General features: G+C 44.1%; 2 protein-coding genes across 2 annotated transcripts in view; one reads left to right on the forward strand and one right to left on the reverse strand.

The window, feature by feature from the left end:
- Positions 1 to 12,961: 12,961 nt before the first annotated feature.
- On the forward strand, positions 12,962 to 38,082 carry T265_02454 (hypothetical protein; the record flags this gene model as incomplete). The annotated part of the gene is made up of 16 exons (XM_009166703.1): positions 12,962 to 13,084; positions 13,120 to 13,209; positions 13,249 to 13,290; positions 13,323 to 13,468; positions 13,504 to 13,567; positions 13,604 to 13,696; positions 19,732 to 19,950; positions 20,063 to 20,428; positions 21,871 to 22,131; positions 23,323 to 23,670; positions 27,037 to 27,399; positions 28,935 to 29,312; positions 30,514 to 30,633; positions 32,244 to 32,837; positions 35,005 to 35,117; positions 37,739 to 38,082. The coding sequence occupies 16 exons, from the start codon at positions 12,962 to 12,964 to the stop codon at positions 37,797 to 37,799; spliced, it is 3,381 nt and encodes a 1,126-aa protein (XP_009164967.1).
- A 33,801-nt stretch (positions 38,083 to 71,883) lies between these two features.
- Positions 71,884 to 72,089, reverse strand: part of T265_02455 (hypothetical protein) — a gene marked incomplete at both ends in the record, with an annotated part of 8,377 nt that continues 8,171 nt past the window's right edge. The window contains one exon of the mRNA XM_009166704.1: positions 71,884 to 72,089. This exon is cut by the window's right edge and continues 410 nt beyond it. Coding sequence (XP_009164968.1) covers positions 71,884 to 72,089 — 206 coding nt within the window.

Below are 72,089 nucleotides of genomic sequence, written 5' to 3' on the forward strand. Positions count from 1 at the left end.
AACAACCAAATTTTGGAAACTATGCTTGCGTAATCTCCAAATATGTAGCTAGCACGCTTTGGAAGCAATAGTTGCAGTGATAATCCTGATGAAGGGGAATCGCGGCAATCTTTATGGGCGGGGAACGGCAAGAAAGCTTATGAGCCGATGCAAATTAAGCGACGATGTTCCTCGCAAATTATGACAAATAAAAAATTGGGGGCCTTGAGGATCGATTTCGTCAACTGCTTCTCCTTAATCTTGGATGTATTCAAACGCATGGTTAACCTCATTTTATTCTCGCTCAGAACTATATTGATATAACTTGACTTATCTTTGTGTACAGAAATAAAACATTAGAAAACCTCTCTAGCATAGCATTAGTCACCACTATTGATCCGTTTGATGTAACAGAGGCACTGCTAGTTCCGTTATTACAGATCAGAGCTAGAGCGGTCGCTGATATAACTAAACTCGGAATAATAAGGCTTCTTGTACACAAAAACGCAAAGACCTTAGATGTAGGCAGCTAGAGCATCAGATTTGACTACACGTATCCAATTTGTGTCGATCATCATACGGATGGTTTACAAACAATTGATCGACGGAGACAAAAACCAGCGAAAAAAGGAGCAACAACCACCAACGTCGTGTTGCTCAGAACACTCACGTTTTATTAACGAAGTTACACTGACTGATTAACCTCGATTTCTCTAATACTGATAGTTACGTCCATGATGGACGATGGCATACGTCAAAAGCAGGCCATGCCCAACTGCTGCAAACAATAGTCTCTGCAAAGATTACATAACATAAGTAATTTTACGTAATTTTTTATCACGTACTACTCCAATATGATTAACGGAAAAGTCAAAAAGGTCAATCATATTGTTCATCAAATGACTGTTGCTCTGTTCACCGAGCTTGGTCATTGACTTGCAAACATTCTGCCACCGTACGAGGAGACATCATCAGTGCGCATTTGGGCGGGTATCTTATGTTTGTCTGCGTGTGTTTCTCATTAACGTGATTCGCTAGTTTTTGTCAGCGCTATTTCGCGCATTTGTTGGTCCGATGGACTACCATAGACCCCCAATAATCCCAGCACCAGTTTTTGAATGTTCTTTAGCATGGAATGTCAGGACATCAGCGGTATTCGACGTTCGTGAGGATCTAGTGACGGCACACGCCGGTTCTGTAATGTGCAGGTATGGTATTATTGGGTCCAGAAGGCACACTGAGCACACATTCTCACGAATTGGGTGATACAAAGGAGAAGACCGGTGCGGAGTGATAACGTGCGTGTATTTAAACCGAAACTATATGCATAAGTCAAGAACGGGTATGGCAATAGCTCAAGGTCACTTAAATGGATTAAAATTGGACCAGGGCTTCTTGTCTGGGGCGATGCCCAGTATCTGCACAATGCAACTGAGTTTTCGAAAGCTACGAGACTTCCCTCGTGGAATAAACCAGACAGGCAATTGAGTTCAAAGTACGGATCTAAACTTCTAAAACTCATTTAGGCATCGCAGGGCCTCAGATGTATGCATGGACAGTAAAATTTGGTAAGTTACAAAAATCTTTAAGTAGGTTGGAATTATTTTGCTTTGAGCGTATGCGCAACAACATGCAAAATTTTGGCGCAAAAGTCTCATTTCACTCGCAAAGGTTTTGCAACTAGGAGCACTGTGCGGCTATTTGGCCCCGTCTGGGACTCGTCCGTTGCACCTGTAGAAGGGGAAAAGATAGATATACACACATTGGGTCATACGATAAACATGTGTAGGTAGCTCAAGTTAAGTTTCATTTGTGTTACGTTACCACCATTTAAATTTCGGCCAATTTGGGTGAAGATGACGTCGTAAGTTGCGAGCAGCGTTGTGCGTTTTCTGTTCCAACAGGATTACTGTAATGCAGTTGCTTCACCAAATTTGCTGCTCTACCCCTCGTTTTCCGCAACTTACAGTTTTCTCATCAGGTGCCGGTCAGGATCTCATCTATAAATTTCCCCGTTTTGTTGTTACCCACCATATTCATGACTTTACGGCCTAATCTTGTTCAGGCCTGATACAATCGCCAAAAGATGAGAAAAAACCTCATCCTTGCATTTCCATTGTGTAACTTTTGTTATGACCTGCCGTGCGTGTGACTGTCCCGTTTACGCGCCATCCTGATTACCCTCAACTCCCTAGATCATGTTCTATTCTGGCTGCACCGTTATGATCGTGCCGGCGGTGTGCCAAACACAAGCTGGAAATCAATATAATTATTGTTATTCGGTGGTGAGAGAAGCTGTGGGTCTGGAAACCAAAAAGCGGCGTGGTCCACGAGCGAGTAGTTTAGTTGGATTATGAAGTGTGTGCGAGGGCAGTCTCAGCAACTGAGAGACCAACAGTTTTCCGTCTTTAACAAAAGTTCCAAGTTCATCATTAAGGCACAAACTCAAATGCTTAGGTACGTTCCGCTGGGTCCTTTGCGCTTAGCTCAGATAATGGCACCCATCCTGCCATAATACGAGTGTACCTGGTTCTGCCGCCCCGAATTATGAAATGTGAATTCATCTTGCCCGCTTACTTGAGCGTGGGTACGCTTGGTAGTGGCACTGTGGACGGTTGTCTTAATCGCAGTCCTCCCGCATCCAATTTGTAAGCATTTTCTCAACAAATCCGCCTCTTGTGGTGCTGAAGCGTTTTGTCAGTAGTCGTGAGGCACCAAGAGATTGTTTAGCTGCGGTGGCAGAGGAACTGTGAGCAGTGAGACTTGACTGGGAAAACATGTATCAAGGCTTGACCAGAGTAAGCTGTCAGAGAACTTATTAACTCAGAGGATCGACAAGCACCTCAGCCTAAGGGGAGGTGGTCACCAGGGTTGAAAACGGATTATTCGATCAGCAAGGCAGATTCCGTTGGTAGCTTTGCGGGAGCGAGTGATGTTTGCTGGGTCCCTCAACAAATGTATGCCTGTGATCGAATGAATCTTGAATAGCCAAAATAATTTGCTCGTCTACAGTGACCCGGAGGATCACAAATCTCCAGAGATTAGTGGCTAGCCCACCTGGAGAGCGGATGCTGCTCAGATCGATGGCAACTCAGCATCAGCGGATACGCAACGGGTTGCCACTTTCTTCAGAATGGTTGCCAACAGGCCGAACAACATATTAGAGTGGGTAACTTGTTATTGTTAGCTATCCGGGAAGCTTTTTGATAATGCGGAGACAAGTTTCATTTGACTGATTATTGGTTAGTCACGGTGACCAATCGATGGACGCTGAGATCGAACCGGTGTTATCATTTGCAGGCGGGCGAACTCATTACGATCCATGAGGAGCCCAAGAAATGAAATAACTGTTCACAGTGCTAACCCGCCGGATGAAGCCTGGCAGCTGACAAATTACAGCGTGCATTAATGCGCGACTACACTTAGAATGAAACACCGAAACATTCTTAAACCAAAGGATGAAAAGCCGTGTGTGGCATCGGTTGCGGTTTTCGATCATCTGCCGTACACTTTGGGTTAACATATATCCCGAAAATTTCTATTACGTACGACCCGCTGATTATGTTACGGCATTCTTCTGTGTTGTACAAAAATGGTAAACGTTCGCATCGCCATATAGTTCGAACCCCTCATCCTTTGTTGTATTACTACATGTCCGCCTGGTCCTATTTACTCCAGCGTTGGTTGCCGCAAAAAGTTTGCTTCCGCGTTGACTTCCGCCTTCAAACCAACGCCTCCATTCATTTGTATGATTTGACAGCCAACTAAATTGCCACAGTTGTTAGAATGACCGTAGTCGATGGAGACCATATTCATATGGAGGTTGGATACCGGCGCCGCTAGATTTATGATTATCAGGATGAACTTTTCCATAACCTATCTGTGAATAGCGTTGCTACAGCGCAATATTTAGCCGCTTTGATCCTTGTACTCACATCCGCTTGCTCGGATTTATTATTCATACCCAAAGGAGTTGTGGGATATCTGCTGTTTGTATGGTACTGTTTTTTCTGCATCCGTTCGGCTACAGAGTGCCGACTTTCGGGGGCACTTTCGGTGATCAGGATCCATATAAGTTGCCTCCCGGTGCATAAAACGTCGTCTTTTGCATCCACTGGCTAGACATCAACCTCGAGAAGCTTTTGCCGATAGCCGTTGACGACAACTTATTTACGTGCGTTTTTCTTTCTTTGAAGATCCCTAGAGCTGGAGTGTGAACTTCATGGATGAAATTTCTTCAGACAACCTGGTCTGTGTAGTTAAATAGGGCGAGCCTCGGAGGACGTTGTGTGCAGCCTAATGTCGCCTACCTCCAATTTCGATCTGTAAGCAACCCAAAAATTGATGTTAGCCAGTTACTGTCTGCCCTGATATGGACTTTTTCAGGAGTACAGAGGCAAAATTTAACCCTGATCCAAAAGTAATCGTGGATAGCTGACTACCGTTTACAATCCAGCCTCACGTATCTTTCTACAGCTACTGGTGCACGCGGAAATGGGGTGCGACCCAATATTTCTTTGTTTTCTCATAATGTTGAAGTGGGATTCGGCTAATAGCAAGCATTCAGTGGAGATACTGCAAGGGCAATGATTCCGCTTGCTGGGAATATCGACCATCTTATTGGCTCATTTTACAAGTATGAGATCTCTAAACCTTTGCAATGACAACCATAGTGTCCATTTGGAGATGCGCTTACGGTTCGTCATATAGTTCACCCGTGTGTCGGTGGTCGACTATTTTAGAGAAGTCAGGGTAGTAAACGTTGTTGTCAAAGCCCCGGTAGAACCTTAGAGTGTATCCTCATCGGAAGGAAGTTTCATTTTTCCCAGTATAACCTTTCCTTAGCCTCGTAGCTTAAGGTTCCTGTCCCGTTTGAGTGGCTTCTTGAATTTTGTCCTATCATCTTGACAAATTCTTAATGTATTGCAGTGAATCAATTGCAAAAATTATTAAGCACACAGTAAACAGTTGTTTATAAGGGAAGCCTAAGCCAAGTGGGTGAGGAATAATGCATTTTATGGAGTTATGTTGGCCATATTTGTGTGAAGACTTTTTAACATCCGGACGAAATATCAAGAGGGCTGCATCTCCGCTGTCTACTGCTTATTAGAAATGGTCTCTCGTTCACAGGGGCTGTATATCAGTAGTATATGGACCACCATTCCTCCGGCATATCAACCTCATTTCAGTTCTCACATTTATTTCCAGTCAATTCTCACATTTTTGCAACTAGTTTGTTTCAGCCGCACGTTTTTTCTGACTAATCGGTTCGTTTGTTGCGTGGCTGTTATTACCACCGTATTTACCTTAGTTGCGTCCAGCAATATTCAGCCCATAGGCCATTGAAGCAATTTTTCTGTCACTTACTGATTGAGCTATCTTTCTTTATATACGGCTCCAAAACCTGGATGATTGATACTTATTCTGGAGCATAAGGAGTCTTTTTAAGCTGCCAAGGCAGTCGTATTGCCGGACTCAGCTGTAAAGAATACCTGTTCAAAGCCGGGTGGGCTTATGTGAGCTAAGCCGCACCCTGTCTAGTTTGTTTCAGCCGCACGTTTTTTCTGACTAATCGGTTCGTTTGTTGCGTGGCTGTTATTACCACCGTATTTACCTTAGTTGCGTCCAGCAATATTCAGCCCATAGGCCATTGAAGCAATTTTTCTGTCACTTACTGATTGAGCTATCTTTCTTTATATACGGCTCCAAAACCTGGATGATTGATACTTATTCTGGAGCATAAGGAGTCTTTTTAAGCTGCCAAGGCAGTCGTATTGCCGGACTCAGCTGTAAAGCATACCTGTTCAAAGCCGGGTGGGCTTATGTGAGCTAAGCCAGCACCCTGTCTGAACTTGCTTGCCACAGAACAATTTTGCATTGAGACCTGTAGTTACTTCCGTGGGGGCGAAAAACCACAAGTTTTCACATATCCATGGCCGCATTTCCGGTGTGTTGCCCTGCTACTCAACAGGCTTTACTGTTTCTGTTACATTCCGCGCTCAGTTACCTTTTCGTTTCTTACTGTAGCTGTTCCAAACGCTCCATGTGATGCCATATACCACGCTGGGCTCTTGGGAAGCCGAGCTTATACTCACCGTTCACATGGCACACTGAATACACCGGCCTATCTAGGCCCACGTTGGCCTTCTGCGGCAAACCCAAAGGGGCTCGACCATAGGAATGCGCTTCCTTCGCTTAGACACTTCGAAAATAGTATTTGTTGCAATCCGACAAGGGAGCGAAGCAAAATGGTGCAGTGATCGTTATGTCCAAAGCCACTAAAATAGTTTGTGGGTGAAATTCACTACTGTGCCAAAGACCACAAAGCGAATAAAAATTTGGACAAGCCTGGACTTTGCTTTCCTAGCAAATGGGTGATAACATAAGATATACGTGGCACTGATTAACACATGATGGCCAAACATTCCGGTAATTATAAAAACTTGTCAATATTGACATGCCAGACGTTAAGGTTAGTGTCCGTATAGGGACGTCTATGTGGAAATGGGAAAAACGAAATGGTCAAATGGAGTAGAACATATCTGAGTTCATAACGGCAACGATGATAATTGAGGGCGCCCACTTAAAACATATTTTTACAAATGGCCTCATATTTAGCCTGATGACGCACTTACATTTATTGCCGCTTATGTTCTTCATTGAGTTATCGCATCTGCCTCATAAACTGACATTTATTCGTAACTTAAAAACGGTCCGTTCATCTAAACAAAACCGCCACTAACACGAGTTCTTTACTGTGACCCGCCAGATCCCTTAGTAGAATTTCAATGCCTGCACCCCGCCCTCCTCACAACAACCTCTCTACGCTGTCCTGCAGGGTTAGCGCAGCAGGAGCTTGAAACTCATTCATAAAACCCGGACCACCGTCTTATTACAAAAATCGGGATCAGTGGGTATGTACTACTCCACCATGAGTCACGTGTCTAGATTACATGTCAGCATTTCTCCGTTCCGTGAATGTCCAGTTCTCAGTCAACCACTGAGCCTTTTCTAGCTTTTAGCTCAAGTGCTTAAGGTCATATAATCCAGGCAGTCTGTCACTTTTAGCTCGAAATGGTCAATGTATTAACACTCACGAGCGCGTGAGAAACTTCGCCGTTTTTCTGTTTGGTCTTCTACTATTTATTTTAACACTAACCCATCTTAGTGTTTACCTGGTTTTATCCACCTCTCCGTTGCTTTGTGTACTATGAAGTTCGAAATCTAACGATATAGGGACATGAATTCCCCCAGCAACTACTGATAATGATGTGATGACGCCACAGGTGATTAACTTTTTTATCCCCTCCTTTCTTGAAACAATGTTCTGTTGGTAGTCGAGCTGCAGGGTTGCACTGGGTTTGCAAAATGCAACAAATGGGTCGTAGATCACGTCCCTGTTCGAGACAAGTCGACCCATAAAGTTTTAACATAAACTTGTAATCCTCGTTAAATGAAGGGCTGGTTACGGCAAATCCTTCCGCAGTTGGATTCAAGCATGAGAAAAAGGCAAGAGGTGAGTTGTGGGGGCATTCATTTGCACCAAATTCTGCCGCAAGTAAAACGGACGCTTTTGGCCTGAGCTGAGACTGTAGTAGCACATAAAAACCTTTTCGGCTTGAAGGTAATTTCTGTTCCCAGTCACGGCATGGAATTGTCCACCAAAGATCACTCCAAAGAAGTTGATTAGATGGACGATGCAGCTTTACCTCTACATAACAAGTGCTTTCTACCTTCGAGCGTGCTGGACTTGGTTGCTTGGGTGCGCTGAGCAATCAAAGACTGTGTGAATGTCAACCAGTACAAGCTCTCCTAATTAGATACACAGCAATCACAAATGTTTACAAAACCAGCTTTAGTGGCATTATTTCTTTCAGTTTCCCGTCAGCTAATAGCATCACCCGGAATATTTCGAGAGATATTATCCTCAGTACAAAGATCACAAAACTGCCAGAGTGCAGTAGCAGGCTGATTACTCGTAAAGGTGGCGCGCATCGCCCTTTAGAAGGAACAAGTCTTAAGGCTGTATGTTATTCCCTTCCTAAGACGGCACACCACTGGAACGAAGACGCAGTCCAAGTATAGGGAACGGACACGTATGCCTGAATAAACCGGTTCACGAAGGCAAATATTCATGGGTGAGGGCAACAATCCATATACATCGATTACCGGCTTGTTGGATTTGAGGAAGAGGTCGCTCTATGCCGGATAGCGGCAATAACGGATTTTCCCAACTTCGGTAATGCCCCTTTTAACGTCACAGTCCCTATTCCAGGAAATTCCCATTAATCAAAACCCCCGTTAGCCATGCTCTTATTCTGACTGTAATGCTATGATCATGCCTGACGGTATGCTATTATTATTATTATTGTTATTTTAGGGAGCATATTAATCAAGGCATAATTCAGTCACTGCCATTTGAACGTGGCCAACAGCACGACGGAGGGGAAGACAAACCTCAGGGTAAATGCTTATCACCAGATAGGTAACTGTAACTTGCCGAAGCCAAAAGGCTAAGACAGTGAGGCAGGGGGTACGGCTACTTCGGTGATGAGGCCGGAATGTGTGATTTGAAACTAAAAGCTTTTCTTACCGCGTAATATCCCACAAACGAGTCAGTGGTCCGGGGTTGAAATGCCCATAGGCGGCGATGCAATATAAAAAATAGCAAGCTGCGTCCCAGAAATATAATGTACACTGAAGTTTGATAAGCCCATTGGAAACGCTGTCATGTAGAAGTTACTTGGAGGGAGATGTAGTGCCGATGTCCAAGGCCGAACAAGCACTGAATAAAGTCGTTGAATTTACGAACAAAACAAACAGAAGTTGCAGCGAACCCCCAGGGTTGTTAAACCCACAAAAGTGTGCGATCAGAAGTATGCTGTAGGCCCATTACTCGCGCCAAAGTGTTTTGAATGAAAAAGCGAAAATATTCAGTGATGGCCTTTGGCCATGAGATGGATGACATGTGAAAGAAATTAGTCATCCTGAAATTTCCGCTTTTAGAGCGGCAGTTGTGTTCAAAGCACCTCTGGGTTTGACGACAATACAGTAAGTGGGCAAAAAAATATAATAAAACCACTCCCATTACACCTTGCTGCTTCTTAAATTATTGGAACCAACGGTTACCTGCAATTTTCACCTGATCCCTGTGTATTGTACTACGGACTTGGTTTTTTCCCCAGGTAAATTATACCATGTTTCTTCTGGCTAAGTCCCTACTCTGGATTACTATACTGGATCTGTTTAATGACTAGTTCCTCGTTTTGCCCAGCCCTAACCAACATGGACCAAACGAAAATTCAGTTTCTCATATCTAAGACAGTAGTATTGGCCCGAAACACCTTTTTGGTGGTGCAAATGGACGAAGCTCTTGTATGGCTACACAGTACAGTGGGCACACGTGACATTGTGGTGCGTCTATATTTGTCTGGTAGATCACACCTACGTGCCGTCATCGTTTAGCCATGGCGCGCACGCTCCACACATCGCTGTTATGTTCCTGTTGTTTTCTGGTGGCTTGTTTCAACTGACTGAGCTTTTTCACCGGCCTGGCTTTCCCCCGACCGAATAAAATATCTGGTTACTGGATTTCTTTGTTAGTGCACAAGCCGCAATTATGATTACTCGGTAGCATGTACATGGGATGGAAACCACGTAGAGCATTTGGGTACGTCATGTAAGAGGGGATAGAAAAAAATAATCAAAAAAAAAGCCTCTCCTTCACTGTACTGATAGCTGTTTAACGGGTCTGCTTTCCCCCGACCGAATAAAATATCTGGTTACTGGATTTCTTTGTTAGTGCACAAGCCGCAATTATGATTACTCGGTAGCATGTACATGGGATGGAAACCACGTAGAGCATTTGGGTACGTCATGTAAGAGGGGTCGCCATGCATCATGGGGCATTTGTATATACGCAAACCCTCCGGTGGCGCAGGTGTTTCGCTAACCGCTGGCGGCTTTGTACCTGGCGTTCTGTTCAAGACTACATAAAAGAGTACCCTTTTTTCTGCTTGTTGCTGTTGGGTTGGGTTTGTCCTGATTGTCATTTATCTGGAAAAAGTTATAATCTAAAGTTGGTAAAATACTGATTTTCATCCGTTAAAAATCTTCCTTTAAACAAAAAGACACGAAATAACTTGAATACACTCTACGACGACCACCACTTACGTCGATGTGCAGAGATGTAGCCGCCTTCGTCTTAGTGTGGGGTGCACCGCGATAGCGCTCACTTCGTCGACCGAGCATAACACGCACGCTCCGCCATTCATCTCCCGGAAGTGGACACGTAATGAAAAGCAAAAAATTTATGTATAATAAGAATTCTAATATTCCACTCTTGGCGCGTAAGGCCAGCGACTAAATGCTTTTCCGCTATGCACCACTCGTTGATCGAAGCTGATAGCAGTGCTTTAGCGACTGGAGACCTTTCTCCTGAACTATTTCCTCCTTAAATATGGTGCTGTCCAAATTACGCAATAACTGACGTTATACAAAAAATGCGGCGGAGCCGATGAGGACTATCAGTCTTGCCATATTTTCGGGCTTTCCAGTCTGTATATCGGCAGTCCAAGCATTTCCGCGATTACAATTGTTGGAAACGGTGTAATCTCTTGCTTTGATCTTCTAAACAGAAATAACCAGCGCGACCGTCAGTCAGGAGCATTGAACAGAACTGAGGTTTTTTGAATCCACTAGCCCCACCAAGTGAGGCCAACTAGTGTCGCAGTGTGTCAACCTATTTGGATTGGTATGGACGGAAGGCTGAACATCAGATGGGTTTTTCTACGGGGAACCTTTGTTGCGTATTCGCAAGCGCCTTATAACTCAAGGAACCATGTTCATGTAGGAGTGACTATTCCGCGTATTCACGAATGATTAACAGTCTGGTCAAAGGTATCAAGTTATTAAGGTTATCCCCTGCAGCTCCAGCTGCAGCCTACCCTGCAGCCACCGTCAACAGTATGCTGTATGCCATAATCTCATCACAGGTCTGTTAGAACACTCCTGGTGAGCCTCAGCCCCTCCGGAGCTAATGATTGTGCACGAACAATACATGCAGGTTACCGAGGTGGTCTGTGTGTACTAACCTCCAAAATTTCGATCAACCACCAGCCGCACGTCTCTCAACGTGTACCGGTGGCTGAGTATTTTGTTTTCCAGCCGAAGGCTGAACAGACCGAGCGAGTTAAAACCAAGCCTTACATGAAACAAAAGGAATTCGAAGAAGCTTCAGGATGCGCTGACCGCTGCCCCCCCCCCCAGATAAAAATAAACCACGAATAATGGCCTTACATGAAAAAAAAGGAATTCGAAAAAGCTTCAGGGTGCGCTGACCCGCTGCCCCCCCCCCCCAGATAAAAATAAACCACGAATAATGGAAAATATGTTTCCATATAGTTTAGCGGTTTTTGGCTACCCACTCGTGCGCATTCAAGCTAAATAAGTGGAATGTGCCCTCACATCTTCCAGTGCATAGAATCTTGGGGTCTCCCGCTGGTATCCTGTAGATCAGTCTCTCAAGGCTGTGGTCAGGGTGCGGTGGAAAGCTTCTGCTTTCCATCTTTTAAGAAAGCCTGGTGCATCACTGGCACCGATTCGTGAGTAATAAGCCCTAACTGCAATGAATCAGTAGGAATTTTGAGGTTCATGAAGTTGGTCCGGTCGCTCCTCTAGAAGAGATCCTTCCGGTTTTGCCGGTTTTTGACGGTTTTCGGTGCACTCTCAGTTAGCCAGTGCACTTCGTGGTGCACAAGAACGGAGCACTTCTAGTAAACTTACTACTTAGTCCGTATGGCCCAGACACACCCCACGCACAAGGTGTAGACACAGCCACTTACCACCCTAAATTCTGAATCAGCTCCCTTGTTTTGGTGTTTCTTGGAAAAATCTAAAGGCGATATATAATGAGACGGATCATTTTATCCAGTGCAACGCTGAATAGTGAATAGCTGGGGGCAAATCAAGTGACGGTCAATCAGAGTAACTCTACCATAAAGCTGATACTGGCGGTTCAAAGCTCTGTTGTGACCCAATCAGGGTGTCCGCCGCGTGATATGAGGCATTTACGTCTATCTGTATGTCTACTTATTATATTAGTGGCACGTTTTCCAGCCTCCCGTAAGAAAGTCTTCCTCTTTTAACCCCGCATGAACCACTATAACACTCCTGGACGACGTACGCAGTGGGTGGGGAAATCGCCTAATCCACAGTAAATTAGGGATTCATTATGTTTGTCGTCGTACTTATAATAAAAGCACCTTTTTTGTACTGTTTTAGCGATACCTGGTGATCTTTCTTTGTACGCTTGCTATGGCAGGGATACTCTTGCTCTTGCGCTTGCTGACTCAGATATCCCTTGCATACCAGTTCTTAGCCCGTCATTTGTTGAGATAAACGCCCCACGCTGAGAAATTAAAGAGCGGTGCCACACCATTTTTGCTTGTGCATTTCAGGTGAACGGCAGCTGCTGAACGATATGGATAAAACCGTCCTGGGAAACTTGAGCGAAAGCCTCGATCCTGTGAATCAATCCGTGACTTCATCCGTATTCTTTAACCATGAACATCATACCAACCACCATTTGCTCTCCATTTTTCCTTCCGAGGTAGCCATACACACTCCAGCAATCCAGTTGCCAGACTTCACTGAACAGTCATCTTCAGACTTATCCATATCTAAGCGTATTCACACATCCAGACGAGCTGGCGATAGCAACTTGATACATTCAGGTCGATTGCTTTCATATTTTACAAATACCAGCTTTGATGGTGTTGGGCATACTCACCTGTAAAATGTGGACAGCATCGAACGCTTTGCGCGTTTACGGCCTCCGGTTACCTGATTGTGTGTGCGCGAACTGAACGCATGGAACCTACTGAGCACTTGTGCGAGACCAATAAACCAATCAGAGGACTCGGTGTCCACTGTCTCCTTACTTGTCAGTTTGCGGTCGCTACTGATAGCGTTCTAACACGCGATGAGTGGCGATGGTTCTGTGAATGTCGAGACGGTTTTACGGGCGATTGATGCTCTTTATTTGAATCCCGACACTTCTTTCAAAGAGCAGGCATCAAAATGGCTGAGCGAGTTTCAGAAATCAGTACGTTGCTCATACCTCTTTGCAGCTTTCCTCAGTTGTACGCATGGGAGATTTCAGATCAACTATTGTATATGAACCGCGATTTGAATTCTTGCTATTTCGGCGCACAAACCATAAGGATTAAAGTGAGAAAGTCTTTGTATGGTTGATTCCGTGTCTCGCAGATACAGTGTTACTTCACAGAGCTACCTACAAGCTCTCACGAGGTACGTGTGGTAGTGTCGTGTCACATTCGCAGGGTTTGAAAAATTCGCTACTAGAACACGTGAAAAAGCTCAATGCTGAGACAAGTGTGCCAATAGCTAACCAGCTTTGTCTGGCCGTCGCTGATTTGTTTTGCCACATGGTACAGTGGCAAAATGGCATCAAGGACATTATCGAAAAGTTCGCCTTGTTTCTTACTGACTCCTTTCTTTGAGGCTTTCTGGATGTGATGCTTCATCGGGGTATTTAATAGATATACTGAAGTTTATTCCAGAGGAGGTGGGTGTCTTCGTTCATTCTTCTCACCATTGTCAGATGACGAGCAGTACGCTAAGATTGGGTTCTAATCGTCGACATTCCCTTATGGCTCAGCTTGAAACGAACAAACGACAAGTTATCGAGCTTTTGGTAAGCGAGTTTTGGCACTACTGTATTGTTCGCCAAGTGGTGTTTTGGAGAGTAGTAGTAGTTCTTCCAACCCGGTCCGATTTGTAGGTAGGGCTGTTTCTATCATCTCCACTTAAACGACACATCTAGAGAGAATTTCAAGGACTTCTACACGAACTTCATGCCATCAAAAAGAGGGGTTCTGAAGCAAAAAAAAACATTGAACGCCGACAACGCCAATAGTTGAAGACGCCGAATTATTGTAGACTGTGCTTGTCGACACCGGAGGGTGTGGCTTTTGAACCGATACGGAATGAAGCTTGTGGGTCACAACTGTTGGAGTTTAAGTCCATGGCCTTAACATGAGGTTTTCGCCTTCCAATTTCAGTCTTAATGTAGTTCTCCTTACGCCAACCTTACTTCAAATTGAGGATATCGCTTTGTCTGTTTTCGTCCCCGTGTATTAAGTACATATACCGTAAAAGTTGAAGCCCGCGAACATAGTACAAACACTGGCTTTTTGAGCGTATGAAACGGGTCTGCTTCAAGTCTAACAATCCTGTTGACAAAATCAGAACGGCGTTGCACGTAACGGTTTTCGCTGAAGAACTCATGTTTTGGATAAATTCATTGTTTGTGCTCAGCCTGCACTCGGTAACGTACGGAATGTTTATGCTTTCCAGTGCGGTGGATGATTTTGGGCTTCGTACTGCTGCACAGTGGTTTTGGCTGCTACAATTTTTCTAGTCCCGAATAAGAAGGATAAAAGCATGACAGCCTCCCTTGGAGGCATTAAAGTTCATCGACAGTAAATTGGTCTACTTATTCAATAAATTATCGAAAAAAGGCTCGGTTGGTTAGAGCGCTAATTTAATAGCCGAAAGGTCCGTGGTTCGAACCCGACCTCTGATCTCGACTTCCCCTTTCTAGGCTCGGGCAACCTCGCAGTATCTCAGCCCTCGTGCTTCTTTCGGGTGCCATGGGAGTTAGGATCCGAACGGGTGCTACGGCTGAACCATTTTTAAATACTTTTTCGATAAGGTGTGAAGTGCGAGGGCTACATACCTATGGTAGCAGCTCTGATGAATGACCGCCCATGGCTGCTTGACAGGACTTCACCTAAGGCTGCCACGTTGGTCTAGTGGTCTGGCTTGTGTGCTGCAATGATCCCGTCGGCTCCACTGGCTGGGACCTCGTTCCACAAGGTGCAATCATACCGGGAAGGCCAAAGGGGAGCATTTAGACCTAGAGCAGCGAGACCCCGCAGTACGAGTAATCGTGCTACGAGGCGGTCTGGGGTAAAGCCGTACTGTCCTCTGCAATAGGCGAGCGAAGGCAGCAAGATATTCCCCCAGGCGACTAGCGTGTTCATATTCATGGAAGAAGTGATGCTGCTCTCCCCCGAGGAAGGATGGGTTAGCAAAGGTCGGTCCCAAAACTGCACACTCCAATCGCGCAACGGTTGACCGTGGCCACCGGCACACTATTCACTACGGTCGAAATACTTAAAACGAAATAGCCCGATGCTGCTTAAAAGACACCTGCTATGCGTAGCCGCATCTGGAGTGAAACATTAATGCTTTATTCCCTGCCAACCCCCTGCAGCCGGGCAAGTTAGACTATTGGGTCTTCGCCTCCAGATAGGGTCCCCCAAAGAAAACCTTACTATCAGGTGCCCTGTGGGTCAGACTTTTGATTCAAAGGCTCAAGATGGAGTACCGCAACCAAACCCTCTTCCCCGGCCTGGGCAACCGAGAAGTATCATTTGCCGCACAGTTCTGTGTACACCGAAGTCCCTTTCCAACCTCTTCCTACCACAAGCAAACGTTGCTGGGTCGATTGTCAGCAAGATATTCCCCCAGGCGACTAGCGTGTTCATATTCATGGAAGAAGTGATGCTGCTCTCCCCCGAGGAAGGATGGGTTAGCAAAGGTCGGTCCCAAAACTGCACACTCCAATCGCGCAACGGTTGACCGTGGCCACCGGCACACTATTCACTACGGTCGAAATACTTAAAACGAAATAGCCCGATGCTGCTTAAAAGACACCTGCTATGCGTAGCCGCATCTGGAGTGAAACATTAATGCTTTATTCCCTGCCAACCCCCTGCAGCCGGGCAAGTTAGACTATTGGGTCTTCGCCTCCAGATAGGGTCCCCCAAAGAAAACCTTACTATCAGGTGCCCTGTGGGTCAGACTTTTGATTCAAAGGCTCAAGATGGAGTACCGCAACCAAACCCTCTTCCCCGGCCTGGGCAACCGAGAAGTATCATTTGCCGCACAGTTCTGTGTACACCGAAGTCCCTTTCCAACCTCTTCCTACCACAAGCAAACGTTGCTGGGTAATTCGATTGTCAATTATCTGACCGAATGGCCCTATTCTCCCCGCCGCCTATTAACGATAAACAAAATAACGACTTTCTAAGTCCACGAGATCCTTTCTATATAGGAGCTTTCAACGTCCGCACTCTTTGCCAAATTGCCAAACAGGCAATGCTCTCTGAAAACTTATACTCCCTTAAAATTTATGTATGCTGTGCTTCCGAAACACATACGAGATCCAAGTGTGGTTATGCCTCTCAGAACACCAAAGACGATCTCCCTCCGTGTAAGCGATGGCATATGGAATATATGGTGTGAGAGTTGTACTCAGCTTCAGAGCTGAACGCGCTTTACCGGATTGGATCCCGGTTACCCGGCTGAATCAGGCTCAATGCCTCGGCATAAAGAGCGGTGCCTGTTTGTACTGACGGCTTATGCCTCAACGGACTGCAGTTCGGATGTTGCCAAAATCACCATCCATGATTGACGCCAGGAAATCAATACCAGTGGGCAACGAGTACGGCGGCGCCCACAGATCTCTCAAACGTCAGTGATGAGCCTAAGGAAAGACCGGATGCTCTGGTGGACTTTGAAAGCTCTGGAGATGTAAAAGGGTTTGTTACCGGAAACAGTCGTGCCCTATGCCAATTAATATGATCGGCTGGCCCTTAGTGAGCAGCAGTCTGTTATATGATATGTGAAAATGGTGGCTCGTTAGTTCACTCGCAAAAGTGTCGACTAGAAAGATGGGCCGAGCACTTCGAAAGGTAGTTTAGTTGGCCTGCCGTAACCCAGCTTATGGAGACAGCGCGTACGGCGCGAATAGAATGTAAACCTTAATCGCCCGTTGCAAGAAGCAATGAAGTACGACTTATCCGTACTGAAACGTGAGAAGACACAATGACTACGGTCTGTATCCGGCTCCATTCAAAGAAGGCAGAGAATCCCTGGTTATCCATCTGAAAAAGCTTATTGGTGCTATTTGGGACGAATAGAAAGTGCCTGCGGAATGAGGCATGTCGGTAGTCATCCATATCTTCAAAAAGTTATGCGGTCGCTGTGTGAAAACCACCGTGGCATCAGTCTTGTAGCTGTGGCGTCGAAGGTCCTCTCTGGCCCTATCGTTCGACGGTTGGCTGAACACAAGGAGAGGCGGATCAGCGAAAACCAAGCTGGACTTCGATCACATCTTCACCCACAAACAGACCATGGAACAGCGACGCTGCTTCCAGCAGTGGTTGTGTTCTTTGACATGAAGACCGCCTTTGAATCCATGGAATGTCAGGCATTATGGCAATATATGTGGAGCAGAGGTGTCCCCCATAAATTCTTGACCTTCCTTAAGGCGCTGTAAGCCAACTCCCGCGGACATGTGAATGTCTACTGTAAGCTCTCCTGATTTCGCTACATCAAGTGGTATCAGACAGGGCTGTCCTCTTTTACTATCCCTCTTCAACTTTGTCATTGATACGATCATGGAACACTCCTACTAGCCTCTAAAGCCTGTGGGGTTTAAGTCCTCCTGGGGCGTCCGCTCACAGATATCGAGTACGCAGATGACAGCTCTTCTTGGATCTGACCCCGTCGTAATGCAATCAATATTAAATAATCTAAATAAATCTACCTCATGGTTTGGCATTCGCTTCACGCTTGCAAAATGTAAAGTGCTACTGCAAGACTGAGTTGGCTCGGACCCTAGTCTCATGCTTGCGGATGAGCCGCTTGAAGTAGTAGACAAATTTGTTCACCTGGGCAACTGTATCAGTCCCGGTGGTTTCGCGAAAAAATGATATTTCCATCCGGATCGGGAAAGCCGGAACAGCTTTTGTGAACCTGCGTCACTTGTGGCGTAGGTGTGACAGCTTCTCTGTCAAGAGTCGAGTTTACAATGCTGCACTGCCCTTCATATTACTTTACGGATCAGAGACATGGCCGCTGATCGCCGAGTCTGGTAAGAAGACCGGCTAAGCGATGCTGGAGTACGTCGAATGGTATTCGGGAGAAATAACTCACTCTCGATAGATGAACTGATCACGCTGCATAGGTTGCGCTGGCTTGGCCACGTGCTGCGTATGCCAGTCGACCGACTTCCTCGAAGGGTTTTCTGCAAAACCACTTGAACGTTGGAAGAGAGCCAGAGGCGATCAAACAGTGACTTGGCAGCGTGGTAAAAAAGCCAGTGCCAGCAAACTTAGCTGCGCTGGTCATTGCCACCTTCCTGGATGGGGACCCCGAGACTGGCCACATCAAGTTAGATACATTGTCAGACATGGCCCAGTCGCGCCATCAATGGCGCTATTGCATCCAAGCTCTTGCCTTCAGTGCATAGCTCCTTTCCCAATCCCTTCACTTAAAAGTACACTGACGTACTGTGTTTGTACGTGCAAATTTATCAGCCGCCGTCTCCAATGTACATCTACCTCCCCGAATCATCGATAGACGAAATTCTGGCAGCTACAACCACTGCACGACAGGTACGTGGTTGTTACGGCTGATAACGATTATCTTGCAGCTTGACCATGGGTCTCCTGGCACGAATGTGCGCCTTTCCCAGTAATTTCACTTTGTATAATAAGGAGCCAGGTCATTTTGACGATTCAGTGCCAAGTTCATCTTTTTTGTTTTGCTTGTTATCCATGTGTCATTACATAGGTTAGTTGCTGAGGACTGGTGATATTACGTCACTGAGGCACCTGTCCGATGGTAACGAAGTATGCCACTGACACCGGAATTTTTGTGCAGCTAATATGTCCTTCCTTACAAATAGGAATCATGAAGCATAGCGTCCATAATAAAAACCGTAAGTATCAAATTCACATTTCAGTGACTTGCCCGTGCCTCCGGTAACTATTCTAGACAGAAATCTATGGCATTCAACCACGTTTTTCATTTCTGAATTCGTTGCTCATTATTAGGCACAACTTTGGCGACTGGAACTATTGCACGACCTGTACACGTCTGCTAGCTGATACTGACGATTATGTTGATAGAAAATATAGTGTGTTTATGAGCCTGTAAGTTTTACAACTTTCAGGCGTTTCGGTTTTTCACCACACATGTACTCAAGCTTCTTTTTGGACTTTCGACTGTTGTGAATTTTCATGTTGATCAACTTTTCTATGCAAACTTATACCGAGAGAGGTTTCAGTTTCGAATCCTGTACGTAATTCAGCGGCACTCCAAAACTCATTCCCTCCAATGGTTTCATGGCAGCTATGTATCCGAAAGATAACGTTGACGCACTCAAGAAAGCTGCTTGATATAGCTGGCACCAAGCCTACGGTATCTCAGGTTTGTAGATCACACAATTAGATGGGGTGTCTGGTATACCCACTACCGTGGCAAGGCACGTATTCCCAATAGACTAATCATGTAAGCCCTTAGGCTTGAATAACTGATAGATCAAATGTCCTGTCAAACGCCATGTGCAATGTTTTTATATCACAACTTACTGTTGCATCCAGGAACCAGGGCTGACGTTGTGAAGCTAAATATTGTTTGCTGAAGTCAATTGTCCGAAATCACTAACATTCACTTTCACGCTCGCTCTGGGTTCTTTGTACTTTGTGAGTAACCTGATTTTTAGTTGAACCCGTGTTTTACCACTGCGGTCGTCTGCGGTCGTCCATCGGCCAACTTTACAAATATGGTCTGAACAGTGAATCCAAAATCATAACTCGTTTTTCGTATGTCGCAGTTTAATCACTCCATTCTTGTTGCCATATTCTTACTTAGTCACTCAGAGCAAAGACACCTGAAATGCCAATGCTAACGCGGATTTTCAACTGCTTAGCCAGTTGGTGGGACAACACCGGAGTTATGACCGAGCAGGATGCTCCTGTTTCTCCACTTTTGGAGACGGTCTTCTGTATACTTCGAAATCCGGCTTCTACCCCAGAACAGGCTTATGATGCAGCTACGCAGTGGGTTCTAGCACTGCTTTATCAGTGCAGAGTGAGTTTTCCCTTGCCGTTGAATGTTTTTGAACTCTTCACGTCGTTCTGTGTCGCAGTTTAGCATTTCGTTTAATACCAACTGTCAGCTAAAACTGTCTGTAATATTCCAGAGTTTCAATGGTACGTCAGGTGGCCTTTTGACCTGGTTGCAAAGAAACATATACGATTTACTCAAAGTCCTTCAAGATTGTGCCACTGCTGTTGCGTCCGCTTCCAACCAAACTCTACAACAGGAACAGCTGGATTTGTACAAAGACCGTTGCACCTGTCTGGCTCATATTTTCGCTTCCCTTGCCCGAACTCTCCGCCCCGCCTTAGTCCGTCAACCTTCATCCGCTGGTTCTGGTGCCCCAGGAGATCTGCGGACCTTGGACTGCCTTCTTGGAGTCCTTGAACTCGTACCTCCATTAGGTAGCCGAGAGTTGTCAGCAATCACGTTTCACGCCCTTCATTCATTGGCTGATGACGCAATTCGCGTAAGTAACCCTCACTTTGGTATCCTTGTTTCACTAGTCGAACTATCGGACTAATAAGTGGGACGATAATCCTCCGTAAACTGGATTCACTGTAGCTGATCCAGCGCCCTTCCATACGTGCTTGTACTCGTTCTTTTAGGGCTCATGTCCCAAATGTGTTTAGCGTCAGTTAGAGCTCGAATTTACTGACCGGAAGGTCCGTGGTTCGAATCGGACCTCTGCCTCTCGACTTCCCCTGTCTAGGCTTGGACAACCTGGACAACCAGCCCTCGTGCAACCTTCGGGTGGCATGGCAGCTAGGAACTGGAAGGTGCTACAGCTGAGATGTCATTCAGGCCGCGACAGTAAAGGTCCATCTTCAACGAACAGTTACAACCTTTCTCGTAATGCACGTCATCTACATAAGTAGTCTTGCACTCAACCATTTTCTTCTGGTCTCTTCAGGACTCAATGAGTGTATAAAGCCTACCCTATTTCTCTGCGCCGATTTGCTAAGGTTGCGAAATATTACGCAGTTTTGGAATTGTGTTATATGAGTCATCTGGCAGGGACCATGCTTTTTTGAAGTGGCGAAGGATTGCTCACGTGTTCGTGTTGCTTCAACGTATCACTGCTTTCTTTTTCAATTCATTTGCTGCGTATGGTCGGCCACTTCCATGCTGGAATAAGTTTTCTTAGGATAAATTAATTCCGTGTCTGTCGGAATAATCCATGGGCTGTCATTATGAGTTTATCCTGGTTTATTCCCGATAATTTTTGTACAAGGGCAAGTAGGGATATCGTGTTCATGAATTTTTCGACCTTGTGAAACAAAGACCGCCAGCTTCCTGGTTGGGTCTTCAGCTGATCTTCGCTCAGCCAATACTGAAGGATAATTGTTCTTAGTTCTCTTCTAGGTAAGTATTTCTAACAGGTAGTCTGCAATACCAATGCCATCACACGCTGTCGGTCTGTTGAAGTTTCTGATTTCCACTTCCTTGGCACTCTAAGTGAAAACAATGTGTCCCAGTGTATCATTTGTATCTCAGTTTTCAGGCGGTTCGTGTCTGTAGCTCATACATTTGGGCCTTCCCTCTGCCTTTTTCTTTCCTCCGTTGCTTACCTGCATCACTCGCATATTCTTGGTCAGAGTTCCACACATTGTTCTGCTTATGATTTTTAACGCAGTTTCTGTTCAGTTTGTATTTTTTGGCTTCTAACCGTGACCTTGCGGTCATCAGCAGTCATGCCATAAAAATACTCTTTCCATGTCGCGCATTCTACGGGCCGCAGATGTCCCTACGGGAATTCGTACAATTGACAACAGTAGGGCAGATCAACGTGAAGCTTTGCAATTCGGTTTCGATACACTTGTGTAGTACCCTATTCCGAAAGTCTACTACCTTCCATCAACCGTCTGCTGCATATTCCGTTTTCACCCCACAACTTCCTTTTAATTCAAGCATCGTTCACTGGCTGCCAGTTCTGCACAGTCTAGTATGGACAGTTCCGCGGGGAACAATTCGGCGAACTCTGGTGGGCTTCGACCAATCGCTGCTTTGGTACCGTATTTCACTCGTGTGGTTGTCGCACTAACACGTTTCTGTCCAAACAATACGGCTGATTTGGAGAGCACGGATGAACTGCGTGACTTCCGTGACGATGTCCACGATTTGATGCAGGACATCCTTGGGCTTGTCGGAGCGGAAACGATCTTCGTTGAGGTAGGTCCTGTTTCTGTCCGTATGAAAACGATTATCCGCACACGCTTCGTCTCTTACTGGATGTCATGATGTCACTCGCGTTCCAAGACAGATGGTGCGTGAAGATGCATCTGTAAACAGACGCAAAGGCTTAGTTCGTACATAGGAATGCGAGTTCGTCCGGTGACAAGTCTTGACGCAGATTTCCAACGTCCATGCTAATCAGAAGCAAGCGACTCTGACAATGGACTTGAAGTGGGCTCAAGGCATTATTTACTGAGAAGTACCAGCTGGTTTTTCATTGTTTCGGAATAATCATTATGTTTTATCTTACCACAAGTCGACTGGATCACCCGAAAAGCTGCCTTATTTGGCAATGATTAACTAGTAGTGTTTCATCCCATACAATGGCAACACTGTCGCCCGTTTGTCACGTAAACTGCGTCCACCTCGTTCGCTCCTCGATCCAACAACACCTTTTGTGGGGTAACTTCAGAATTCACCCTCTTTCGGGTTACGTTTATGACATCTCGCAGTATGTCTGTTCCTCCAAACATCACAAACATTGTTCCTCTCGCTGTTACCTCCCTCTAGCCAGCATTCCCTGAACTCCGGATATTTTACCCTGCTCTCTCCGTTGTCCGTAATATCATGTAACTTTCCGGCTGTCTACCGACTTTCCCGATAAAGACTCCCTCATCTTTGACTGTGTCTGGCTGCTTCCCATTCCCACCCCCGTAGTATGACCGAATTTTCGGCCCTTTTGAGGTCTTGATAGAGGTGGATAGGTGTACTTGTCATTTCCATACACTCACTCATTTGCAAACCAATTTGGTTGTCACAGGAGACTCAAGTGAATCTGTCGTTTGTGATGTTCTTCAACTGAGTGTGCTGCACACAACCCGCCTCATGTCTCGGTACGATATTCGAGATGTCGACTTCCGTTTCTTTCTCATGACTGATATCCTAATTAGTAAGTATACGCAACGCATGTATCCATGTTGGGTTACAAAATATTGAAGCATTTGTCCCTAATTCGTGGATAGACTTATCAACCCTGTCAGTCCGTATTTGTATCTTTTGTCACGTGGGCTCAATGTCGTGTGCAAGACTATGAACACATTTATGTGGACCTTACGGATATTTCGGACATACATATTACCATTAACCTACTCGTCGATGTATTCCTCTTTTCTTGATTGCTTTCCTTAGTTATACAATCATGTTCAACAGCTGCAAATGCTTGCAGTTTCCAGTAACGCCCAAGTGACTGCATTGGAAGTTCTTCACGAAGCCGAAGCCTGTTTGTTCATGATGACTACTGTGGCCAAGCGTCTTTCTCCGCATGACCCTGAAGGTTATTTGTCAAACTTGATTTCCGGTCTGGTTCTGCCGGGACTGTCGGCAGCCTGTCCCTTTCCTCTGCAAGAGGTTGGATGCATACTCTACATGGAACTATCTCACTGGGCTGCATGTCATCCACAGCTCCGGCGCCAAATTGTTGCACAACTGATTGGAATAGTGGAAAAGGCAGCCGGCGTGGAAGCACCGAATTTACAGGTGAGCTCAACTAATCTTATCGTCCCCTTCATTCACACAGCTTCTCTTGTTGGACAGCCAACAGCTATAGTGATACTCTGCCCGCGGTGTGTCGTAACGATGCATTGTGCATGTGATCGTGTGCTTGTCTGACTGTTCACTATTGGTATCAAATACTTTGGAGTAGATGTGATTTCGATAGCACGAAACGGGGAAATCAATAATTCAAAAAAAAACCACGGGTGGAGATTCACTCTGATGTGTACAAAAAAGAGTAAATGGTTGTCCGCACTTGGTTGATTTATTATGGAGCTGGCCCAAATTGAGTTGGTTTTGTTGGGTCGTGTGTTTAACATAGTGCACGTGGACCACGTGAGCCTACCGGTCTGAGTAGGTCCGTTGGTTTTCTGTTAGCTTGAAGAACCCCGGTTCCAAGCCTTCAGTGTTGGGACACAATTTAGCTACGATACGTCGAACGAATGAAATCACCTTCGGAATCCAACGGCCATCCTGGCCTTACTGCTTTGTCATTCTTCAGAAGCTGTATCTACAGTCCCCGAAGAACCGTACGTCTATGTGGAGGACAGTCTCTACGATGCTCTAAGTGCTCTTTTACAGCTGGGTAAAACTCAGACACCGTTGTGGTTCCTGGTGGCATGAACGCCAAGGTAGACTAAGCCTTGCTGAGGTCCAGCTGGATGATCGTCTTGGGCTGAATACGAGACGCACGGACAACGGAGGGCGCCTGCTTTAGATATGTATCGGTCACAGACTTCCTTTGCAGCACCAGTTTGCGGAACGTGGTGCCCACCAACGAACCAGCCCCGAATCCAAATGGACTAACCCGCCGTCAGTCGCAAGTGGCGAGTATCGATTACTGCCTACCGCTCCTTCTGGCGTGGACTCCGACGATGCACTTGTGCCCTACTGCTTTTCACTGGGCTTTTCAGGTTTACGCATAATGCTCACACTGCTCTTTTACAGCTGGGTAAAACTCAGACACCGTTGTGGTTCCTGGTGGCATGAACGCCAAGGTAGACTAAGCCTTGCTGAGGTCCAGCTGGATGATCGTCTTGGGCTGAATACGAAACGCACGGACAACGGAGGGCGCCTGCTTTAGATATGTATCGGTCACAGACTTCCTTTGCAGCACCAGTTTGCGGAACGTGGTGCCCACCAACGAACCAGCCCCGAATCCAAATGGACTAACCCGCCGTCAGTCGCAAGTGGCGAGTATCGATTACTGCCTACCGCTCCTTCTGGCGTGGACTCCGACGATGCACTTGTGCCCTACTGCTTTTCACTGGGCTTTTCAGGTTTACGCATAATGCTCACACTACACAGCCACTGAGAGGCTAGTGGATGCTAGTGAGCATGGCACTTCGAACAACAAATCACTTGGCCACGTTCTACCTCCAATGCGAACTTTCGGCCTTCATCAGAGAGGGGAACTGATTATGCAGCTCCCTTTAATCTCAGAAGTGCATGAGTGCATATGTCTCCTCAAACGTCATCGTGCTCCTGGCCCTGACGACCTTCCACCTGCTCTGTTTAAGAATGGCAGTAAATTTTCCAGTCTGTCTGGGATAAAGAGTCCGCCGCAGGCAAGTGGGGTAAGTCTATAATAGTGGCCGTTTTCAAAAAGGTTTTTGGAGTGAATGTGGTAACCCCAGATGTGTTAGTGACTCCCGTCGTCATAAGGATTTTTGTGTCACAATTCTTGGTCGCCTTATGGCAGAACGCGAATCGTTGACCTGTGAGCATCAAGTGGGGATTCGACCGAGTATAGGCTTTGTTGACCAGACCATCACAGTGCGCCAGGTCTTAGAGCAGCGTCACATGTTCAGATAACGAGCATTCTCGGTGTTCCTTGATTTCAAGAGTGCGTTCGATTCTGTCGATCGGTCATTGTTGTTAACTACGGGGCGATATGGCTCAAGTGGTTAGAGCGCGAATTTACTGACCGGAAGGTCCGTGGTTCGAATCCGACTTCTGCCTCTCGACTTCCCTATCTAGGTGTGGGCAACCTGACAGTATCCCAGCCCTCGTGCTTCCTTCGGGTGGCATGGCAGCTAGGCACCGAAAGGGCTGAACGGTTATTATTATATTATGTTCAAGAGGGCATATCTCAGAAGTTTGTGAATATAATCCGATCCCTACATCCATACGCTTCCGGGTGTGCGAGAGTGTATGGTGAGCTCTCTAAATGCTTCCCTACAAAACGTGGTGTCCGACGAAGATGTGTACGTTTTCGTTCAACTTCGTCGTCAATGAACTAATGAAGCGGACACCGGAAGATCATCGAAACCTCGATGTTCAAATCGTTGCTAGCGCAAATCTTATCGATCCAGCGCTCTTTTCATCTTTGCAGGCGAAGGCGATGCACAAGCCGTGTTGAATAAACGGACCACCGTCATACCGTCTTTCAGCATACACCCTGTACCTTCAAAGTTCGAAATCATGCTTCAAACGTCAAGCCTCTGGAGATGCCCCTGAAAATTCAAGGAGAATTACTGGAGTGCATACCACGGTAGTAATACTGGCTCTGTTGGAATGTATCCGATGAAGCGAGTTCAAGAATTTTTAATGCCCGAATCACGTTTGCTGATTTGCGTCACTTGTGGCGCTAAAAATGCATATCACTGGGTCTAAAAGGTCGCGTGTACCAGGCCACGGTGAGCGCTGTGTTTTGTGGCTGCGATGTGTGGCTGATAGCGATCGTGGGTCACCTCTCGTAAGGTTCGGACGCCGTACTTCAGACTCCACCTGGGGTATATGCATCTTCCGGGGACCTTATTATGGATGTATTGTCTTTTGAATGACGCCATTTTTCGTCTTTCGGTGATGGTGGCGGGGGTTGGGGACTGTGTAGACACCGTGTCACATACACCGTTGTGGAACCTGCCTTGGTACGTGTCCTAATCGGTAGAGTTTCTTATTTTACAGAAGTTAACCACCCAGCATTTGCTACTGGTCTTTTGCTGTTGATGATTGCGTCCTCTAGCTTTCTCTTTTAACAACCATACTACGTACACAGCTTAGCTGGACATTCGACCAAGTATTGACGAGACAACTTAATTTTGGCGCTCATCAAGTTAGTGGTATCCTAAATCTTACCAATTACGCGGACGACAAACTGTATTTGTTCAGCCTGGTTAAGCATTCTCACTGGAGGGCCGCCTGCGTGCCGTGTTTGTAAGGGCTTCTGATCACCAGTTAGACCATTCAGGTGAACTGTGGCGGTCTTCATCATACATACATGCACGAGTGACAGTTTTTCCCGCTTTTTGCTCACACATTACTCCGTTATTTGAAGACGTATTGCGGCTTTCCTGTCCTTTTCTTTGTCTCATCGCTTTCCCTCTTCACTCTTGTATTTCGACCAAGCCTGGACAAAAGCTTGCCGTCAGTGCTGCCCTGTCAGCTTTGGGCAGCCTTGCTTCTGTCTACCGTGCGACGCCGTCCGGTGGTCCCAACGGCTTGACCTCTCCTGGTTCCGAGTCCCTTCGGACAGGTCTGTTGGACGACCACTGGCAAGATTTGGTCCAGCGCGTAGCCTACAACCTTCCTCGGCTGGCTTGGGTTCCTGTTTACGATGCGACAAACTTCTTTTCAGGTATTGGCCGAGGAATGATATCCTCAATCGGGTCAGGTGGAGGTGGTGTTGATTTTGACCCCAATTCTTCCAGACAAGCCTTTCCCTCTCGCCTGGCACAGATATGCGGTGTCAGCCTTGAGTGTTTGGACAAAGTGAGTTGTTGTCAATCACTCGCAGCGCAAAGAAACCGTTTTATTTCTGTGCGGTAAACAATGTTTTTGAGTTCAGTGGCTTACTCTGCTGCACAGGTGCACACAAAGGAAAACTGGAAATTTGACCTGACAGTCCGCCTTCCAGGTGAATCTTGATGACAAGGCAGATTAGTAGACGTGTACATAATCACAGTTATTTCACTTCCTGGTAATTAGGTTAGTAGGGGAATTTTTGTAGTAGAAATTGTACATTTTTATTCTCATTCTGTTTTGCTAACTGCACAGTTATTTACGAGATTTTGGTTCCCGCCACAGTGATTTAGGGGGGATATACCTGCCTCAATGACTGCACTGGCCTGTATAGTTTTTAGTTATGAAAACTAAATGGTTTCACCAGCCCACACCAGAATAGCAACATTGGAAAATTGGACTGAGATTTGTATTACAGTTCAACAGAAAGTTTATCTTCAAAAGAGCCCATTTGAATCTGTTAGAGCATCCATTAGGCAGTTATTATCGTTTCCGAGTAGTACACATTCCTTGGTTACTTAATTTCAAGTTTACCAGTGAATATATATCAGAAGTGAGCCCACAGTAAAATCAAGTGACAATAAAAGCCATGAAAGTTTTTCAATACTTTGTACAGAAAGGGTTGTTTCAGTGCTCTATCACTGAGTCTACACACCGCGGTAAATCTGTTGTCTGGTCACGGGCCCATGCTTTAGAATCTCTCGTGTAGTTTGCCTCCGCTTTTATGAGTCTAACAATACATTCTTGACGTCATCGAGCCACATCTTCCCAAGACCTAACAGAGATCGATATAGCTTCGTGGTTTAGGCGCGAAATTACTCTACAGAAGGCCTGTGGTCCCAATTCAGCCGCAGCATCTCGACTTCCCTTTTCTAGGCGTGCGTAACTTGACGACATCTCAGTCCTCATTCTTCGGGTGGCGTGGCAGCTATGCGCTCAAGTGGTGTTACAGCTAAACGATCACTATTTAGTATTTATTTAAGACCCAACAACTGTTGGATTTTGCTCTCACATGTACAGCGCTTCAAAGTGGCCTGCACCCAGGTTCTACAGCTTAGAGTGTCCTATGCATGAAATGTTTATTACACTGGCTTTTTGTTGGTTGTCTTCCTGGCTGACCGGGAATTTGGTACGTGTATTAGGAATTCCGTTATCAAACACTATCGTATGATTATGTGGCAAGGTCAGAGCGCGCAATATATATGTACCAATACGGCTCAATCATGGTGTCAAAGGAGGGTACACAGCTCACGAGGTTATATGAGGCGAGTCCACCGTCCGATGCATATGAACCTCAACCGGTTCGTCGCTCCGAGCATGTGTGCTGCGTCAGCGGTATTTTTTCAAGCAACAGTGAAGGTCGGGCAGACGTAGAAACCTGTTAACAATTTCTCAGAATGCTGATACTGTACTGTCTTCTCTTGTGTTTCCTTTGAGGTCTTCGGACATGGATCCCAGCCCTATACCGTCATTCACACTTGCGTAATGAAATTTTGTTTGTTTAGCTGATGACAGAGAACATTGCCATCACCGGGACTGACACAACAACCGATCCTCGCGTATGGTTAGATTACCTGGCAGCTCTGTTTCGTACATTCGGATGTTTTCTGCGTCGGTTGGATGATGGAGGCAAACAGCAGTTGGGTACGGGCACCCAAAGTATCGGGATCAGAGAAGCTGGCAGTTTGGCACAGTCTGCACAGACTTGTTTGTCTGAAAGTTTACGACTGGTCCGTGAGGTTATCTGGCCGGTGGTCGCTCGTGTACTAACGTTCTATTCTAGCCGGGCGCGTCATATGGAACACACCTGCCGGTTGATTCGTTTCATCGTGCGCTGTTTCTCTGTGCACCTGAGGGACTTGCTCCCGGAAATTGCCGAAAAGGTGAGTCTTGTCTTCAATAATGAATTTGGGTTCGAGTAGAACATAAGGTTGGCGGAAATTCTGGGACTGCGCTTACCTACTTAGCCCCAAGTAGGGCTAAACCGGTCACGGGCTGCGGACGGATTTTCGGCAACCTTATGAGTAGCGCATTAAGCTTAAACAATGAATTTTCTTTCTTAACCGCACTTCATATCAGTTTGTTCCAGCTTTCTAAAAAAACAACGTGTAGTGAGCCTTCCAGTAGGTCTGCTGTAAATCCGCGAAATTTCCTGCGTCAACGCACAGTATTGCGGGCTTTTTCTGTCTCTTTCTCATTGTGTTATCTGGAGCAAGTAATTCGACTGTCTGTTGGAACAAATTAGTTGCACTCCGCAAAAATGTTTTTGCAGATACGATGTTGTTACCTTTTTAACAAAAGAGGTCCTCGCTGGAAGATCTGCTTCACTGAGTTGGACGAGATACAGCGTTGTATCAAAGCTCGTGAAACACTGAGCACATTATTTTGGCGATTAATATGTTTTGGGTGGGGGCTTCTCACCACATTTATAGCGATCGTCCGATACAGTTGTGATCGAGGCATACTGGTCTTCATGTCAGCTCGCTCTACCGTGTTTTTTGTCTGTGTGGTACTGAGTTGTCTCCATCAAAGCCCTGCTGACGGCCAATCATCCTTAGTAAGGTGAGTCCATTGGTGACCGTTGAAATCGCAGGTGATCAACATATAGTTGCCTTCGCATTTGAGCTCGACAGGGCTCACTGGTCAAATTGACTTGGTGCACCTCCTTTACTGACTGGATCGTCGTGATGCCTATGCTCTCTGAATGTCTTATAGAGCATTGTTGAGCTATACGAGACGCCTTTTGGAATTGTCAGTTCAACTGGTGATCCCTTGTCTACAGTGACCACTTGGTAGGACTACAGACCCTATCCGTTTGTTCTTTGGTGAAATTCGGGTGGTGATGGGCACACTATGATTGTTGTTGCTCGAAGAAACCTTACAAATCACGTCTGGTTCATTCACTTTTCGAGGAATTTTCAGTCAAATTTTCAGGGACTAGAGTATGAGCTCGGTACTGCCTCCACCTCTTTTTCGGATAGGCATACAGAAGGTCCCGCGCCTCTCACCCAGGAAGAAACTTTTTTGGCAGCAGATGTACTACTAACTAATAATTTCACTTTATCCGTTTCTGTGTGTCTTCAGATCGTAGTAGCCTATCGCACAGGGGGTCAACACTCCAGTTTCCTATATCTGGCAAGCGTGCTGGTGGATGAGTTTGGAGAACAACCAGATTGTCGGTTCGGACTGGTTCGTGTTTATGAAGTAAGTTCCCTTACTTTTTTATTGGAGTTTCCCTCGTGGTTTATCCGTTTTATCGAGCCGTTGGCAAGTGTCAAGTCAGGGACGTATGCGTTTTTAAAGGTTTTGTTTCTCTTTTATCTGCTCAAAGGCATACGGATATCCCACTTACAAGATGCTTCTAATTTCGGTTTCAAAGTAAGGTTGAATAACCAACGTCGCCCATCATAATGCCAGTAGTGGATTACCGAGTACATCTATATGCCAAGCTTTGAGTTCAAAGCTGCACAAGTTTTGTGTTCGATCTCCGGAAGCACATATTCTTTTTTCTGAGCTGCTGGATAATCTTTCTTTCTTTGAGTCATTGTTCTTCGAAGTGATCTGAACCACTAAGGGAATCTTGACTACTCAACGAAAGTGCAAGCAGAAGGATCAAGGGTTATGTAAGAGAAAAGTGGATGGAAGCCGTCATACCACTTAAGTTCAGTGAACACATCTTATTTGAACCGCATGTGAACACATGCGTCGGGAGCATTTCCGGTGGTTCATCTTATGGTAGATGCACAAGCAGAGCGAGCATTCAATGGCCAAACACTGCAAAAGGTGCGAGCTCACATCTGAGAAGTACATCCGAATCATTTGCGAAAATGAACCTCGGTGTGGAATGCGGGACTACTTGCAACCTGTAATACTATGTGAGGCGCAATTTCTCATGGTAGAAAACTTCAGTCAGGGTGCCTTGTTTTGGATGACCAGTAGGCATGATAAAAATTGAGTCGCAGACCTCTGTTGCCGCAGCTGACCCATCACCCATCTCTCGGTGCATGGTTATGTCACGCGGCCCTTGAGGATGGAGGACTCAGGATAGTGGTGACCGCTTTTCAGTGAGACGTTAAAATAATACTGTTTGTTTGTGTGGCGTGTACTTCATTTGCGGTGGATGGATCATATGCCTTGTCTGCTGCATCATTTATCGAGGTCGTTCATCGTACATTTTACAGGGTGGCGCAAACCTCATGCCGGTCAGCGGACTGTTGGTATGAACCCCGTTCGAAATGGGGTCATCGTGACCCCCTGTGGACCTGGCTGTAGGCGTTGTAAAATGTGACAGTTAACTAATAAAAACTGTTTTGTTTATCCTGTTCAGTCTGTATTGTTTAACTGGTTTTTAGAGGTATGACCACCGGACTTTTTGTGGCAAGCCGACAGTTCTTTTCCTTGCACAGCTTTCTCTTCATGGAGTTTCTTAAAGTAAATTTTCTTGACAGTACGTTAGCGAAGCATCAGTCGACACCGACCACTGCTAAGCACGATATAGATAACTTGGCCTTTCCGGTATAACATGGTTCCTCGATTGTGCTTGCCTAGGAAGGGAAGAAACAACTTTTCTGTGTTTCCTGCTAATTAAATGTGGCGGCTTTACGTGTTTGGTGAAGTTGGTATGTCAGGTGACATATTTATTGCATTTGCGATACAAACCTTCCACTATCCCCGTCACTTTCACCGATCTGGTTGACATTTGGTTAGCTCATTATTCTCCCCTCACTTGCCGTTTGGTCATTTTCTTGTGGAACATACGTTTTATACGATACTAGACTTATGTTAATCTTATGCTTGCCATCCAATACTCACAGGCTCTTGGCGGGCCAACCCTGAAAATGCTTGATGGGCCAGCCCTCTCCCAAAACCCCCACACCGTCGAAGATTTGTATCGCCTTTGTACCCGGCTAGTTCAACGATGTCCAGTGGCGTTTCTCACAAGTGAAGAGGTCGACTTCAATGAATTGTGCAATGTGGCTGTGCGTTCTTTGGGTTTGTACTGTACGGGGCCTGGAGCAAATGACGATATAACCGACACGCCGTCTTCGAACGGGGACTCTCAGAATAATAATTCATCGTCCAGTGCCTCTGCCGCCGCAGCTCGATTCTTGATTGACTTGCTGAGTTTCACAGGGCAGGCATCTGAAGTTACCCCAACGCAAGTTGCACAGATTATATCTTCTGGTGGTCAGTTGGCCACTCCATCCTGTCCCTCAGCAATGGCTGCTCAACGTGTCCTTGTCTGGCTAATCCAGCCAGTGGCCGCCAACGGTCCTGAAATGATCCAGTGTGGTGGCCAACGTCTCGTATCTGCTGTTATTCAAGCCTGTTGTCTAGGGATATCCGAGGAGCGGTTTCCCGAAATGGCTGACATACTACACCAACTGAACGTGATGACCAAAAATGAGGTATGTTTACCAAAAATCTTGCGCATAGCTCGAGGCATCGCAAGACTATTTTTCCTGTCACTTTCCTACCTGAAAAACGTTAACTGAAATTCGAGGACTAGACTTACCTCATGAGCCGTAAAAAGGATGAAACCGGTGATCGACTGTAGAGAACCTTCATTGAACGTGTGATTAGTGTTGAAACACGCTTTGATATTTCGAATTCGTTCCAAATGAAACATAAGACGGCAGTTGTGCAGCGCAATTAGGTTCCGGTGAACTCACGTGAGCCCTATCAACAATAAGTTTGCAAATGTGTTCATCCAAACATAAGGTTATGTTCAGGAGGCAAGGCTTTTTAAGAAGCACTGAATTCTTTTTGAGTTTGATAGTGTACTGGAATATTGGTAACTCGAGTGCGTTTCTTGGTTGTTGATCACCTGGCGATTGATCTGTTTGTCGAGCATTGTAATTTGCTTGCAAATACTTCGTCACTGCTTCGTCAATGTGCGCACTGGCTGTTATATAAACACACGCAGGTAAGAAGGGAGTACACACCCAACCGTTTACTGATGGTACCTCCTCGTTTATAAGCTAATCGCCAAGTTTGGCGAACCAATCAATCGTCACCCGATCAACAACAACCAGCAAACGCATCCGACCTACCGATATTTCGACGTAACTGAATGTTGCTGTTTGTTCGGATGCTGAAGTTTTACATTCGTCAGTGTGGAAGTGGTATCACGATATTGACCTCAGTCTACAGGCTGGTAATGATCATACTCCACGCAGGGATCGATGCTCGGGGACCTGGAGCCACTTGACGCTAATTATACAGCAGAAACAACATTCATCAACAAATTAGTTCTAACAGAAGACCAAATTGGAACATTTCGCTTTCTGTCGTGTGCGATATCCTGGTGGTTTCCGTGTCATGGTAGCTGGACTGGTAGTTATCAGGTGTACTGTTATTCTTAAATGCTCGATGAATTGTCTTAGAGAAAACAGCAACTTTCGATTAGTTTTAGGAACTCGATGTAGATTTGGATACTTTGAATTTCAAGTATACTAAGTTCGTATCTGTGCTTCGGAAAACGAAACTTGTCCCGGATCGGTACGCTGCGTAACTTTAGGGGACGCGTGGAGAACAATACACGAGGCGTCGACAACCTCTTCTTTAAGTCAGCATTATATAGCTGCTAATCAAGAGATGAACAAAACTATTCCTTCAGGTAGAACCGATAGGTTTGCTACGTTTGGCTGGAACCATTTTCTTTTTGTTTCAGGCAGTCATTTCTCGGTTTTATTGACTTTGTAGTTCATCTTCCCAATAGCATTCATTGCCTTTTATTACATCTTCGGATGTGAACGGATGTATTATTTGACTACACGCCCACTTCTTCGACAATGTTGTTTCACAGATGCTTCGGTAGTGGAATCGCAAAAGCTTTAAATTTCCCAAGCCAGTATGGGACTAACGAAAATCGTGTATCGTTTTTCGTTGACAAATGTTTCCCATTTCCGGAATGATTGCTCGATACTGAGTGTTCCTTATCAGCCCCACGACACACAAGACTGACCGACTTTCATTCAAATTCGCACACCCCCTGGAATGAACGTACTTGTAATATCTGATTTCTGTTAAAGCTGCCAGTCACTAAGTTTGTGGAAGGAGAGTGACAGCCAGCTGGTTACTCGGAGCCAGAGTCCATCATCAAGGAATCTTGTTATAGGCATTAAAAAGTCTCAGGTGACAGACCAAAGTAGATATGTTGGTTCTTGAGTTTTCGCTCTTAGTTGTCCAAAGATGATGACAACCCCACTGTTTTGCACTGTCTTCTTTATCTAAACGACAGTGTTTCGTCCAATGGGTGTATCATAATGCCAGATGGACGCAAACGGGGATGAAGAGTTGGGTTGACGATTTAAGTTTACTTGCAATGACTTGTGCCAGTAGAACTCGGCCGAAACACCTCAGTCACTCAGCGTCTGTTTTTTGTCTGTCGGATTTCCCTAGCTTGAGGTGAAATTGGGAAATTGGTATCCTAAATACTTCCGTTACGTTTGAACTCCCGTTATACTTGCAAAATTCTGTCCAACTGAAAAGGAACCACTCCACACTGCATGCCAGTTCCTATGTCCTATACTCACACGTTCTTTGTGTTCACCCCTCCAACGCCTCTTCTAGCTGTTCCTTACCTGGCTCAACACAGCTGTCACCAGCCTACCCATCCTCCGCGCAGACGGATTAGTACATGCAACGATGGACCAGATTAACGACTTCAAGGAATCCATAATGAAGTAAGTTTCCAAGATGTAATTACCCGTTGAGCGGTGGCAGCTTTAGTTTCGATAATACTGCCAAGTCTCTTTATTTTCGATAACACGCCTCGATTTCGATTTATTAAAATAGGTCTGTTCGGAAACGAATAACCAACCGCGGATTTTTCATGGCTAATTTTACGCTCTCTTCACTGTAGCAAACGTTAATAAAGGAATCGTGAGCACTACTTTGTTAAGTAAAAGAAAATGGTATAGGATACAAAAAAAACATTACAGATAGGCCTACTCTTAGGGCGCTACCAGCACCAGTCTCTCCTAAAGCAGAGGCCGTGCACTGTCCTGGAAATCACCTGAAGACTCATTACAGCGTCAGAAGGGCGCATAGCGGTCGAATTTTTAGCCGCGTCAACAATTTGAAGAGTCTCCAAGGTTTCAGCTAAGCTGGCCTACTGACTGGTACGCATGAAAGGGTGCAAACATGGAAGCAATGGGTAGGCAGAGAACGAGAGTAGTTTTTTATTGGAACTTGTCAGTGTACAAGTCGTAATTCTGCCAAGAGAAGGGGCGAGGAAATCTCATTACACCATATTTTTGTGGAATCTAGAGTGGACCTTACTGAAGATGACAGAATTCGCCAAAAGAAGTTTATTGTTCGGTGGAACTCTGTACGCAACGAACAGGAGAGTGTTTGAGAGCTCTGTGCGAGAAAACGTGTGTTGACAGTAGATATAGTAGTAGTCCTTGATCGTCTGAGGGTGGTTACTAGCGGCTGGCCCGGATTGAAGTGAACGGTTTTCTTTAAGGAATGAGTACCTGGGACCATAAGCACTCAACCCTTGAGATAATGGAGTGAGCCATGGAGTTCGCAATCCTCAAGTTGTCATGAGGACAAGTCAAACGTTCTTCGGGCTGGTTAAAATCAGAAAAAAACGAGTGTAGGTAACCACTAATAGCCATTTGTCCAATAAAACAACAGTGTAGCAGTGAAGTGAAGACAGCATAAGCCAATCTGACCGTCCACTGCCTATGCTTAGCTGTCTAGTCGTAGTTGCTGTCTTCTGATGCAGACGCGTTCGTTAGGTCATTTAACAACAGATCAGGGCCAGAAGTGCTTATCCACATGGTGTCCACCACATGCAATCTAGCGTTATACCCAAATGGATGTGAATCAATACTGAATGTCTGTATTGAGTCATACGACGCGCATGTTCCTTGCTAATTTTTGCGCTTTTCGGGGACACAGTACGCACACATCTGGACTGGTCATTGAGGATCTGGTAGACCCCATTGTGTGTAATCTCTTTCAACCAACCTACCTTCTGCCGTTAAGGACTATCCACCACTGTGCAAGCTGCCGAGCTCTCTTCCTGTAGCACAGTGCCACCAACTACGTTAAAACACTGAATCTCGGACGAGATCCTAACTTTACTTGATACCCGTGAGCTCTCCGACTAATCGAGAATATAGCACAACATACGATTTGGGGAACTGCCAAGCTTCAACTGTGACGCAGTTGGAATCAAGTTGCTCGCTCCAAGAGGAGCGGTAGTCTAATCGTAGTGCTTCATTTGTGGCCATTGCCACATGATCCAATTGGGTTCGTGGTTGGTTTGCTCGTAGTGGTCTTCGGGTTACACGGTGCAAACATACTTCTGACTACTTTCCTTTGACATTCTTTGAATGGTCACGTTTTGGAACAAAGTTCCATCCAATGTATCCTAGGGATTGTAACACCACTCAAGCTCCAGCATCATATCAAAGTGACAACTTTCAGTGGGGCACGAAGCGCGCACATCTCGTCTAACAATTGGGACGTTTTCAAGCCATGCAAACCAACCTAGTGACATGACATGACCTACTATATTCTTTTCTTGTCTATTAGTCCCCTGATTCAGGCTTCTTCGTAAACGTTCCCACAACTACCAAAGATCCGGAGAGCTGTGCTCTTGGTAGAACTTAAGCGGGTCCATTGAATCACTAAATCTCAAACAAGTTCATGATGCTGCCACCCCGAATGGCTTGTTGAATTTTTTCCGGCGGGGATTTAACAAAATCAGTGTCCTTGTTGATGGGAAATCTCACCTACCCTGTTGGCATCTTAGGCTGGGACGCATAAACTTAACCTGAGACCATCGAATCGCATTTCACACATGAGTGGATTGTGTGGACCGTGTCTCCGCACTAAGGCAATGGCGTGAATGTGAACGACTCACACTTGTAACGCGCTATATCCCCTTGTCTCTTCCAATATGTCCTTGTCCATACAATAATTTGTGCAAGTGGCTCGGTACGTCATACAGCAGTGAAGTGGCAGTGATAAATACCGGTGTTGTCGTCGCAGACAACGGCAGATTTCGTGGGTAGAGAAAATGCTTTGCTTTGAGGTGTCCATCCTTTCAGTGTTCGCTTGTTGCACTCCCGGTTTAAAACCCGGGGTGCAGTTTAGACTGGCATTTTAAATCCATGAGAAATTTGCTTTTTTGACATAGAAACGAATCCTGATTGTACATTTTATGGGTCTATACAGCCAAAACCGAATGCGCTTTTCCTTGTGTTGAAAGAATGATGTTTTATTGGGAAGTGAAAATCATAGTTGCTGATTGTCCCTTCCTATTTTGCTTTCATTTTCCCTCATCTAGATCGTCAAGAAGTTCCACCATCCTACAGGCACTCTCTGTATTCGCCGTCCTATTCCGATGAGTCAACCCTTGTAAAGATCCCCTTGCCCAATTTCTCCTTAGTAACGTACAGTCTCGGTTCACCATGCACACCTCATTCATTAACGGGATGCTTGCTTAGAGACAAATGCTGCATTTGATTAACATCACTGGCAATTGTTGATCTCGTACCAAGTTGCTGCTGGCCTGTCTTTACACGTCTTCGTCTCACCAGTGTAAAGCTCCCTACTCTGATCCTCATCGAACGTCATTTTACCGACAGATGTCACTGTATTTTTCACCGACAGTTAAGTAGAATGTTTTTGCAAACTCGACTTGTTTTCACTATAACTTGGCTTCGGGTCAGCTCATGTTTGACATTGCCTCCCAGAAGCCAAGACACTTTCATGGAAGTCGATTAACTTTCAGTATTTGACGGCCCTTGAATAGTCTATCGATGGCCAGCTTTACTATCTCATTGCCAAGATATTTTGCTGTTTTTGGATTGGGGGCCGTCTATGCTTCCGGTTGCTATAGAAAAGATCTCTGCCAGGAATCGAAGCGCGGCGCAAGAGTCGGGCCACTACCCCACGGTGCTCTTCTAGCATACCGAAAATGGACAAGAATATGGTTCACGGTAATTCTAGATTACGAAACCTGATCGACAGTGACAGGTTGATATATCTCTTACACTATTGCTGTGGGGAGGCATAAGAAACCCAAGCAATTTTCAGTGGGTCATTTCCTCTACTTTGCTTATGAAACCACGCTGCGTAACGCACCACAATCGGACGGCAGCTAATGCAGTAACATGTGCTGCGACTAAGTTCTTATCGAAGAGGTCATGTGCTTTTGATCAGGAATATACAAGCCGGTGTTTTGGAATCTGACTTCATCAAGGCCTGTTCGGGAGCGTCGAAAATCGGTTTAAACTGGAGACATGACAGCGCCTGTGAAGGGTCTGCAATTGTTGAGTTTCCATCTGCCGCCTCTGCCCAGTCAGCGCTTCAGAGGTCTGTGAAACTAGAAAGCCAGTTTGCTGGAGAAATTTGTATCGTAAATAAATCAGTGCATGGAATGCAATCAAACTGCGCCAACCAACGCTAAACCATTGGAAATTCTGGGGCTCCCTATGAAGCTGCCAGTGGTTATGAAAAGTTGGGACGAAGGTGATGGCGACGACTCATATGATGATATCTAGGGACCAAGGAAATCTGAAATAAATAAAACTGCGGATGCTGTGACAAAGGAAGAATCTAACAGTTAAGATGACGGGGATGAACAGGAGGAGGAGGACAGAGTTTGAGTGTATACTTGTACATGAGGTTATATAGCCAGTCAGCACCACCTGCTCTTTTTGTTTGCACATGTTGCCGCAAAATTCTACAAGGTGGTGTAAGCTTCTGGATGTAAAGACCTAACCTAATCGACTACTTCAGAATGTCACTGTACCCCACACAGACAGTTCGTACTGCTCTACTTATGTTGGAAAATAAGCATAGTGCTTTTTTGTCAGCTTCTGATGATTTTTTAAAGTCCGTTTTTACATCAATCTTCAGCCTCTTGAGATTATTGGGCTTGGAAAACGCTTCTCAAAACATTTATTGCAGGGAGCATTTATGTTACTCAAGCTTCACATGGGCGATGTAGCCATATTCAATGCCTGAAAGCACCATATACATTCACATCTACCCAAAGGGTTGAGCGCTACGATGGACAAGTGCATATCTGGCAAATTTCTTGCTTAAAACTAGGAGCATCGTATTGATCATCGAAGTGCTCGGTCTGGGACCGACTTAGCGCGGGTGGCCCAGAGATTTTCGCACACAACCGTGCCCATGGCGGTCCCCGGGTATTTGTTTTCCCCCTATGTTCTATCCATAACGTGCCAAACCGCTGGACAACTGAGATAGCGGAGGCTACTATGGTTTTCTTAAGCTAAAGCCCATTTTCCTTTCAATGATGGTCATGAGGTGATCTTTAGCCGAACACCTCACTGTTATAAACACACCACTCCAGCCTGTGGTGCATAGTCGCGACTTGGAGTCCATATGTCAGTCTTCGCGGCACGGAGGTTTGCAGCGGCGCTTTAGCACTTTGGATAAACTTTTTCGTATTTTCAATGGTAACTTCGAGTATATTTGGATATTCTTATCCCCCGCCCGCGAGAATTCATGGTCGTCAGAAGCAGCTACCAATAAAACCGACTTGGGTTTTCTTTGCCAAAAAATAATGTCCTCATAATTTGTAAGGTGGCTGTCAGTAGACACGGTCACTTGATGATGAGTGCTCGCCTCTTTGGTCAACCGGCGTACATCAGAGTCTTGGTTTAAACACCAAAAACATGTGCGACTCAAAGCAACCGGTTGCATTGGCCGACCAACTATTTCGAAGCTTAGGCACCCTTGCGCCCTAGTAGTGACCCCTGTTCGCAAGACAGACAGTGCCCCCGCCTCTCCGGTGATTTGTCCTCGGGTAAAAAAATTAGTCTATTGGAACCTAGCCTACTGCAACATTTAGATTAAGAGAACAAAGTTTGTAAGCCACGCACTGTGGTATATAGTTGAATACATGTGAGCCTCACTGGCCGCTAATTGGGACAGTTGAAAGTTTCAACATACAGGGCACCCGATGGCCACGAATTAAGAGCTGAAATCATAAACGACAAAGCGAACCAATCCTCCATCTTTGCGCGCGAAATGGTGCGGGGAATCCGGTTTTTGACTGGTCACCGCCAGAAACATCAAAGCATTGTCGTACCATGCCCGTAGGCTTTCTGAACGAAATGGCTTAATCCATAAAAATGGTGGGCTTGCTTTCCGATCTAACCGTTTGGGTTCCGCACAAATTGATAGTTCTCTTGCCAGGTTGAATGCTCTAAAGTTTACGCAACTTACCCAATTAAGGTCAATATGCCCTCAATGGTCCGATAAATGTAGCTCGCACCCCGGGAGTATCTGGAGGAGGTTTTGATACCAGACCTAATTAACAACCAGTCTATCCCGCATTGTTGAGCAGCGCTATTAAATAGCTTTCTGCTACCGCACAGTTTTTTAAGAGGAAAACAGTTATTGCACCACTGTTTGTAGCATTCCTCGCTTTAGAAAAGCAAAGCAGGTTACAGCAGAATTTTACAGGACTGTATGAATCTAGGTTGAAAGTTTGTCCTGCATGCCCGGTTTTTTCTTAGCTATTCCTTAATCTAAGTGATATAAAGTTATTGTTTACCAAGCCCCTGTGACGTCATGTGTAATGTTTCACATCGTCACATTCCACTCTCTATTGACATTGTCCAGGGCGGTAGGGCAAAGAAACACAAACGGGAAGCAAAAGTGGAAGCGAACTCACGCCGTGCCCTCATTTTGCTAGTGTCGACAGCGGACTTCATTGTATTACGCGTTATTCTAAAGAATATTTTGATCCCACTTGTTAGGGCCACTAAACTGATCTTACAAAAGGATAATTCGTTTTAGAACTGTGCATGTTAGAACCGCCCGACCACACCGCGCGCCTGGGAAACTAAATAATTCGAAGAAGACGGATGGTTGTTCGGGTTTTCACAGGTGTTGATAGCGCCTGGTCTCATTAAAGTTAAGTTACTCATGACATGAACACCTAATGTATTTCATCATTTATGGGGAACGTCTAATGGCAAGCACAAGCACAGTCAAGTAAAAAATGTGTAAACAACGTTTGGGAGGGAGCTCCGAGCGAGCGCGATATGTGTAGAAAAACATATGTAGAAATACTATGTGACGTACCTAAGCGTTCTTAGAAATCGGACTTTACTAAGCGTAATACCGCAGGAATTTGTGAGGTGCCTGATATAGCATATCACTTGTTTCCCCCCGAAGCGAATTCCACTCACAAAGATGCAGCAGTAATAGCCGACCCTCCATAATTTCAGGACCATGTCGGCTAAATGTAAAACGCTTTTTGTCGACTAATAAACGCAGAAAGAGTTCGGGGCTCTAGATTAACATTCAGAAATATTTTAAACAAAAACTAGGTGCTTCGAACACGCCGCAGCTCAGTGAATTAGAATAAATATCTCGTACATCGAAAAGAGAATGCAGCGATGCGCATCTAGCTAATAAGAAGAAACCTAATGTAACAAACCCGCACAGTGAAGATCATGGACAAATTACATGAGCATCTAATTATATGCCTTTATACTTCCACTTGTTGGGGCCCGGATAATTCGAACAAAAGAAACCTTGAGATAGCCGGATAAGCTGGTACCACAGCCAGACTGAAAGTCTCCAGGATATGATGTGCCACATTGCTGATATTCAAAAGACTGAAAATTTGTGGGCAGTCCGAAGTCAAAGGCCTCGCAACTCCCATCACATAAATTTATCACGAGAGTTAGACCTGACTTACCCAAGTTACATTCTGCTTGGCCTAACGCTTCGTTTATTAAACAGTTCCGTTGATATCTTCCGAATGTTGAAGCCCATATACCACCGGTAAGTCATCAGCTTTCTGTGGTTCACTAACACTCATTTAAGTTTCAGCAAATTCGATCTACTGAGGCCTGCCATGCCGACACAACATGATCAACTGGCGAACGTAGACCCACAAAATCTGCATCGGCCAGGGACTTGTCTGCTGCATCTAGTCGCCATTCACCTCCGTTCCGGGACGGAGAGAATTCTATCACCCAAGTGCAGTGCGAATCCGGTGAATTTGGGATCAAATCCGTTGCTATTCGAGAATAGACTGATGACGCATTTCGGTGAGTTTGGAAAAGAGGCAGCTGTCTGAAAGTAATAGGCGGAAAACCAGTATATGCCTTAATTTTTCAATGAACTGAACATCAAAGCCTGTTCCCATCTGCCAATAAATATGCTAAAAATGGTTGTGGAATGTCAAGGTTCTGGAGACCATGAGGCATAATCTCTTAGCCGATGAGAAGGACCGCGTGGTCAGAGTGCGCTGGTTGTCAGAAGCTGAAAAGGGCCGCTGAATAATAAACACATCTTTGGCACTCCGCAGCATACTGTATTGTTACCAAGCTAAGGCTAGTGACAAATTAACGCCAAACTCTAAAGCACCTTGCTATTTATCCATAATTCACACGATGCCACTTGGTTCGGCAAGTGTGACCTCTCGTACCGGGTACAGCTATCAATCGGATAACCATCTTTTCCTATGGAGTATTTTAGTATAACAGACTGGCTAAACACTCGTCATCATTAAATGCTTAGATCAGATGGGTTTGCAAACTTGCACAAAACGCCATAAATTTTTCGCACAGGGGATACGATTTCGGGGACATTTTCCTTGGCTGTCATTAGGGAGGAGAAAAAAGCTACAAATATATGTGATATGCCGGTGGTTGATCAGATAATCATTTGTCTGTCTGCCTGCCAACGTTTCGTCTCCGGTCGAGGTCAACTCACTCAACTCACTCAGCTTCGCGCTGACAATGCCTTTTCGACTATTTTTCGCACAGGGGATACGATTTCGGGGACATTTTCCTTGGCTGTCATTAGGGAGGAGAAAAAAGCTACAAATATATGTGATATGCCGGTGGTTGATCAGATAATCATTTGTCTGTTTGCCTGCCAACGTTTCATCTCCGGTCGAGGTCAACTCACTCAACTCACTCAGCTTCGCGTTGACAATGCCTCCTCGACTGAGGACGGGTGTTTGCAGTCGAACCGCCAGGCTCGGCAAACATAGCAAGGACCATCTGATCAACCACCAGTGAACACACTCGAGCTCCCCATATTTCGGCACATTGATGACATGTGATGCGCAACTTAAGACGTTAAAAAACTAAAAACCCTTGTGAGGCTATCTACAACATTCCGAGGAATCACCACCTGTTTAGCTAAATTTGACGTTGCTCCACAATGAAGTGTCTTGTGGTCGCTTCCCTTCCTATCGGATACTGGTCCATGGGATTTCGAAAATCAACTTGGGACCATCAACGTTTCTTTAATAGCGCATCTAGCCACCGGAACCTTCATTTACGGATGCCTATCGCAGTGCGATATGACCCGCTGGTGTCCAAATCCGCGTTCTGAATTACACCCATAAAAACATAATGGCATTCACTGTGACGAAACTTTTACCAACAATGGCAAAGCGTACGACCACCGCTTTGGTGGGTCATCTTATTGGGCGAACAGACCGTCTGTTTCTTCTTCCAAGGCTGTGAAGTTTAAAATTTGTAAGAGAACAAACTGCAATCTTGCGAAGTCGACTCTAATAGTTCGTCCTCAACCGTGAACCTATGACAACGCAATGCAAGTTTCCTTTAGCTCTGGTCATCCTGACTGTTTTTGTGTGCAGAGTCGATATATAGCGAAGAAACTTCAACTGGTTAACGTAGGCATGGCTTTGAGGACTATATGAACAATGCGTCTAGTGACAAAGAAATTTTGCATCAAAACCGAGGGTTGTAAGTAATGCAGCGAACAGGCAGGCGGCTACACCTTTGAAACTGGATGCATGTCATCACGTAAGCCCAAAGGAAAAGCAAGGCAGTCCGGGGTTCACTCAAGAATGGCAGTGCGGTTAGCTAGGCCATCAATATTTTGATGAGGATGAGCGCTTGCGGGATTAGCTACACTAGGCTTTCCCACAAAATAAGTTTAATCCTCAAATCTTAACCGTTGCTGAGGTTCATGAAAGGAAACAGTAATCTTATTTCTGATGTAATATGAAACTCCATCTATGGGAGGCAAGTGTTCCGCGATTGCTCACAGTTGTTACAAGGTTGGCCACTGATTCAGATCACAGAGTGTACTAGATTTTCGGCCTACAGTACATCGCTTCATGCCACCAAAGGAGTGACCCATCGGAATAAAATTCCGACTGCAGTGTGTAAGGGATACTCTGTCAAAGGGCAGCTGAATATTCAGGCAATCTGTACGCGTCGTTGGTATAGACTTTTCTGAGTGCATTCGAGGATATCGCATCACGCCTTTCGGCCTTGTTGTTAATGCCAACCTAAGTCCTGAAATCAGTGAATGTAGGTCGTTGTCATGGTGTGACCTTGACTTACTTTTGAGTCGTACTCTAAATGACTTGTCTATTGGACGAAATTAATATGGATATTTACCGGCAAACAAACGATATTTTTACCCCTACGGAATGGAGCACTTATCATGAAAATAAATACAGCACATCTCACGGCGAAAGGGTTCATTCAGAGCGAGTAAAAAACGACTCAAGAGATGTATGATCAGTAATCTTTACAATATTTTTTTGGATGTTCCCACAGGTCATACAAGACACGCATGCTACAACTCAGAGGTATCAACAAGAGTCTACGAAACGTCTGAAAGAACGTTTGCATGACATCAATTTCTGGAAGCAAGAGCTAGAACGTCAGATTTATGATATCGATTGTGAAACATCGCGATTAGTAAAAGAAAAACATCGGATGGAACTTGCATTACAACAGACAGATTACCCATTACATATTGTGACTGAAAATCTCAACGCGCGTGCTCATCGCCGTGGCGTGGATAAGGTAGAGGATAGTGTTCAAGTAGATTTAAAGTTGGTAAGTTCTCTGTGAAAAAGTTTTCGAGATGAAAGAATGAATACCAAAGCTATCAGTCGAGGAAAGTGCCTTTTAAAATTTTTGTTTGGTATTGCGATGCCAGATGGTGTTAGCATACACTCCCGAACGGCTGCATCGGGGTTTCCCAATGTTCACAACATAGTGATAGTATCCCTTTGTAACTGCTTTTGATGTCTCACCTCCTGTAGCTCAAAATGGACCAAAGCAATCTACCTGAAGGAGCTGCTGGTCGATGACAATCCTAAACTTGTCGAGTTATAGAACCACTGTACAGGAATGAGCTTCGAAATGAAAGCAAACCAGGTAGATTTTGAATAGCCTATGTACACGTAAAATTAAGGGTTATTTTGAAGAAGAAAATTAGCAAACGTAATCGGTGGCACGGATGAAGTTGCGAACATGCTAAATGTAGTGTTAAAATATGTATACTGCACTCCGTTATCTCAAGATACTTCTCTCTACTTAATTTGGACTAGCCTTTTACTGTCAAGAATGTCACCACCTGTGCTGCAACTGAATTGGGGCCAATATTTTTGGCGTAGATATCTTACTTTAGCAATATGTTTGAATAGAGACGAGAGAGTAAAATGTCTGTTGATATTTTTGTTACCATTCTTGTTCTTGAGTGTTTTAACCGCCATAATCGTGTCAAAAGGCAAATGAATATTCAGAGCTTTTAAAGAAGTTTAGCATGACTTATCTAGCTATTCAAGCTTATGGCAGTTCGAGACAGAATTATGAAACGGTACACCAGGAAGTAGAAAACAGTCCAAAGTTACAGAGAGTAGATCGTGTTGAAACAGTTAATGGGAAAAGTCGTTGAAAATATCTTTCCTATCAGCGCATGCACCGGTTTTCGTTAGTCACTGGAAGATAGATACTACCTAAATGACGGCTTTGACAACCAAAATGATATCTTCAGTGCTTTTTGACTGGAAGTGCGTTGAGTATAGATGTACATAGTGCTCGCGCCTGCCTAGATTTATATGCGAAATACTCACCTGATCTAACCTCAAGCGATCGCTAGTTCTTTTAAAACAGCATTCATACTGGCCTTTTGGTTAACATGCCTCATAATTTTGGGTGTCAATAAAGCCTTGAAACTGCACGGTCCCGGTAAGACCGCCCTCAACCTTGTCGGTTTGCCTCCAAAGCGAGTTGCTTTATTCATTTGGTGGTTCTGACAACCCGGGCTAACTAAATGTCACCAATGAGTTGGCGGTCTCTTGTTTATAGCAATACACAGAAGAGGTATATTTGGATATGCAGGTTGATGAATCCTCCTTGAAGTACCGTAATTCTAAAAATTGTCCCCATTTCGTTGTAATTCCGTGTGCAATAGTTTTCACGTTTTTAGATTACGTTTGCATTAGTGGAGTATGTACTAGCTTCTAAATCTTTACTTTGACAATGAATCCAAAAATCTTTGATCCCATTTTAGCTTTTTAAAAGCTTTTAGCGTATTTTTCTCGCAAATCTACAGTATATTTTTGTCACAAGCCCAAACTGAAACATACTGTACCACCAGTTATTAAACCAAATCTGCGGAACACTTTTGTCTTTATAAAAAAGGATACACACAAACATGCAAATGAACTTCACAACACAATGGTAGAAAGTATAAACCTAACAATAGAAGCCCAAATAAAAACCGAGCACCAATTTTGGAGTGCTGTTTGCAGAACGCGGACAGAACCTCGTGTTGGTAACTTGTTGGAATATCTTCAGTGCACTAGAGATGTCCCCTTGAATGGTGACGAAACGTTTGCAAATCAATTGCCAAGCACCGCAAAAGATCAATTGCAGAACGCGGACAGAACCTCGTGTTGGTAACTTGTTGGAATATCTTCAGTGCACTAGAGATGTCCCCTTGAATGGTGACGAAACGTTTGCAAATCAATTGCCAAGCTCCGCGAAAAGATCAACGGCCACCTGATCAATTACCAGAACCCCGTGTATATACATGAGGTTTGATTTTTAAGCTCACACAGAACCCACCATATGAAACACAGGGAAACTTGCATTTAGACATTTTTCAAGAGAGAACAATCAGTGAAGTGCAGCAAAATTCAGAGAGGAAGAAAATTATCTCAATCGTGTAAGGGGAAAAAATGGATATTCCAGGAATTTTACTACAGAAGGGTTAGGAAAAAAGGATTCCGAAAAGGGAGAAAATAGTCTTATTTGTATATCGAAAGAAATCTGAATTTACTGTAGGGCTCCCACACAAAAAAAACATCTCAGTAGCTTTGTTGAGGAAGCCCAAGATCAAATTATAAAACTAAGAAAGTCTCAAGGATCAGCTTTTTCTGCCAAAATATTTGCTCAGAGTGCAACAAGTATCTCATTGAACAAGCTGAAAGAAGACGTCCTACACGGGTAAAGAGACAGAACGCATCTACAAAGAGACTTGATTCATTATTTTTTATTTTTTTACAGAAAGCTTAGGAAATACACAAACGTAATCTAGAAAACATGAAGGCCATTGCACCCGGAAGTACATCAGATGGGATTCCTTGATCCACTGCACTTCAAGAAGGATTCGATAAACCAGCATGTCGAAATGCACACAGCTACAAACAAGAGACCGCTAACTCAGTAAGAACACTAAGTCAGCCTGCATTATCAAATCAACGTTTTAAGGAAGGCGACCCGCTGCGCAAGCAAGCATTCTGCATTAGTGGTTTAGGGACTAGAAAATGGAAGATCCACGGTTAAGACACTTATACAGGGGCTGTCTATACTAAGTGAAATTTAGAGTCACGTTTCAATCACGTTTCCAACAAAGGCCAGGTACCTCTGGTTGAGAATGGCTAAAAAAGAGTTTATTGCACCCACAGTAGGTGATACAATAGTAGCTGCAGGTACTGGATAGAACTGACTGAAGTATGAACGTGATAATTACCTAGGAGTTGCTTGCTGTTTGGATGAAAGTGGTTTTGATTTCCTGTATGAAACTTTGCGAGAGGAAAGTTCTCACTTTTGACGTTATTTTTCAAAAGCACCCACGCCGATTTTTTAATGTTTAATTTTACGGCCTAAAAATGTAATTTAAACTGTGTTAGTCAAGTTCAACAAGATGCTGACGGTAGGTACATTTATCATGTTTGGTAGATAGAATCACGTCTTGTCGTAAAATCAAAAGTGTTTCATATCAATCGAGTTAACTAGTTCCAACAAGCCTCCAAGATAAAAGCCTCCTTGTTATGTAAAGTCAAAAGTAAACAAACGCAGAAAGGGGGTGTTGATAAAAATGAGTATCTTATGAAGTAAAAATATTGTCATACGTTTCTGACCCCAGTAGAACCTGACGCCCAAATGGCAGATAGAAAGAATCAGGTTGGAGCACATTTATCGAAGTAGGATCTCTTATTAGGGAAGGACTGATTTCTGACAATTAGTGGTGAAAATGCTATCTAATCTGAATAAGATGGTCCAGCTGAGCATTGATGCATTTTATTTTAGACTTTCAATTCTTTTGATACTCGCATTGAAATATCTTACACCATATTAAGCTGGAAAACGATAAATGGATAGAGAAAGAACTCATCATTTAGATAAGCAAAATATTTGATGAGAACAAATAAATGACTTTCAACATCTCGGCTATAACTGGGGACCGAATGAACTAATTTTGCACTTCCGTAATGAGCATTCTAGATGCATCAAAATAGAGGGTGAGCTATCTTTGCAAACACATTTTACTGCTATTTTTTTCCTCAAGGAAACCACATTTTAGGAAAGTAAGATGCTGAATTTGTTGGGGCCGCTCACATTTGGCCTTCCATTTTGTCTTCCGTCCATTAATCATATGGTTCCTAAGGTTTGAAGATGATGCAGGAATAATTTTTTTTCACAACTAGGGACTCGGGTTGGTCAGATCGCAATGTAAGGTAATGATCCGAGAAGCCCTGTTTCAGGGAATAATAACATGGAGTCAGTAAGGATTGGGGTGTTCGGACTTGGGACATCACTTATGGAGAATAAATGAGTATATTTTGAATCAATCACACTCGTTGGCGAGTTTGATATTTATTGGTTTAAATGAAGAAGGCAAATTGAGGCTAATCAAATGGAATGTTGTGTACGTGGAGCTGTGCGTATCTTTTTTTGGATGAATGACCGTGTGTGAGTACTTAGATATTCGTTCGTGGTTAAGAGAGTTCTGCAGTTTTAATTAGCTTCAAGCTCAGACATCTTGAATGGGAGAGATGAAGTCTCAAGATGTAACTGTACTAAAGAGGAAATTCGGAGGAAATGGGTGGTCCTGTTTACCTATACACATAGAAATGGTCGAATTTAATACCCAGCTCTTTACTTGTGAGGTCAAGCCCGAGGTATTTCGGTTTATATATGTAGTGAGATAAAATGTTTACCTATAGAGTCGTCTGGAAAGTGATGTGAAAGCTATACCAAACGGCTCATCAAAGTCGAACTGATAGAAGAACTCTGAAGTGCTGAATGTTGGGAAGTTAAAGATTATTATTATTATTATTATCATTATTATTATCGTCATTATTATAATTGACTTGGTAGGTGTGCTGTTATTGGTCCATATTCTGTTGCCAAAAAGCTTACAAACAAAGCAAAGGACTTGCTCAGTGTGAAGATTTTGATGGCTACTCAAAGCAGCCATGTCATCCCTGCATAAAATGAGACGCATTGTAGATTCAGTCTGATGATTGAGTCATACAGTTAAAAAAACAATCGAATTTTTGTCGCTGTTTACATGTTTTCCTTGACAATCAAGAGAAATTCGGTGATAATACGGACAGTATAACACTTTTGTCTGCCAGGATGGAATCTTATTCAGTACATACTCAAGCACGTACTCAAGCAGCTTTTGGTGATTTGTGACAACAAACTGGTTCTGTTGATTCAGTTTAAATCGGTGCTCATAATTGCTACTCACAATAAGCAGTATGCACTGCAGTGCTTCCCAGTCTTTCGGAATATAGTGACGTCAATGGAGCAAAATATCGAACACCACTTTAAGCTTTCTGCACTATTATCACTTGTAAATGTCATATGACACAAATGAGTGCAACCGTATATTTTGCGGGCTATGCTATTTGTATTTAAAGTTTAGAAACTATGGCTTGTCAGAATGAAATAATATTCATGGAAAATTAAACGACTCCCCCTGTCTAGGTTTGCGCAATCTGGCAGTATACCAGCCCTCGTGCTTCCTTCGGGTGGCATGGTAGCTTGACACCGGAAGGGTGAAACATATGAGCGATTTTTACCACAGTTAGGTAAAATAAGTAACCAGAACGAGATTTTCGACCGACGTCATTTGAGAAAGAAGCGCAAGAAATGTTGCGGTGAACTTGAGTTCACTTAAAAAGCTGTTTCGCACAACGGTGGTAAGAACACAACGACATCCTTTTGTCAGTATTCATACTTTACGCGTGGCAAAATGTAGCTGAACTCTTGAGTGCAGCTGCATAATAACGCAGTGATAGCACTGGGCAGACTCCTTAAAAAGCAAGTTGTAGGCAGTACAAATTGATCATACCCATCCACTTACTGGTTTCACAGTGAAGATGCTTTGTTCTAACATCTTGAAAATAGAAACACGACCATTTGGAAGCTTACTTGCATGGTGTGGATACATTAAAGAACGAAACAGCATGCATCACTGATATAAAGCCCCACTAAGCGCTTCTTGGGAGGTCTTATTGAATGAAATTTTCGGTTCGGTGTACCTGTGGTGGGGTTATTGTTTAGTCTGGAAATGTAATAACATGATCAAGCTGCGGGCAAATTCACGTGAACTGAACTATAACAGTTAGTGCAAAATAAATTGGCATAAAATAATCACCAGTAACATCGTTCCATCAGTGTTCCACATTGCTGCCGTACAACTATGATTTGTTTGAGATTTTATGGGTAAGAAGAGAATAAAGATGGATAGCGGGGACTTAGTGCTAGCTTGCTACATTCATTCCGAGGTATTTCCACTTCCAAACACTCATTCAGGCAATTGGATAGAAGATGAAAACAAAACACTATTGACACTGATCAGCAGCCAAATCTTGCCGTATCTCCAATCAGGTGATAACACGGTGCCAAAATTGGAAAGCAAGTAGCACCGACAGCACCCACGTGTTTCGTAATCTCTTCCATACCCCCTGCCAGGTCAAGGGTTGGTCACCTCTCTGATTCCGCCACTCTGATTTGGTCACGGATAATGGCACTCTGTTTGACAAACGATGGTGAGATATGTGAAATATGTGGTCTAACCAAAGTAACTTCGAGTGCTGAACACATTCTCTGATGAAATTCATTGTTCGAAAGCTCTCTAATTGTTTCGTTAAGTATTCTCCGACACCAGCCCATATAAACTATGAACGACTGTTCGACACCTGAAAGCGTCTCGATTCCGCTGCCCTAACAGACCAAGTTTCACGGTTATACATTAAAACAGCCCACATTGTAGGCTGATACACATGTCCCTTGAGACTAAGAAACATGCTGTTTTGCCGCCATATGTGTCTGTTAGATGATCAAACGCGACACAAGCATTACAGAGTCATGCACTGACCTCAACCTTCACACTACAGTCAGAATTTAAACAACTTCCAAGATACGTAAAACGCTCCACAAGTTGGGGTGCGTCTCCCTGGATTGTAGGTCAACTGTTCAGTGGCCGCAGGTTCCGCAGCATGATCTTGAACCCTATGGGCGCAAAGTGCCTACCAAAGAAACGGGATGACATTGGTCAGTTAACCTAAAAACACCTGCGCCTTCTTTTTCACTTTGAAGACGAGAACAATGTCGTTTTATATTTCCCCTATGGGCGCAAAGTGCCTACCAAAGAAACGGGATGACATTGGTCAGTTAACCTAAAAATACCTGCGCCTTCTTTTTCCCTTTGAAGACGAGAACAATGTCGTCTTTATATTCCAGATCGACAAGGTTCTCGTCAGAGGCTATTTGAACACCGGGGTTTTGACCGGCACAAAAGGCAAAACTATTCCAGGCACGTCAGTATGACGTAAGCGATAGGTACATAGAAGCCAGTTTCAGTGTCTTCCTTCTAGTCTCATCATGCGTATAACTTGTACATTGTTGCAGCTTCCACGAAATCTGAGATAAAACTTGACTCCTCTGCCTTAAAATACTGTAGACTTTTGTATATGGACACGTCACATAGAAGACTTTCAGATTACTTCCATTATTGGTTGAATCCATATACAATGCGCCTGCGAACAATTTTGCTCTCTCCATATATTGCGTTATCCTTTTATGTTACTCTTTCATTATGTTGCACTTTTATGTTATTATTCTATGTTCGATGACAATAGTCTATAACCAGAAGACGCCAAGGTTGACACTGCTTTCTTCTATAGCGGGTCTTTGGTGAACACCAATGTGTGCCAAGACGAGCTTTTTCCTTTGTAGACAGTGATTAGTCGGTTCTGTTTTAAACTGGTTGTCCTCTAGAGCAGTGAATTGTTTTTGATATTCAGACAAAGGACACAAATCTTGAATCAGGGATTGGGCATTACGCTGAATTTGAATAGGACGGAGCAAGTAACCTCTAGGTTTACACATTCGTGATCGGTATCTATCGAGGAAGAAAGTATAACGTACGGCAGCACCAACTCCTTAAGCCGTCGAGGAGTTTTATATTTTTAGCTAGACTCTGACGGACAGTGTCATCTACCTCAAATTTTACCCCATGGCCTCAGGAATACTGAATATTGCGAAGAGCAATATTCAATAGCAAGAGAATGTGGAGCATTCTGAGTTGTGTAAGAGAAATTTGTCCAGCTGAAAAAGTTACTGACATGTGGATGGAAAATGGAGGAAAACCAATCACTGCGTGTTGTTTCTCGGATGGGTAGTTTGCACGGCAGTTCAGCTCGAATCACATTTCGTTTGTCGTCGAACTCCATAGTAAATCTGGTATCCGATATGTTGGCACGAATTCCATACATGCTTGTTGTAATAGCGGTTGTGTGTGTTCCATCAGGTGGTCGCTGATATGTTCGGCAAACAGATCAGCCTCCATCTGCGCAGAAACCGTATACACATGCTGAGCATGGAACGGTCAATTTTGTTCAGATTTCTGCAGGACCTACGCTCTCAAAATTCGGCATGCTATGATATTTTCAAGCTTCACATGCAATTGTACTTCAAAAAGAGCAGTAAGACAGAAGGATACTCGTTTCTGCTTGAGCATAAATAGATATTCGTGTGTATTTCTAGTTAAACGAGTGGCCGAAATTGATGGTAAACAGTGTTGAGTGATGCCCTGAAACCGCGTGAGAATCTCGATACAGCACCTTTAGCACATTTAACGGTGGAGCAATGGAAGAAAAATCGCCTTCAAGGAAAGCAAGTGTCATGGCACGTCATCCTGCAGCTTTGTCGAAAAATCACTTTCATAAGAATGAAGCTAAAAACGTAGACAACGGTGCCTAAATTTGCTTTCGCACATTCGTTTTCCTCCTTTTAGGAACTAAACCTAATTCGCAACGTACAAGACATACTGAAGAAAACAATCGGTCAAGCTGAAAACCAAATCCGGTAAGGAGTACATACACTGTTTCATATGCTGTATGATCGCAGTAGGTCAGCCCTGTCCACGGTTAAAATTTTCGCGATAATGAATGTAATATTTACTCCAATTTCAGTCACTATTATACTTAAATGTGAACGTCTTCATTATTTCGGCTAAATGTACTCTTGTTTCTAACATTACGTCTTTTCGCCAGCAGATTGTCGGCAGTAAGAATAATAATAATAGTGATAATAAAAACTGTAGAGTGAAAATCAACAAGCGCATAACCGTAATGATTGTAATGATGATATATTAGTGCCCCTCTTTATAAAATACGGTGGGGACGGGGTGTGCGTTTAAGAATATCACACAATTCGGGCTTCCACGGTTGTCGTCGATGTTATGAAAGCGCTAGCTGATTGTCGGGTTCTCTGATGGCAAACACCGGTTAGTAGTAGATTGAAAAAGAAAGATTCTAACATAAATAAAGAGCAAAAAAAATCAACAAAGCAAAATCCCACTATCACGGACAGATATTTCAGACCTCCTCAAATAGTGTGAGATGTCGCATACGGTTATCTTTTTACGAGACTCTAGCTCAAGGGTTGCCCGGTACCAGATCAGACTATCTGAATCCTTGCCGCTGGGCGCCGACGATTTTGTATCTTGCTTCGAATGAAGTTGCTCAAACTAATTACCATCTGCTTTATCTCAGTGAGTGGGTGTCCAAACCACTATGTGGATGTCTTCAGGATTGAATCCACCTAAAAACTCATGAAATAATGCTGTTGATTATTATTATAAGAGAGGGTGTAATGACTCCCATATTTTCAGGATAGCCTGGTTTAGTTGTGTAGCGCAAGGTTTAAGTTTACGAAACTTTTTGGGCACGGGCGAGTGGATACAAAGTGTGTTGACTTCATTACTAGTTGACCTATTCTTTCTTACTTAACACACGGCAACAAGATTGAGTATACCTACGGCAGCGTCAAAGAGGATTTCATACTTCAGTTTCATTACTAGAGTCACATGCAAAGACACTCAATCGCCTTTTACTTTGTGCCCTTGTATTTTCATCAAATGCAAATACCAACAACCTAGGAGTCTACGTGAAAAGTCGCTCAATTGTTTCCATATTTATTTAGTTACTTGCTTAACTAATTATTCAATAACTACGGATACTTCCTGAGTAAGGATAAGCTGTCTTCTTGAATACTGTGTTTGCGGGTGTTCGTAGCAGATACAAATTCACTGCTTGATTCAATGGACAAAACCAGCTTGAAGATATATAGTTAGTATCCTATCCGGCCTTGGAGATTATGCCAACCTTTGCAGGATCTCTGAACAAGTATCACTGTGACTATACGGAAATACTGACGGCGAATTGCATGTTCAAACCACTGGCGTCATACAACCTGCGGCATACGAATACTGCCTGAGTATCGCTGTATGACCAGTCCGTCCGTTTTAGTCTAGAAATACTTGTAACCAAAAGTGATTAAAAAAATCTTCATGTTGCAAATATTTGAAAAGCAGACCAACCGGGTTTCACAATCAAACATTTAAGATAGGCTGGATCGCACATCAACATATTAAGAATTTCGTATTCAAACTGATGTCATTTTAGCCTCCCCAAACGTCTCCGAGTCGTAGGGACCGTCAGATAGAGGCAACGAATCAGTCTCTGAAAATTAAATTATTTTATCCACCATTATCTTCCCGTAAGATATTGCAGGAAAACTTCGACACTAGATCTGACGTGTTCCCACTTTGTTTGGCGGGATCCATTTGCGCTTTATATAGATACCCCGTAGGACGCGGCTGTTTGGCAATTTCAGTGGTCTTTGTTTTTTCTCCTCATGCTAAATTGCAACAAACCTGTTTGTTTAAAACCGGCTTCTCTGTTGACGATCACGACGTGAACGATTCATTTTAGACAAAACAGAGTGGCCAAGGAAAACTTGGAACTGAATTGGAGTGATAAGGTGGAAGCTGGAGAATGTGACGCAGCTGCCGGCCACTTGCACAATGGCTCCACCAATAAGCAATTCTACCCAGGAATTTCTTCGTACCAGGTTAGTTTTATAGTCTGACAGAGTTACAAGTGACAGAGGATAAGTGCTCATTACTCCGCAAAAAGCTACGGATGTTGTAGTCCTTAACAGACGAGGCAACGAAATTACTCTCGGAAAGAAATGTTCATCTGAAGCTGTTTTTAACAGTTCTCGCACCACAGAAAATTTAGCGAACCTCCATACAGCCAAAGCACTAAATGATGCGCAAAACACGTTTTCTACCAAATAATAGGAACTCTAATGAACAGATGGACCTCACGGATACAAACAAATTTCTGTGAGTCAAGTTGGTAGACTGGGTAACTAGGCAACGCACTATAAGTACACAAACCACGAAAAGAACAAAAGGTTTTTATGGAAGCAAACAATCAAATAGCCACATGATTCGAAGAATATTTCCACTAGAGGAAAGTTATCGTTGGAGAGTATATCTTCTTAGTATGTACTTCTAGTGAAATGGGAAAAAGCAGTTGGAATGGCCCATTTTTAAACAACTGACTTACCACGCAGGACAGGAGAAGCAAAATCTAACTACAACTAAGTAGTCGGCGAACCCTATCGTGCATTCTGGTATAAAGCCTGAATGGGCTAAAAATACTTACTCATCAGACAAGGTGTTGCAGTTCAAGCACTTTTTTACGGTATCGATACTTTTCTATTCAGGTATTAACTCGAAAGAAAGCAAGGGCCGAACCGCTGGAGATCATGCTCACCTTGCCAGCTCAGTAGCTTTACGTGAAACGCGTTCAGGGATTGTAACAAACACTGTAACCAAACCACTGTTAAAATCCTGCAGAGCGTTTCGTTATCTGAGTGGAACGACCATCATTTTCGAATATGTGTGTATAACATCCATTATATGCTATATATATATATATTGCCATAAATCGAAACGCCTCTAGGTATTTATGGAAAGCCAATGCAGCATCTAAGATTCCTCTCATGAATACTGAACTCTAATGGTCAAGCATAGCATTTTTTACCATCTTCCCAACACTTGTTCACCCACCCTTACACACAAAAATCCCTCGGCCGACACCCAACAGAGATTTAGCGTGGCTTAGCGGATTGGTTCTCCTTTCGCCTTAAATCTCGACCAACCTCGGAACCTGGTCACTTGGCCTGACGAAGCTTTTGTGTCAAAAGCGAAACGTTGCTCAGCAATAAATCTACCGATTGTCACCAAACGTTTTCAAAAACGAAAACACTATAACATTTTGGGCTCAAGGTGAAGAAAATTCCCAAACCGGCAAACAAATTTCAATGGGGCTCACGTTGCCCACGGGAACAAATATATTTATTAGTGTTAAACAAATTGTCACTGGTATTTTCATCCCATACCTGCCGCTACCACCAAGGGTCATTGCAGTTCCGCTGATTCCACGCAGAAAAATGTGGGCAGATACCCGGTCACATGACAGGTAAACGTACGTGGAACCGGGCAGTACATTGTTCTCGTACACAATGATCACGTAATATTCGTTTGGCCATCGCTCATTCTGAATAGCACAAAAGAAGCCTTACAAATGTATCATGACAGGACGCTAAGGAAGGAAACGCGGAGAGGCAACTTTAGAGAACAGTGGATGAATGGTCGGCCGGCACTTTGAAGCCCATACCTGCCCTTTTTGACACTTTGAACTTCAAGGACGCTATGCATCGGTGGATTCTAATAATACCTATTACTGGTGGTATTGTAAAATCGGCCGAATATAAATGGTGGATTTCTCCAGCTTGTTTTATCATTGTCGAGTCGTAAAGCTGATCCATAAGATGACCCCGGTTTGATGATGTGAATCACTAGCCGCTGGCATAAATCATGCCTACAGAAAGGGTTGTACTCGTTGAAGGTGTTCAGTGGAATCATATGGTATTCGTCACCATCGATCTAAGTTCCATACTCTGCAAATGAATAGCTGGAATCATGAAAGACGCATAAGTTAGAATGCCAAACCTAAGTTTACAGCCGGACCTCGCTTCCCCTGTTGGATGCCTCTACTAAAGATCGCATTTAATATACTAGAAACCTCAACAAATACAGATAAACAACACATTCATCTCACTATTTCTTTAGGGGTGGTTTTTTGACCACGTATGTGGTACTGAAGCCATTCAAACACAACTGTGTAACCACTTGCAAGTTCGCGATCTAGTTTGGTCCAGTCGAGAAAACAATTGACTTGAAACTATGCTGACTACATGGATCATCCGGTACTGTTTGCTGGAATGAGCGTTAAACGAAAAGCGAAACAGATACCGAGTCATTGTTTCAGATTTAAAGAACTGTCCTAGTTACAAGTTCCAATCAAGATCAACTAAGTAATCCATCCTCATCGCTCAAGAGTAAACACACTCCCCTGTTCAGCTGCGATTATTGAGTAGACTTCAGCTTTCGGTGTTGAAGCAGTGGTCGCACGTCACATATCCAGAATTCGGATCTCGATATAGCCGAAAATAAGCACCACTGATGAGCTATAATATGAGCGGAATTTCCGTCTGGTGCTCCATCGCTTTGCTGAGTGCTCACCAGATGAGTTGCGCCAGGATAGAAAAAGAAGCGTTCCAAACTGGGTTGCACAGTATTTGACGTAAATTTGACATAATATGATCCGACCGTTCCCTGAAACATTTAGATGAACCTTTCGTTACCACTACTGTAACATAAAAATGAGTGCATTTCATCACATGCATAAAATTTGGTGTCCAGGTACAACAGAGATTTAATGAAATTTCAGGCGATACCGCAATGGACACTCACACATTCAGTATATGTGAAAGAATCCGTCGCGTATGCTCTTACTACTCCATTCCCATTCTCATTGTGGGTGATTTCAATTTTCCCCAGCTTTTCGTCGCTTCATACTCGCTCAACTCAGTTGAAGCACACTTTCAGGAGCTGTTAGATTTGGTACCTTTATTCAACCATGTTAACGAATGTACGAGGTTTCGTGGAACAGATCAACCTTCGTTACTTGACCTTATACTAACTAGTGAGCCATTTATGGTTGAACAAATCATATATAGACCACCACTGGGAAAGAGCGACCATCTCGTGCTCTTGTTCGATTTCACTTGCTCCTCCGTACGTTTAAGCGACCCACATAAATATGTTCTGAAGACCAATTTTCGGGAGATAATCTCAGCCTTCCAGGACCTAAATATGCTGGATGACGAACACGAAAATACTAATAGGCGATGGAAATCATTCATAGCCCAGCTGCAGACCTTGATTGCAGACAATTCGACAGAGGTGCCTCGAGCCACCTGCGTACAGATGTTCACAGTGAGGAGTCGAACAAGAAAATGGATTACAGAACGTAACATCGCTTGGTTTCAATATAAAACGAACCGGACCGACGAACACTGGGAGTCGTACCGAAAGTTGCGGAATAAAGTCACGTCACTAATCAAGGAAGACAAACTACAACAGCAATTCAAATTGATGACTAGGATGGAGAAAAACCCCAAACTATTGTATCAATTCGTGAATGCGCAGGCTAAAGTTAAACCAGGTATATCTGCCATAAAGACAGAATCGGGAATGACTGCAAATGCGTTTGAAACAGCTAATGCCCTTGCCACATTTTATGCTTCCGTGTTTTCTCCTGAAGATACCCGCGCTCCTATACAAACTGTGGAGGTACTAACGGACGAAACTTTATCGGACGTGCATATTGATCGGGCTAACATTGTCAAACACCTTCGCGGCTTACAGGTACACACTTCACCTGGTGGGGATGGCGTTACACCACTGCTTCTGCGCCACTGCGCTGAACCACTTAGCTATCCTCTGGCTAAACTGTTCGCTAGTTCTCTGGAAGAAGGGTTGGTACCAGAGGATTGGAAATGCGGGATAATAGCCCCCATATTCAAAGGAGGTATCAGAACGTGTGCATCTAACTACAGACCTGTCACTCTTCTCCCAGTAATATCAAAAGTAATGGAACGAATTATAGCAGAAGCCCTGAAATCGCACCTTGAAATTCACTCCTTGTTGAGCGATAAACAACACGGATTTCGACAGAATCGTTCTTGTTTATCCAATCTCCTCGTGACACTCGATGACTGGACACGAGCAGTCGATGCGGGAGTTACTGTACATGCCTGTTACTTGGATATATCCAAAGCCTTTGATCGAGTCGATCACAGTATCCTTCTTCGGAAACTTGAAATGTATGGCGTGACGGGAAATCTGTTGAGCTGGCTGAAAGACTATTTGAGTGACCGTTCGGTCCAAGTTCGTGTCGATGGAGCGTTTTCCGATAAAATTGCCGCCACAAGTGGTGTCCCTCAGGGTTCGGTTCTTGGTCCAATTTTGTTCCTGGTATACATGAATGACCTGCCGAAACTTCTGCAGTGCAAAACCGTACTTTTTGCTGATGACATAAAAATCTGGTCTGAAATTCATGGAAAGGCTGATTGTGATGCGCTACAGCAAGATCTGCAAAGAATCGACGAATGGTCCATCCAAAACCGGCTGCCGCTGAATTTCCAGAAATGCAAACTCATAAATCTGGGGAAGAGCTACCACTTCCCATACAAACTGGGATCCAATGAACTGGAATGGGTGGCTGAGGAAAAAGACCTCGGCGTCTGGATTTCTAGCAACCTGAAGCCGAGTAAACACTGTCTATCAGTATATCGCAAGACCTCGGCACTGCTCGGGATGCTTAGGAGAATATTTTATCGTTTTACGCCTGAAATTCTCCCTATTATCATGAACACATATCTCCGGCCGACAATGGAATACGCGATCCAAGCCTGGTCTCCATGGCTGCAAAAGGATACACAACTGCTAGAGCGTATCTACCACCGCGCGACCAAGCTGGTCATTGGCCTCCGAAACGTTCCCTACAGTGAAAGGCTACGTAAACTCGATTTGTTTGATTTAACTTATCGGCGTATACGAGGAGACCTCATCCTGATGTTCAAGATAATAAACACCCCTAATCACCCTTTAAAACATTTGTTCACAGTTAATTTGGCCCGACAGACCCGACGGAATCCATTGGCCGTTGACATTCCATGTTCCCGCATTAACTGTCGGCGCTACTTTTTTTCAGTCCGCGTATCCCTCACGTGGAACAAACTACCAACATCTGTTGTGGATTGTGGTAACCTCGAGACTTTCAAACATTCGCTTGACGAATACATAAGATCTCACCCAACTTCCCTCATCAACATTTGAGATGCAGATTACAAACAATAGAACATATATGTCATATCATTCCGTTTATCTGTATACATACACACACACCAATATCCTTTGGTCATTGTAAAGCAAAATGCTTTTTAGACCAATATAACCTTGATTTACCTTGATTTACATCTACTTGAGAAGACCCAAGAACGGCAAAAGTGGTAGTGGGCCATGTAACAGCTTTTACCAACCTAATGGGTAGTGTGTTCTGTCAAGAAACTGTACTGCAGTATTCTGAATATCGTGCCAACGAAATCAGTAGGTGGCGAATCCGGTTACGGATATCACAAACGGATTGCCCTACTTGGGGCTCATCAGGTAGGCGCGGCCCCCGAGTTTTCGTCAGCCTTATGTTCTACTTGAGAAAAATTGCACTCATGTGCAAACGAATTTGGTTTTGTGGGAGACTCACCTGAAAACCAGCTGAATCTCTCGTTTGTGATGTTTCCAGGCAACTGGATGTGCTGCACCAGACCGCCTCATGCTTCAGTTACTACAATATTCGAAATATCGCGATACATGCATGTTCGCAACGCACTATTAATTGCATACTAATTTAAACACATCAGTGCTTGAATACAGTCTGTCACAAAACCAGTTAAGTGATTTCAACTATAAATACCTCTTCGTGGTTTTCAACTGGAAAGAACCATGGAGTCAGTGGAAACGAATGTAGTCTGAGTAAAAAATGCCGATCTACATTACGAAGTAATCCCTCGTTTTCAAAAGTACCCTTCACGTTTACTTTTACCGTATAAAAACAGCTAGTTTTGAAGCGTAGTGTAGTTGTGTGTGCATACGGATCCAGTACCGCGCAAAGAAATACTCAGTTTGACTAGGAAATTTTCCCATCTGTGTCCCCATTGCTGTGCTTAAGGTTGTGTTATTTATGCTGTTCAACATTGCGCACGTGATAAGCTCCTGAAGCCAGTACTTTTTACTCCAGGAACATATGTCCTCTCCAGAGTCATGGACAAATGCTGCGAATGAAGTAGTCTCGCAATCTGAAAAAGAACGTCTCGCCAGCATAGAACTTCGGAACATAATGGCCAAGCTGCTAAACGAGACATCTCGTGACCTGATGCAGCAGCACGATCGTGTCTGCTCGGCATTCAAACAAAATCTTGATCGTTTGCTTGCAGCAAAGGCTCATTTGGAAAATCACCTGAGAGAGGTAAGTCCAAGCTCTAAAAATGGGAGAACGAGAAAGCTGCAAGTTTCTTCCCATTATTGCTGAAATTCTGTGCTCAATCAGGCCATCTGGTTCCTAATCTGTGTCCAGCGTTCATTATTAGCCATGAGAGTTCGACTTCAAACGGTAGTGAACAGGAAGAATGATGTCAACTGGAAACATAAACATAAAAGGTTAAAGAGTTAACCCATGGTTCATTTATCTGTCAGATAAAAGTTAGAGGGTTGGTCGAGTCCTCTTAACAGACACCACTATCACAGAAAGGACTGCGCTGACTTCGTCCCACGGGCAGTACCTACTGGAGAACTACTGTTCTTTCTAGAGCTTTGAATTCACCAGTAGCAGACCGTAACCTCTAGTGCATGAACTTACATCTGGTCTTGCTCCAAGCAGTTAAGGGCTAGCCTGTCGTAGAAAAATTGTTCCAGAGGTGATACCCAGTGATCGAAAGCAGGAGTAATGTTAAATGCAAGTTGCGTGAGCTGTTGCTTGGTTGTACATTCCTTCTAGAACCAACTGTTTTTCTTTTAGTTTGCATTGAAGTATGTGCCCTTAGTTTTTGGTTTTCACAGCCAAAGCTGTCGTCCAAATTGCGACATTTTCTCCTTGTTGCTCCTGTTTTTTTCGTTCATGGTTTTCTCATGTGACCTCTGTAACCATTTCCTCTTAAACTGAGCTTGTTAGCCTTGGTAGTTACCAGAACCAGGTGGAAAGTGAGGAGAATGCCCACTAGATTATTTTGTTTGGATTGCGGTCACACAAAATCATAAAGTGTAAGTTCTTCAGACAGACCTAGGTGAATTAGGTTTGGGAAAACTATCTACCATTTCATGATGTGAAATTCCTTTGATAATTCCGAAGGTATTGATACAGGTATACGATATTACGTAGGGTAATTGTCACAACTAAACAAGCAAGCAATATTCAGTCCTTGAAATAACTGAACTACTTTCTTTTTTATTCGGAGCTGATGCACACCTAACGGATACCTTCCAACTGGGCCCAGCGTGCTTCCTAAATGCACACCTCTTTGGGGTTAAGGCTTGTAGCCCGCAACACAGATAATTTTTGGATCATATAGTGTTGTTTTTGAAAATACCTACCCTTTGAAGTTAGTTTGTGAAAGAAAAGAACTGCCAGTTTTCTACTCTGATTAGATTTTTGTGATTCCGGACGATAGTTCTAGTTAACAGAAGGGTTGTAAAGTCCTTTAATGAATACTGTTGAATGAAGATAATTCAGCTTAATTTCGTTTTTGAATTCCTATATAGACTTGCATTTTTATTTCTGTTCTTGTTTCGTATGTGCTTTGATATCAACAAAGGGGTTTGGTGAAGGGAGCTGGACCTATTTTGTCTGGCTGGGAATCTGTCTGCAGGTGACGACGAATGACTATGTGAGGTGCGCCTTAGATGGTAGCGAATACCAACTCGCTTATGAACATATCTGTGGCACTTGAGTGCACTCAGTCTTCTTTCAAACGTTACATTTGTTCATAAACTCCATTGAGTAATCATTAGCTGAACTATTTCGCTTGGGTGAAATGTATCCTAAGCAATTATCAATTGGTGACGGGCCATTGCCCCCAGTGTGCGATCCGCATAAATTTTGCGAAGTACATAACTAACCACGTGGCATTTACGACTTGTAGACTTGAAGTTTTCCTTTGAAAACGTCATCTTCGGAAATATGGATATTGGACAGGTATTTTATGAAAACCAAAACCTGTTTCTCTTGCCCTGCGCTGATAAATATTCATTTTCACTATTCTTTTCTGAAATTTCACTTCACTTTTTTGAAATTTGTCTAATTACAGACAGCGAAAGAGATAGCCTCTCAGGAGAATAACATCGCTGCACTGAAAGAAGCTATCCGCGCCAAAGATGATCCCGTGAAAGTGGCACAAACTCGGCTACATTTGCGTCAGTTTAGACCCAACCTGGAGTTATGCAAGGATCCGGCTGCTGAAAGGTGAGTATCGATCAGAACTCGGGTGCAATCCTACTTGGCCACTCACTTCACCCACAACAAATAAGCACTGATCATTTTGCAGATGCGGAAACTGGCATTATGATAATCGGTCTTTTAGGTACGCGACAGCGATGGAGTCAATAAAGTTAACTTGCCGAGCAGTTACTACACATTACTCACGCCTCAATAAATAGTGATCCAGATATTAAGGATGTGGACACCAGCGTTTGCTCACCATTTCGACCTCAGTACGGTTACTATGGCAACCATTTTCGCCATGATCTGGATACATAAGGCTTTATAGTGTGCTACATAGGCAGAATGTGTCCAGCAATGGGAACCACCGCTTTCCAACTGGACGTTTCAAATTCTCGGATAGCTAGCTGTATTGCAAACAGTAAGAGAAAGAACCATAAAGATCAAACCTGGATTCCAGCTTGTCGATTAGCCTCAGTACCCCATTGCTGACTTAATCCTTCAATTATTTGATCGACGGACAAACATATGGTCGTTTGCCAACACTAACCATACGTGAGCTGTAGCACTCTTTCGCCATGCCTCTGTACTCTGCTATGCAAAATGAGCCCCGGTCGGGAATAAGTTAGTCTTGTGTTATCTATTGATTCTGACTAATAATTCTTACAGCACTTAAAAGAGAACTTGTCATCTGAAAAGTACGTAAGGTTTTCGTGATAGATTAAACTACTACCACAACTGGATTCGTTCTTCTTGGGGCTCATCAGATGGGCGTGGTCTACAAGTTTCTACTTGAACACCGAACTGCACGCTACTGTAAAACACACTCACTTGCAAATTAAATTGACGTCATCGAGGGACCCAACTAAATCTCCTTCCAATAGGTTTTCGCAAGAGTAATGTGCGTAATGCGTAATATCAAAAAGACATGCTGCGTTACCTCGAATATCGTACCAAATGAAACCTGTGAATTACATTCATTTGAAGAAAACCGTAACCGAAAGATGCGGTTGGGTCTCTCGTTAACGCTAGTGTGATTTGCACATGCGTATTTTGTAACTTTTTTGTTTGCAGCGTCACAAGATCACATAGTGGTTGGGGCGGAAGTCGATAAAAAGTGGGCGCGGATGGAGCAGCATTCCCGGACCGAGTACTGAAAACCGGGAGAGGGCGTGAACGAATTTTACCGTCATCATATCACATCAACTTTCGTTTCTGAGTAACATTTTGGTCTGGAAGGCTTCAAATGGTAAAATTTTGTACAAACATTCATGCTTAAGAATGCATCAAAATAGAGATCACATCCCGAATTCAGGACTCTGTTCATGCCACTCGAGGTCCACTACCATCGTAAAAGAAGAGTAGTTGTCTACAGACACCACTAATGCGAATTTTATCACTCTCCACTTGGTAGTTTGATTCTGCTGCAACTTCCATTGTTTTTTACCCCTTGTTGTATTTCATTTGAAAACTGATGGTTGGACCACACCGGTATATGGGCTGTCTCATTCAACGGGGATGCAGAGACATAGCAAGGGGGACAGAATCGATTGTTTGTCTGGCTGCAAAATCCGCGTGCCCCAACCTTGACACTTGCGAAGTACTGCTTGATAAAGATGAACTTAAAATAACACAGTTTTGTGGGACGGCAGAAAATGGTTTCAGGCTAGCAATAAAACTACGGCTGAATGTAGTTTTGAACGACCATGTGGTTTCCCGAATACGTTGTATGTAGTGGAGACATTCTGGAAGTCAGGTCGAGCTATGCCGAAAAGCTGGGGATTTCACCACATGCGAAAATTACAAAAGTGATAACCTCAGAAACGTAGGCCACAAAGGAGCCAGTCCACACTATCGCACTGCTTTATATGCTACACCTTCCACTACATGCTATCAGTGGCTGAAAACCGTAGAAAAGCCTATAGAAAGTTTGGTGGCTCCTATTTCTAGTGGAATTCTCCAGCAATACACCGATTAAGGCAGTCAGCCTGCTTCTGGAAACTACGAAGCCAAGGTGTTCAACGTAGGTTGGTGAAACATTTTCCGGGGGACATTTATTAAACGTCTGTCTAATCTGACATGTTTTGTGTCGTAATTTTTGTCATATTGACCGAGAAAGTATAGAATCGAACAGAGTCTATCATTAGGCATGAATTACACAGTCCAAATGATACACCGCATCAAAGGGTCCTACCTTCATCCAGTTTCTCCAAGTTCATAAATGACCATTTCGAAGCCCTGATTTGCCTATTGTTTCTCATTTATCGTGAAATGAGAGGTTGAAGATATTTTTTTACTATTGCAGTCTTGCGTGCGAAGTTTTTTTTTAAAATTGCAGTCTTGCGTGCGAGTTAACTTGCTAACAAAGTCCCTGGACTTGCTGTTTGGCGAGCTTACAAAGTCGGAGGAGAAACTGAGAAACCTACAGGATCTCCAGATGAACCTTGAGAAGGAGATTGACATAAAGAAGGAGACAATCAGAATTGACGAAGTCCAGTGTCTACCGAGAAGGGCCCACTACCCGTCGGCTATACGTTTGCAAGGATATCCATGACGAGGTTTCACACAGATGCTATTTCGTTTAAAACGACTAATTAGATAGTATTGTTTAAGATATCTACGATCATGTACAAGCCTTCGATTAACACTATGAAGTGGTCACGCCTTCCGAGAAGCTGTTTTTTCAGTTTAAAAGAATACACGAGTATGAAGAACCTGATTGTCTATCTGAGGGGTAATTATTCACACGGGCACATCAGTGGTATGTCATACAACAAACACGGTCACTGCGAAGAACGGGCTCATGAAAATACGCCCTAATCTTCACGAATCTCATTAATACAACGCTCAATTTCCACATTTCGTACGCCCAAAACAATACTAAAAAATCGCTCAACTGTAGCACTCTTTCGGTACCTAAATGCCATAATATTAGAGGGAATCACGAGGGCTGGGATAGTCAGGTTGCCCAAGCCTAGACAGGGGAAGTCGAGAGGCAGAGGTCGGGTACGAACCACAAACCTTTCGGCCAGTAAATTCGCGCTCTAACCACTGAGCCACCTCGCCCCTACCTATCTCATAAACGGCCTCCTGTAAAAGTCACGCCTATGAGCTACGGTTAGCAACGTCGGTCTGACAGACTCAACTCTGTCACTTTCGGGCTGTAATTTCAATTCACCTTTGAAGTAAAAACAGACGATTGCTAAGATTCTACCCACTAGCTTTTACGTGGCCGTTCTTCTCGAATTGTTCCATCGAACTGGTTGGCTTATAGGCTATATTTGGTGAGCGGAGAACTGAGAAATAATACAGCTGAGATAATACAGCTAATACTATCGTCTCAAGCACTCTCAATGCTCTTCCGGAACGAACTATGTTTTCTTATGACCTCATGCTTGGTTGTGTTGGTAAGGTAACCGTACACCGGACTTACTTCAAAACAGCAATTTAATCGCACACAAGTCACCGGTGTCTTGGGTAAGCTAGTCTGCTGAATGACGGATAGGCTTCGAGAGTACATACACTCAAGCCGGGGTATTCCAAATGTGGCTGTGTGCTCCTCAGTGAGTAAAATATCCCATGATTCAGACGGAAAAGCAAATTGAATGGACGGACGAGACAACGCATTCGTTCCAAGGTGCAGTACTGCGAATCATTGCGTGCTCCAGCTAATAGGCGAATGTAATTAGGGGAAATCATTTTAACTTGAAGCAGCAGTCAGAAAATGATGGACAGTACAAACGAAGACAGAACTCGAAGGGAAATGATTTGCAGCCGAGGTGCGGGCCTTCATTCCAGGGCCATTAACTAAGAATACCATCTACATGTGTCTCCCAAAAAATTAAATCCCCTCGAGAAGCAAACGGGATGCCCCAGTGCGTTCCTTTGGTGAGCTCCCACTCGAATTCACTACGTCCGGTGGTGTCATACAAGGCTGTGTTCTACCATCATTTCGTTTGATCTGTTTAACTGATAGGTTTTTCCGAACTTCCATGCCTTGGGGGTCGAAATTCTCCTGTGGTATCCATTGACTGATGCTGAATAAGTTTGCGAAGTCGTTTTTCCTGGATGAGATCCCTTGGAAGTGCAAGTTATTCCAAATACCTGGAATAATTCGGCCACATGGATGGCGCACGTTTTAATCATGGAATTGGGAGGCACTGCTGCGAAGCTGGATGACATCAAACCGAACAACCATAATTGCATATAGGCCGGTTACAGGAGGCAGCTAGGTAGGTCGGAATTGAATGATAAAGGGGAAATCCTTTCCCGAATCAGGAAGGCCGGCGCGTCTTTCGTTAACGCGCGCGACACAAAAGCTATCGTTGGAACATCAAGATAGAGTCTAGTACCTTACGGAACAGAAAACCAGCCAAAGTTCCTCTACATCTGACCATCCAGGTTGCTTGGAATTATTCTCAGGGCTTGGTAAGAACATCAGAATGGCGACCATGATGTAGGCCGGATGGTTCCACACAGAGACGGACTGATCAAATCAGAGCAGTAAGAACATCAGAATGGCGACCATGATGTAGGCCGGATGGTTCCACACAGAGACGGACTGATCACGTGAATCAGAGCAGCCTACCTCGAACGACCCTTTCCACAAAGGGGTTTACAAGCCCCAACCGGCGAACTCAGCAGCCGCATTGACAACTACCTTCTTCCGATATCAGCACCTCGGGGTGAGACACAGAAATTGACAGACCATCCAATCACACAACCTCGCCATGCCAATACATCCCACGATACCATGACAGCCTAACCCTTCATAACATAGTACAAGCTTTGTAGTTAACAGCTGGAATGCATTGAAACAAGCGGCGATTGACTATGACCGCCAACAGACCACCTCAATGGAGTGAACTCAAGTATACTGGCTTCTTTCCAGCGGTCATGATACGTAGTAGGATAGGGCGTTCGGACATATTCTTGGCTTTAAATCTCTCTGGATAACTCCTTATCCAACAGTCTATCGCGACCGTTGGAAAGCCAATATACTTGAGCCTACCCATATAAAAGCGATCTGTAGGCAGACATAGCCAATCACCGCTTGTTTCAATCTCCCCACCGGCTGGAACTTTGCGCTCTTGGTTTACAACCAACCCCTTGCTCAACTTAAACCTCGAAGACAAGATTTCCGTCCTCATCCAGAATAAGGTTGTGCATTTTCCCCTGCTGTTGTTCAGCGGAGTATGTTCGGCGCACGACTCAATTTAAGCTACTCGTAGTATTGAGAGAGTAGTCGCTAACGAAGACATAGAAAAAGGTGTTTCGAGGAACTACTGTAAAAGGAACTGAACTTTTTCCGTAACGGTCACGAAGGGCTATCAGTGGCATGGATTATACAGCAACTGCAACAGGCTGATATGGAAAAAAGGTTTCATTGATATTCAATCACTTTTTAATTTTTAATGATCAACAGAAGCCTACCAGGTGCAGATTTGTGATTGTCAAGCACAAAAAATATGCATAATTCTGCCAATTTGAACACACATTATCAAAGTTCGGATCCAAAAATAGCAGAAAGATCAAAAAAGTAGGAATTTCAGATAGGAAACTGTCCATTGTCAGTTGGTCTGTAGTTCACTGGAAATCAATCATCGATCGGATGCTGTGAAGGGAAAATTAAGACAGGGTTAGATTTGCAAGCTAATACTGGAGCCTCTTCGAACTCAAAAAGCTGATGACTTAAAAAATCGAGTCTTCGGGTTGCGGTTTGACATAACACAACCTAACTGGAACCGACCAGCTGAACGTCAGACATTGTCCCATTCTGATGCACGTACCGATAAAAAGGGGGAATATAAACACCAAACATTTATAAGGGAACTCAGCTTCAATTAAAGAAGACATAAAAAGTAAATTGGCCGAGTTGGATGAAGAAACAAAAATGAGTTCATTTGGATTGCTACTATATAACCATCCACCATGCACATGCACACTATCGGTTGGGAATCAAGAAGGAAAGAAATAACTATCAACGTCATTATCATCGGTGGAAGCAAAACAGGTGTGAGGGCACGAGTGCTCAACTGCTTTACAACCATAGCTGTTTATTTAATCAAATCGTCCCTAATAAGAAACGACCATAAACAGGGAGTCCCGGTAGTTGTCTACCACAAAGAGGAAAATTGATTAAGGAGCACAACATTCATCCAGACAAACTGGAGACCAATCAAATCCACAAATGTGGACTGTAGTGCCATCATCTATGTAGGTACTAAGTATAACAAGGTCTAAAGACATTCCACCATACTGGCTGTGTTGCATCATTTGAAGCGGTGTGGTTCCTGGTGTGATTCTATGGACCAGCGGCCAATATACAGTGAACGCGCAAAGTTCGCGAACACGGAAGTCATTTGGAAAAGCAGCTCGAGAACAGCTGAAATGTGTTCTACTGTCTCCGTAGATGAAAAACAATATCAGATGCTGGGGGAGTGTCAAGGGCTTTTGATCGAAAAGGTCCGTTTCCAGTAAAAAAAAGTGAAACAATACGACGAGGAATATAATGACTTGGAACAGATCTTTCCAACCATATAGACCTTCCAGTGATTCAGCTGTAACACTCTTCTGGTGGCTAGCTGCTATGCCATTCAAAGGAAGCAAGAGGGCTGGGAAACTGCCATGTTGCCCAAGCTTAGACAGGGGAATCCGAGATGCACAGGTTGGGTTCGAATCACGAACCTTCCGGTCAGTAAATTAGCACTCTAACCTCTAAGCCATATCGCCTCCTAGGCCTCCCAAAGAACCCTGATATCCGAAAATAGTTGAACCAACAGGTGCTCCCACTGTGGCGTTGCCGTCGAAGTATCGTCAAATAGTTTTACTGCAAGCTACCTTGTTGCAAATTATTCAACAATATCATTCAAAACTGTTTTTGTTAACGAAGGTAAACCGACAATCAGGCATCTGAGAAACTGACCTTTTGCCGTCATGCATATGGTCAAAGGCCTTATTGATTTCGTCTAACTTGAAACGATGCGTGATAAATTCATCCACTTTCAGTTTACCGGTAAGGTAAGACGTGACCAAAGTTGGTACGGAGTCACGTGATTTCCAACCTGAAAAAATAGCGGTGTAATAAAACCTGAGATCAAGGGTCGAGGGAGTTTTGTGAGCGTATTCCGTACATGCACTCCAAGAAAAATTACATTACTACGTTCGCGCAAAGCCCTAAAGAGTTAGTACCTGGGTGGTCTACATCCACTACATTAAACGGAAAACGCTGTATGTGATTTCTAACTCTAGTTAGCCGATCAGCGCTTGGAAAAATACTCAAAAGCTATTCGAACAAAATTTCTGGTGACGGTGGAATCGCGTTTTGACAATTATGAAAATAATATCTCCAAAAAAGGCAGGCCTTTTAAGCAAGATTGCTGCCGACTGCTGATTCTGGTAAACGAGAGGTGACGAGAAGAAGACTTAGCCGATTTTCCTCCGGCGATCGCAGCAGTGGGTGTAGACAATTCAAATGTATTCATTCATCATCATCATCATCACCGACAGCATGACATCAGTGTTCAACACCGATGCTTCACTGCCTTACATCCATTTATTTGAAAGCCTTATTGAAAAGAAAAGAGTAATGGTGGGCACGGAATGGACTCACTGCTAACTTAACACAATTATTCCGAGGTGCCTACACCTCCAGACATTCACTCAGGCAGTCTGGATACGAACTGGCAACAAGAACGCCACTGACATCGGTTGGCAGCCACATCTTGTAGTGTCTCCAACCAGGCACAGTGAGGATCACGCGGTCCCCATCCTGGAAGGCGAGTAGCACCAAAAGCACCCAAGCGTTTCGTCATCTCCTTCATACTCCTCTGCCAGGTCATGGGTTGGCCACCTCTCTGTTTAC

This window comes from Opisthorchis viverrini (assembly GCF_000715545.1).
Source record: "Opisthorchis viverrini unplaced genomic scaffold opera_v5_30, whole genome shotgun sequence".
Taxonomy (NCBI): Eukaryota; Metazoa; Platyhelminthes; class Trematoda; order Opisthorchiida; family Opisthorchiidae; genus Opisthorchis; species Opisthorchis viverrini.